At 36.6% G+C, this 72,089-nt stretch overlaps 1 protein-coding gene across 2 annotated transcripts; it reads left to right on the top strand.

Moving 5' to 3' along the window:
* The first annotated feature begins 25,009 nt into the window (after nucleotides 1-25,009).
* On the top strand, nucleotides 25,010-70,026 carry LOC120780557 (mothers against decapentaplegic homolog 6). 2 transcript variants are annotated; one of them, XM_040112814.1, is made up of 6 exons: nucleotides 25,010-26,382; nucleotides 53,477-53,524; nucleotides 54,997-55,068; nucleotides 68,414-68,623; nucleotides 68,700-68,850; nucleotides 68,916-70,026. In XM_040112814.1, the coding sequence occupies exons 1-6, from the start codon at nucleotides 25,464-25,466 to the stop codon at nucleotides 69,079-69,081; spliced, it is 1,566 nt and encodes a 521-aa protein (XP_039968748.1). In that variant the 5' UTR covers nucleotides 25,010-25,463; the 3' UTR covers nucleotides 69,082-70,026. The 2 variants fall into 2 exon arrangements, with proteins under 2 accessions (XP_039968748.1, XP_039968749.1); XM_040112815.1 differs by lacking the exon at nucleotides 54,997-55,068.
* Nucleotides 70,027-72,089: the final 2,063 nt, after the last annotated feature.

Here is a 72,089-nt window from a genome sequence, read left to right as displayed (position 1 = left end):
AAATATTATGCAACATTGTTTTAAGTCTTAAAATCTAAAATGATATTTTAACCAAAAATTACATCTGCCGAAAAAAGTAGAATTATGTATACTCAAGAGATGAAACATTTGCTATATCAGCTCGAACAAATGTGTACATGGAGTAGCTGAATGCTCTCTTAATTAATCTTTTTAATAATTGGATTTTGTTTTGATCTGCTACAAATTAGGCAATGATAACTTTGTTCTAATGTGAACAAAAGATAACATTTCTATGTTAAGCCTTTAGTATAATTTTTGACAAATGTCGTTTGATATGATCGGTAAGGACGGCACGTTAATTACTAATATCACAAGAAGGGACCGTGCCGCACGCACGGGTGGCACACTTTGTGTTCTTATTCATAACAGTTCGGTGCTACGCAATTCGGTATTCTTTTTCATTTTGGAAATTTTTTCATGGTTGCAATAGCATTTTGTTTCCAATGAATATTTACATTATGTTCAGAAATTTAAATGTTATATTTTATGTAATTTAATGTAACATTTCTATTATATGTTTTGAAAAAAGGCGAAAAAGGATAAAAATTAGGTAATCCAAAATATATTTGTGCGCTACGTACATATGTACATGAAGCGTTTCAGAACTTGAGATGCAAAATATTGTCCGACTCAAACTGCGCACTCGTGTCGCTCGTGTGAACTCAATGAGCGAAATCAAAAGAGAATTTGCCGATAATGAGCGACTAAAAGAGCCCTCGTCTGAAGGTCTAAAATAACATAAAATTTGCGCGGTTTGCCTATGAATCGACAATTATTTTATTCTGTGCAGTAACACTCACATATTTTCAATGGTTTTTTTTTATAGTAGGGGGAAGCGTCGAAAGCCGGAGTGCGGAACTTTAATCCGCTAAACCTAACCTACTCCCAACTCAGGACTCTCCCACGGGACCACCGATTAAGTATTACTTCGTGGGAGGGACAGGACATTTAAGTCTCCTCTATCGCGCGGACTGACGGACGCCTAATTTGTTCAAAAAGTCTCAGTTTTGTCATTATGGATGCTGACGCTTCGCTGACAGCTTTCCATTTATCAGTCGACTGACACATGTGTGTCGTTACATTCTCGACCGTAAAACTACCACCGAGTGTGGTTTTTAGTTTTTCCCTTGTATTTGAGAAACGTGGGCAATGAAATAGTACATGTTCAGAGTCTTCTTTATGCTCTGTACACGTCGGACAGTTCGGACTAATGTCATTGTGGAATCTGAAAAGGTAACTTCTAAAGCACCCATGTCCACTAAGTATTTGGGTCAGATAAAAGTCTAAGTCCCATGTCGTCTATCAATCCAAGAGTGGATGTCCGGTATAAGTCGGTGGGTCCAACGCCCTTTGGATGAGGAATTCCACCGCTCCTGCCACATTTTAATGCTCTTGTTCCTCTCCTCTGTCTTTGCCGATACTGTTTTAGGCACTGATAGATGATATAAACGCTCGAGTTCATCTCCCTGGATGTCAATGGGCAGCATGCTGGCTAATACTTCAGCAGCGTCAGTTGATGTAGTCCGGAAAGCACTTATTAATCGAATTGCAGAAAGCCTATGCACTGCAGTTATTTGTTTAGCATACGCTTTTATATTCATTGCCTGTTTCCATACTGGTGCTGCGTACAGTATTACGTAACTCATTGCTTCCGCTATTAAGAATCGCCGGCTGGAACGCACACCGCCTGTATTGGTCATCATTCTCGATAGTGCATTGTAAATTTTGTTTGCTTTACTGGAGGAATACTCCAAGTGTTCTTTGAATTTTAATTTAGAATCTAATATTACCCCCAGATACTTCAGCTGCTTCTGCGAAGTAATTTCGCACTCCCCTATGGTGAGCTCTATTTGTTCCTCTACCTTTCTGGTGCTTATAAGTAAAACTTCAGTTTTTTGCTCCGCCAGTTCCAGACTCACAGAAGAGAACCAGTGCCGTAGATCATTTACGCACTCATTGCATTTGCTTCTTAGGTCGACTAATTGTTTTGCCACTGCTACCACCATGAGATCGTCCGCATATGCTATTAGTTTCACATCTTTTGGTTGCTGCCTTCTTAGCACCCCGTCATACATGAGGTTCCATAACAGCGGGCCTAACACTGACCCTTGGGGTACTCCACTCGAGATAGAGTAGCTCTTGGCTCCTTCGTTCGTATCATAAATCAGCCTTCTATTTTTAAAATAACTCGTTATAATGTTTATGAGGTATTCTGGGGCGCGAATTTTTTCCAGGGCTTCGATTATGTGTGCCCATTTTGCCGTGTTGAACGCATTCTTGACATCCAGGGTGATCAGTGCGCAGTACTTTTTCGTGCCACCTTTTCATCTTTTCCCACTTACTGCACATTTCGCAGTATCGACGACTTCTCGTAGTGCGTCAATTGTGGATCTGTTTTTTATAAAGCCGTATTGTCTCTCTGATAGTCCTCCGGCTTTCTGGATTACTAACTCCAAGCGTTTTCGTATTATACTTTCGTACACCTTACCCATTGTGTCGAGCATACACAAAGGTTGGTACGATGAAGGTTCTTCAGGTGGTTTCTTTGGTTTTGGGAGCAGAAATAAACGTTGTACTTTCCACGAGTCGGGGAATACCTCTTCCTTTATACAAGCGTTGTACATTTTAGTAAACAGTTGAGGTTTTGAGCTTATAGCTTCCTTCAAAGCTCTATTATTTTCAATGGTGATCACGAAGGAGTGTTATATAGACATTTTGGAAATGTAGTTGACTAGAAGTGTGATTAAGTTAGTATTTGTTCATCACTGTGTACTTGCTGTATCATAAAAAGTACCCAAAACTTCTAGGTCACGTGCAATTGTAAAATTATCAACACATCTGCTGAGAGCCCCGAATTTAATGCTTTTGAAAACATGTGAAAAGTGTGTCACGTATATATACTGCTCTTCATTAGGTTAGCACAGCTCTGATGTAAAGAGTTTTGGTTACTGCATTAAGTCGAAGGGGTCGACTTTGGAATGCCGTCCCAGGATTTCGGGGATTAAATTGGTATTTATAGTTATTGCTTCTTGATTTGTGTACTGGAAACTGAACGAATCAAGTGGAATTTAAAATTGTGCTATATGGGAAATAGGCGTGGTTGTTCTTCGATTTCGTCCATTTTCACGCTGTGGTATAAGAATGTAAGAAGAATGCCACGTACAAAATTTTGTCTAAATCGGTTGATTGGGTCCCCAGATAAGAGATTTCACCAAAAATGGGCGGTACCACGCTAATCGATAAATTTTCACACCAATTCCCATAAAGCTCTTTCATACCATTTGGGTTGTAAAGTTTAAGGCCTCCGGCGTGTTTAGTTATTGATTTATCTCGTTGTTAGTAGGCAGTTTTTAACAGTACCGTTATATGGGGAGAAAACTCCACTATCCTGCGATATCAACCATTTTCACACTGTCGGTAAAGTTCTTATAAGATTTGCATTCAGCAAACTTGATTGTTGTACTAGTTTAAGTGGTTTAGGATATACAAGTATACATATATATTAAACTTGTTAGAGAGGCAGGGGCCACGACCACAGTTAAAAAAAATTTTGCCCATAGGTGCTCCTTGCTACTGCGATTCTGTGTATCGATTTACAGCTTTATACCTTAATTAAGTACTTAATTATGGCACTTTATATGTTTTCGGTTAATGGCGATGGCGATTTGAGGGCGTGGCAGTGGTCCGATTACGTCCATCTACGAACTGGAAATTTTGTTGTACTAAGGAACCCACATACCAAGTGCAGTGAGATATCTCAACTTTAACAGAAGTTACAGCTTGCACGGATGGACGGACGGACAGACAGATAGTCAACCGGATTTCAACTTTTCTCTTCATCCTGATCATTTATAAATATATAACCTTACATCTATCTCGATTAGTGATACGTAAAACCGTTAGATAAACAAAACTAAAATACTCAGTAGCAACTGGTTTGCAAGAGTATAAAGATACGTACTTCAAATAGTGGTAATTCTCAACTTTAAACGCAAATATCTCAAAAACTACCGTCATGGGACGGTATGCTAAAGTTTTCCCAATCGAAGTTTTGTTCTTTAATCTAATGCAAATCATCGACAACGCCATCGAAAATTTCAAGATAAATGTAAATTAAAAATGTAGGGAAAATAAATTTTAGTACGTTTTTATACGTGTTTGCATTCATATTAGGCTTGGCGGTTAATATACATATGAGAGTTGGATTAAAAAAGGTTATTTACCGAAAACAAGAGTCTTGTTTAAGTCAACCAGAACTTAACTGACAGGTGCTGCTAACCAAATATTGAGAAAAGTCCCTAAACTATTCAAGCTATAATAACCAAATTCGATTCATTTTCCGTTTAAAACTACTAAAAGTGCGATAAATGTATAACTAAATGCTACAGAGAAATAAAATTTCACACCCAAGAAAAGGGCTTTATTGGAGCTGGTATCAAATTTGGACAGCAGGCAGTTTGATCCTTTGATCCTTGTAAGAGTATTAAATGTTCTGTTACTTAGCTCTTCCTTACTTGTTTACAATAGCTTTTTTATCACCATCCGAAATGGCTTTATTGTTACCGTCTTTATTATTTCGACCGTACTCTGCAAGAATGTGTATATGTATATACGTAACTCTTCGACTTCTGCCGAAATTTTTTTATATTTCAGTTATTGAAAGATGTACTCTCATTACCCCTATTAAAGAAAGCAGATAACATGAGCAGTGCGGAAAAACGTTCAATCTCCGAATGTGAATGAAAAACAAATTACATCTACTATCATGATGATAAATCAATCTAATTACAATAGATATACATGTATTAAAATCTGTGCGAATTTCGCTGCTTGGATTATTGTAGATTATCGATATTCTGTTTAGTTCTAGCATTCTTGTTCGTCCCAACTCACAAAATCCTCCACGCACTTTTTATCTAACCTCCGAATGAGGGTTTCAAGTTTACCTCAAAATTGTTCTAAAAAAAATGTAAATCACTGGTTCTTTTTTTTTTTTGTTGTATAATGGTTTTCAGAAAGTGGCAGTTTTCCTATCCTTCCCAAAACGTAATAGTTTGCCAGCCCATTTTTATTTTTTGATAGATTTTTTTAAGTCTAGTTGGTTGGAATTTTTTTGTTATGAAATATTGCTATACACTGAGTCAAAATTTTCATCTAGAAAACAAATCGCTATAAGTAGTTTATGGAGTATTTTGAAACAACTTTTAGTTTGATCACAAATTTTACGAGGCGAAATTAACTGCACTTCAAAGATTGAGCAATTAACCGATACTCGTTAAATTGAACAATTTGATCAATTAGTTGAACCCCGCTTAATTGGAGCAATAAAAGAAGTCATAAATATGTACATATGTGCAATAGGGTGTTTTTTTTTTGAACTATTAATTTTTTTCAATCCCATCATGAAATTTCCTTGGAAATACGCTAAAAAATTCCCTGAAAATTTGAGCACTTAATATTAACATTAAGGACTGGACCAAGGCATGTAAAAATTTTCCATTGAAAGTACACGACAATCGTGATTTTTTATCTTTAAATTTCTATAGCTCTGAGGGATTTTATGGCATCGCTTTGACTTTAGACATATGTTCCTCAGAATTGAACACTCTGCAAAAATGCCTATTGCCACAAAGTCGAAACTCACATCGGCGAGGTAGTAAGGGGCTCTAAACATGATTTTTCTACGAAATTCGCACTTTTTTGTATACATATATCTCGTAAATCACAAGAGCTATAGAAAAAATGTGCATGACAAACTTGAAGGAATTTTTATTTGCTACAAAAAAGATCCGAGGTCAAAATCGCTATCATTAATACTTCTACAGATATTCGGCTTTTTCAGTAAAGTTGTATAGAATTTTCATAGATTTTTTATTACATACCATCTATAGAAAAAATGTTGTCATGCCGTTGTGCATGACAAACTTGAAGGAATTTTTATTTGCTACAAAAAAGATCCGAGGTCAAAATCGCTATAATTAATACTTCTCGAGATATTCGGCTTTTTAAGTAAAGTTGTATAGAATTTTCATAGATTTTTTATTACATACCATCTATAGAAAAAATGTACAAAAAATGTACATATGTACATGACAAGGCAAGGAATACTACTAATAGCGATTCATACATTCCGATCAATAATTGGATTACATTTTGGGTAGTTGACCTAAGTATTTTTAGTAAGAAGTCAGTCGTACTTTTTTAATTAAAACAAGTAAGGAGGGGCTAAGTTCGGGTGTCAACGAACATTTTATACTCTCGAATGATAAAGTGATAATCGAGATTTCATTATCCGTCATTTACATAATTTTCAAATACCGTATTTGTGTAAAGTTTTATTCCGCTATCATCATTGGTTCCTAATGTATATATTATACAGAGAAGGCATCAGATGGGATTCAAAATAGCGTTATATTGGAAGAAGGCGTGGTTGTGAACCGATTTCACCCATATTTCGTACATGTCATCAGGGTGTTAAGAAAATATTATATACCGATTTTCATTGAAATCGGTTGAGTAGTTCCTGAGATATGGTTTTTGGTCCATAACTGGGCGACGTCACTCCCATTTTCAATTTAAAAAAAAAGCCTGGGTGCAGCTTCCTTCTGCCATTTCTTCCGTAAAATTTAGTGTTTCTGACGTTTTTTGTTAGTCGGTTAACGCACTTTCAGTGATTTTCAACATAACCTTTGTATGGGAGGTGGGCGTGGTTATTATCCGATTTCTTCCATTTTTGAACTGTATATGGAAATGCCTGAAGGAAACGACCCTATAGAGTTTGGTTGACATAGCTATAGTAGTTTCCGAGATATGTACAAAAAACTTAGTAGGGGGCGGGGCCACGCCCACTTTTCCAAAAAAATTGCGTCCAAATATGCCCCTCCCTAATGCGATCCTTTGTGCCAAATTTCACTTTAATATCTTTATTTATGGCTTAGTTATGATACTTTATAGGTTTTCGGTTTTCGCCATTTTGTGGGCGTGGCAGTGGGCCGATTTTGCCCATCTGCGAACTTAACCTTCTTATGGAGCCAAGAAATACGTGTACCAAGTTTCATCATTTTTTATCATGATATTCATATCTCAATTTTTACTCATGTTACAGCTTGCACGGACGGACGGACAGCCGGACGGACAAACATCCGGATTTCAACTCTACTCGTCACCCTGATCACTTTGGTATATATAACACTATATCTGACTCTTTTATTTTTAGGACTTACAAATAACCGTTATGTGAACAAAACTATAATACTCTCTTTAGCAACTTTGTTGCGAGAGTATAAAAATGTGCTTAATTAATAAAAATTTATTAAAGAAATGTAGTGTTTTTTTAATGAATATACATGAAAGCAGTATACATAAATATGTGTAAATTTCATTAAAAATTCAAAAATAGTATACTCAAAATTGTTGTATTTATTTTTTCATTCAGTAGGTTAGTAAGCTATTTTAATTTTGGTAGGTTTGCCTTCAAAAATTTTAGACTTACTGTCCTATATTGCTCCTGAAACTTTTTGGTCAATACTTAATTCAAGTATAGATGGTTTTAATCAAAATACTTAGTTTGATGATCTTTTCAATTTAATTTGCAATGCTATTACGTATTTGTAATTTCGATTCCGCATCTACTATCATGACCTCTGCCGAGGTTAAGCGGAAATTTTCGTCGGTGGCAAGTTCAGAAAAAATTTACTCTTGATACTATTCCTAATACATTGTGGTAAGAAAACTGTTAAAATAATAAAGTGACACATAATATTTGGTCAACAAAGAGGGATTTAAAAGATGTTAAAAGGTAAATAACCCATTTCCATTCTCTGATGCGTATATCCAACGATATTTAAAAAAAAATTCTTTGTATTATGTATGCATGTATGTGAAGTGCCAACCCCAATAAAACACACACTGACAAATACTCGTATTTCCAAAGGGTGTTCTCAAATTAATTCAAGATTTGTTCAAATAGAAAACATAGTTCTTAGTCCTTCACTTATAATTTTTTACTGAATCATATAAAATAGTAAGTAAGATAAGGTTTTTTATGGAATAACACATCGGACAATGACCGTCTTGCTTTCCATACACATACGCATAGGTTTGTCGAAAATTTCGATCACTATTCTGTATTAATGTGGCAGATATTCATAGGTGCAACGTTAATGCTTGCGTGGTTGCAAACAGGCCAAAATCCACACCAAACAGTGTCACGTTGTGGATGCATTTGTTTTTCACATGTCAGAACACCAAAAGCGGCAATTTTTGTGATTAACAAACCAATCAAGGTGAAAATGTGCTTCATCGCTTAAGATGATTTTGCTCAAATAATCAGCATCCATTTTATGGATTAAGCCTAAACTGTCAGCTGTTGGGTTTTTTATTAGGTCATTAAGACTTTACTACATAAATGGCGGCAAATTTAAGTCTTGCATTATTTGAAAAAAACGTAAATTTTATTTCTGAAATATGCGTTCAAAAAAAGGCAAGGAAAAATTACCCTTGTTTTGTTTCTGTTACATTCGTCCTGAAAAATTCTATACTACCACTATTTGAATTATTTTAAGAAATCATCTACATTTAGGTCCGAAATAATGAAACACAAATTCTGGGAAAGTGGTAGGTGGTAGGTAATATTTATTTCAACAGTTGACGATGTATAAATTTTGATTTGTTAACACATGTCATTGAACTCCCAAACGGCTGGTCCGATTTGAATGAAATTTTTTGTGTGTGGATTCGAGAATGATTTCAATTTATAATTCGGTCTAATTCATGTTGAGATTCCGCTTTATTCAAAGTATATAACAGGAATGAACAGTTAAAGTGAAAAAATCATAGACCTGTTCGGTTTGTACATTTTTGGTTGGCATGCATGTTTGCTGTTACAGAGTCGCATTGGAAACGGACTTATTTTTCAACACCCTTCCTCAATGTGATTCTGTGTACATAAAATCTAATATAAATTCATTAACTTAACAAAATGTAAATGCTTTGTTTTCGATAAATTTTTTGTTAGTATATCAACTATCATATTTTCGGTTGAAATGTACTTTAATTCTATGTCACCACTCTGGACAACTTCTCTGACGAAATGATATCTTATGTCGATGTGTTTTGACCTGTTATGGTAAACTGGATTCTTAGCGAGATTCTGTGCGCTGAGATTGTCGCCATACAATATTGTTGGTGTACAAGCCTTGCCACAACCAATTTCAATAATTAAACGTCTCTAGTGCAACGCTTCTTTGGCCGCTGACGATAAAGCCATATACTCAGCCTCCGTACTGCTAAGGGCTACGGAATTTTGTTTTTCCGATTTCCATGAGATTGGTCCACCTACCAGGAAGAACACGTACCCGGTGTATGATCGACGGTTACTCATATCACCTCCCCAGTCTGCATCTACATAACCACCAAGCGCCTGCCCACAACCGTGGTAATTCAGTTTCAAGTCTTTTGTTGCTGCTAAATATCGCATTACATGTTTCACCCCAGTGAGATGTTCGGTGTGAGGGTTGTTGTTCCTTTGTGCTAATTTCACAACCGAATGGTAAATATCGGGCCTGGAAGTCAAAGCTAACCACATCAATTCGCCTATTGCTGCCTGATAAGCCGTTGCATCCACTTCCTCACACGTTTTTTCATTGCACGCTACCTGATATCCTGTATCCAATGGCGTCGTTGTTACCCTGCATTAATGCATGCCGTGGCGTTGTAGCATATCGTCTATGTAGGGAGACTGATTCATTGAAATATCGCCTGTATCGCCATCGCGCTGAATCTGCATACCCAAGAACACCTGAAGTGGGCCTTTATCAACGCATTCAAACTTGCTTGAGATCATTGTTTTAATTTGTATTAAATCAGACTTCTTCTGGCACGCTATAAGTAAATCATCTACATAGATTAATAATAAACAAAGGCTACCATCTATGTCCTTTTTATACAGGCACGGTTCATTCTGGCATTGAGAAAAACCAATTTCACACAGCACCGCGTTCAGTTTGAAGTTCCACTCCCTTCCTGCTTGCTTTAACCCGTAAATCGCTTTGTTCAATCGTAACACTTTTTCGCCACACGTTCTACAAACCCCTCAGGCTGTTTCATGTAGATCACGTCTTTTAACTCGCTGTTGAGATAAGCCGTACAAACATCCATCTGATGCAAGTGTAACTTCAGCTCTATAGAGAGCGCGAGTATCAAGCGTATCGTTTCATATCGACACAGAAAATATTTCGTTATAGTTCACACCGAACTTCTGCGAGCACCCCTTGGCTACCAAACGTGCTTTGTACCGCTCAACTGCGCCAGTTTTATCTCTTTTAACTGTGTAAACCCATTTACACCCAATTACTTGTTCACCCTTTGGTAAGTCTGCAACAGTCCACGTGCCATTTGCCACCAATGCCTTATGCTCTGCGTCCATAGCCGCCTGCCAGTATGAAGCATACTTGCCGTCAGTTGCTTCCTTAAACGTCTGTGGTAATGGTATCTCTACAGATTGCACTGCCTGTACAACATTGTAGCTCTTCTTCGGGCGTCCTGGTATACCGCTCCGAATAATTCTTGGCCTACCTGGTCCTATCTTAGGTTTCTGCTCCAGCTCTGGCTCATCTGCGCTGCCGTGTTCATTGCTTTCTTCATTGTACATACGTTTCTCCTGCTTAACTTCACTTCTACGCGGAATAAATGTTTCTCCATTATGATTGGATTCTTTGAAATGTTCATAGAACAAAACATCACGTTTTTCTACAATTTGATGCTTCTCTTGATCGTAGAGTCTGTAAGCTTTTGATGCCAAGGAGTACCCAACGAATCTGTACTCTTTACCTTTCGCATGGAATTTATTTTTTCGCGTTTTGTCTAAGCCAACAGCCACGGACCCAAATGTACGCATATTTTTTACATTCGGTTTTCTACCACTCCAAGCTTCATATGGTGTCATGCCAATCAACGCTGCAGTTGGCGATCTGTTGCGGATATAGCACGCTGTCTGCACCGCTTCTGCCCATAGAAACTCTGGCATATTTGAGTGCACAAGTAAACTTCTTGCCATCTCAACAAGAGTGCGGTTCACTCGTTCTGCGACGCCGTTCTGTTGGGGATTATAGGGAACCCTCAGCTGACGCGTTATGCCCTGTTGTTTTAGGAAGTCATCGAATATTCTCGGCCGTTGTCGCTCCGTAAAACCTTGATTTTCCGCCCAGTCTGGCATTCGACCATTTTCTTGAAAGTTACGAAATTTTCAAACACCTCATCTTTAGACTTGAGAAAAAATGTGAAAATACGCTGAGACATGTCATCGATGAATGTTAAAAAATATGATGAGCCACCAAGAGAACGCTTTTCAAATGGGCCGCATACGTCGGTATGCACTAGCTCCAACAATTCTTTTGCTCGATTTTCAGACGCCGCTGGAAACGGTTGAGTGTGAATTTTACTTTTCATACACGTTTTACACTGCGTACTGTCTGCGAACTTCACATTTTCTATGCCAAACACCATTTTATTTTTTGTTAGCTTCATCAAACTGCCATAATTTAAGTGCCATATCTATTATGCCAAACTTCTGCACTGCACTGTGCTGCACCAAAACACACGTTGTAAATACACTCAAGTACAAACAATTTATTTCTTTTTTTCGCTTTTAAAATTTGTTCGCCATTCTGGCTTACGATAGCGTTTTCGTTGTTAAAGCTTACTGTACAGCCACGTTCGACAGCTCGACTCACCGATACAAAATTCCCCTTCATTTGCGGGACATGCAATACGTTCTCCAACCTTAACTCACAAAAATCTGTTTGAACTATAACGTCGCCTCTGCCTACTGCGCGTATAATGTTGTTGTCGGCCAACATAACATCCTCTGCTTGTGTGACATAATTTGTAAAAAGATTACGTGAGCCACTCATATGTGCCGTCGCGCCGCTGTCCAGGTACCATCTCGAGTGTTTTAAGTCACCCACATCTGTCGCTGCTAAAACTGTAAATGACCTATGTTGTTGTTGCGATTCTGTCGATTTTTCTTTTCCTTTATTTCTGCATTGATTTTTGTAGTGACCCCGTTGACCACATTTGTAACATTTGATATGACTCTTCTCCTCTCGCTTTTTCTCCATGGGCTTTGTGGTTGCTTGAAACGCCTGTTGTTCACTGTAATGATCTGTTTTAGATGAAGTGCCCCTGCGATCTCCTTCTTCTAATAACTTTATTTTTAATATCTCAAGGGAAGGCAGGCTATCGCGTGTTTCCATTGCGATCACGAAATTTTCAAAGCTTTTGGGCAAGCTTGAAAGTAATATTATTACGGCCAGCTCTTCACTGAGTTTAATGTCAACCTCCGAAAGCTTGTCAACTGTTGTACAAAATCCTTCTATCATCCGCAAACTAAGCAACTGCTTATAAAGCGACACTTTTCTTACTGGTCCACTGGTCCACTGATGCACCTCTTTTAGCTTTTTCCAGGCACTAGCTGAAGTTGTGCAGTTCTTTAGATAGCACAATTGCGATGGCTTCACACTCAATGTCATCATGGCCAATGCTTTGCTATCGAGTGCATCCCAGCCCTCTCCGTCTGCTGCTGGTCTCTGTCCACTGATGACTTTCCACGCCTCTGCATGCACCAGCACGCTGCGCATTTGGATGCTCCAGGTATCGTAGTTACCTTCATCTAATTTTTCAATTTGATACATTGAACTCATTGCGATTGTATTCTTAAATGTGCACTAGTATAAACTTTACTTCACTTTTAAATATTTCAAATATCAAAAACGCGGGACCCACGTGCCTGGGCCCATAACCTGTTGAGATTCCGCTTTATTCAAAGTATATAACAGGAATGAACAGTTAAAGTGAAAAAATCATTGACCTGTTCGGTTTGTACATTTTTGGTTAGCATGCATGTTTGCTGTTACAGAGTCGCATTGGAAACGGACTTATTTTTCAACAATTCAAATAGTCCATTTAATTAATTTTAGCAATACATATGTATATGTTATACTTTTTTTAAATGACTACAACCTTTTAAGCAGGTGAAAACCCGTAGAACGTATGAACATATTACATAACATAGTGGTATAAGGTATACCAACTCTTTTTTTGATATACATATGTACATATACTTAAGAAACCTAAAGAAATAAGCTAACTGTCATAAATAATCATAAATAAATACAAATGTAATTTAGTACATTTAAATATTTTTATTTTCATATTTTTTTTTTAATTTCGTACATAGCCACTTTTTCTTTCATTTCTAACCTTGTAATTTTCATCAGTTTCTATTTTTTTAAGTCTATTTCTTATTTTTTTTTTAACTATATATCCAATTTTCTTTCCTGAATTTTCTTTTCTTCTTCGAATTTATATTTGTCAAATTCTAGCTTCTTCGCTTCCATAGCAATTTTTTCAGCTTGGATAGCCGACAATTGTCCAACGGATGATTTCGGTGGCCGAATCGACCGTTGGTATGTTAATACCGGTGTGGAAATTGGCGCGATCAAATGTGCGGCATTTGATGGCGCAGCAGGTACACATTCCTCTTCCACGAATCTACTTCGAATTCTGGTCACAGCTGAGGCGAAAGAAGGTTACTTTCAACCAGTAACGGTCGCATGGCCGGTAATGAATTTCCAAATATTTCCCTCAGCTGGTCGAGATAGGGACACATTTTAGCAATTTTTGCTGAAATTATAAAAAAAATATTTATTTGCAATAAATTTAAAATATCAATATAATACTAACCTTCGATGGTTCTGCCGTAAACTTGTATTGTAGTCTTGCACCCGCTGACGCGAGCCAGTCATTGGCTTTACGGTACTGCCCCTTCAAATGCCGGACCTTCCACCGCACCAGATCCCATGAGACATCCAAATGCGATTTTTGTAAAAATCGTTTATAAAATAATTGCGTAGTTGGAGCCTGAAAAGATAGAAAACTGAATTAGATGAAATATTAAAAAAAGAACTATAAACTTATCTCGAAATCCGCATCTTCCATTAAAAACTCTATAATGGAGTGCACATCACTCTCCTTCCACTTCTTGTTTGGCTGCTGTCTTTTCCTCTTCGCTGGGGATGCATCTTCAGTATTCATTCTTATGGAAAACTGTAAAAATTCTTTAGAATTTAAATAGAAATTATAAAGTCTATTTAAAACTTACCTTCTTCTTCTTCTTAATTGGCGTAGACACCGCTTACGCGATTATAGCCGAGTTAACAACAGCGCGCCAGTCGTTTCTTCTTTTCGTTACGTGGCGCCAATTGGATATTCCAAGCGTAGTCAGATCCTTCTCCACCTGGTCCTTCCAACGGAGTGGAGGTCTTCCTCTTCCTCTGCTTCCCCCGGCGGGTACAGCGTCGAATACTTTCAGAGCTGGAGTGTTTTCGTCCATTCGGACAACATGACCTAGCCAGCGTAGCCGCTGTCTTTTAATTCGCTGAACTATGTCAATGTCGTCATATATCTCGTACAGCTCATCGTTCCATCGAAAGCGATATTCGCCGTGGCCAACGCGCAAAGGACCATAAATCTTTCGCAGAACTTTTCTCTCGAAAACTCGCAACGTCGACTCATCAGTTGTTGACATCGTCCAAGCCTCTGCACCATATAGCAGGACAGGAATTATGAGCGACTTATAGAGTTTAGCTTTTGTTCGTCGAGAGAGGACTTTACTTTTCAATTGCCTACTCAGTCCGAAGTAGCACCTGTTGGCAAGAGCAATCCTGCGTTGGATTTCCAGGCTGACATTGTTGGTGGTGTTTACGCTGGTTCCAAGATAGACAAAATTATCTACGACTTCAAAGTTATGACTGTCAACAGTGACGTGAGTGCCAAGTCGCGAGTGCGACGACTGTTTGTTTGATGACAGGAGATATTTCGTCTTGCCCTCGTTCACTGCCAGACCCATTTGCATTGCTTCCTTGTCCAGTCTGGAGAAAGCAGAACTAACGGCGCGGGTGTTAAGGCCGATGATATCAATATCATCGGCATACGCCAGCAGCTGTACACTCTTATAAAATATGGTACCTTCTCTATTAAGCTCTGCAGCTCGAACTATTTTCTCCAGAAGCAGGTTGAAAAAGTCACACGATAGGGAATCGCCTTGTCCTCGTTTGGCATCGAACGGCTCGGAGAGGTCCTTCCTGATTCTGACGGAGCTCAACGTCAGCTTACACAGCCGTATCAGTTTTGCGGGGATACCAAATTTAGACATTGCGGCATAAAGGCAGCTCCTTTTCGTGCTGTCGAAAGCAGCTTTGAAATCGACGAAGAGGTGGTGTGTGTCGATTCTTCTTTCACGGGTCTTTCAAGATTTGGCGCATGGTGAATATCTGGTCGGTTGTTGATTTTCCAGGTCTAAAGCCACACTGATAAGGTCCAATCAGTTTGTTGACGGTGGGCTTTAATCTTTCACACAATACGCTCGATAGAACCTTATATGCGATGTTGAGGAGGCTAATCCCACGGTAGTTGGCGCAGATTGTGGGGTCACCTTTCTTATGGATTGGGCATAGCACACTTAAATTCCAATCGTTGGGCATGCTTTCGACCGACCATATTTTACAAAGAAGCTGATGCATGCTCCTTATCAGTTCTTCGTCGCCGTGTTTGAATAGCTCGGCCGGCAATCCGTCGGCCACTGCCGCTTTGTTGTTCTTCAGGCGGGCAATTGCTATTCGAACTTCTTCATGGTCGGGTAATGGAACGTCTGCTCCATCGTCATCGATTGAGGAATCGGGTTCTCCTTCTCCTGGTGTTGTGCGTTCACTGCCATTCAGCAGGCTGGAGAAGTGTTCCCTCCATAATTTAAGTATGCTCTGGGCATCAGTGACTAGATCACCTTTGGGGGTTCTACAAGAGTATGCTCCGGTCTTGACACCTTCTGTAAGATGCCGCATTTTTTCGTAGAATTTTCGAGCATTACCCCTGTCGGCCAGCTTATCAAGCTCTTCGTACTCACGCATTTCAACATATATGCTCACAAGCATAAACACTTCTGACAGAATATCAATTCCTATGGCTCTATGTGAAACGTTCCTCGAAGCGAATATACCATTAAAACAAGTAAGGAAGGGCTAAGTTATACTCTCGCATGATAAAGTGATAATCGGGATTTCATTATCCGTCATTTACATATTTTTTTTATTTTGCTGTAAAATTAATTAGATTAGTAGTTCCTGAGATATGGTTTTTGGTCCATAAGTGGGCGACGCCACTCCCATTTTCAATTTTTAAAAAAGCTTGGGTGCAGCTTCCTTCTGCCATTTCTTCCGTAAAATTTAGTGTTTCTGACGTTTTTTGTTAGTCGGTTAACGCACTTTTAGTGATTTTCAACATAACCTTTGTATGGGAGGTGGGCTTGGTTATTATGCGATTTCTTTCATTTTTGAACTGTATATGGAAATGCCTGAAGGAAACGACTCTATAGAGTTTGGTTGACATAGCTATATGTAGTAGTTTCCGAGATATATACAAAAAACTTAGTAGGGGGCGGGGCCACGCCCACTTTTCCAAAAAAATACGTCCAAATATGCCCCTCCCTAATGCGATTCTTTGTGCCAAATTTCACTTTAATATCTTTATTTATGGCTTAGTTATGATACTTTATAGGTTTTCGGTTTTCGCCATTTTGTGGGCGTGGCATTGGGCCGATTTTGCCCATCTTCGAACTTAACCTTCTTATGGAACCAAGAAATACGTGTACCAAGTTTCATCATGATATCTCAATTTTTACTCAAGTTACAGCTTGCACGGAAGGAAGGACGGACAGACGGACGGACGGACAGACAGACGGACAGACAGACATCCGGATTTCAACTCTACTCGTCACCCTGATCACTTTGGTATATATAACCATATATCTGACTCTTTTAGTTTTAGGACTTACAAACAACCATTATGTGAACAAAACTATAATACTCTCCTTATGGACTTTGTTGCGAGAGTATAAAAAAGATCAGCAATCAAAGTGTTAATTTCTATGCCAACTATCAAATTCTCTTTGAATCAAAGTTCTGTACAACAAAGTTTTAACTGAACTAAAAAAAAACTGCCAATAATTATATTTGGTTTGTTTAAAAGTTTACTTACGATACTAAAACTTCCATATTGTTAAGGAAAAATGCACATAAAATTATTATTTTTTTTTTGGTTTTATTTTAATTTAAAGTCTTCTTCTTATTCTTTACTGGCGTAGTCATCGCATACCCGGTTATTTCCGAGTTAACAACAGCGCACTAGTCGTTTCTTCTATTCGCTATTTGGCGCAAATTTGCATGGTGCAAGTACAGCCATGTTCTTCTCCATCTGATCTCTCCAACGGAGTGGAGGTCTTCCTTTTGCTTTGCTTCCACCGGCGGGTACTGAATCGAAAATATTCAAGGTGGAGTGTTCTATTCCTTCTCGCAGCCGTTGTCTCTTGATTAACTGAACTATGCCAATGTCGCCGTATATATCGCATCGTTCCATGCAGCTAATGTGCATAAATTTTTCGCAAAATCCTTCATCTGATAATGTCATTGCTATGTCTCCGCACCATATAGCATGACGGAAGTAATGAGGGACTTATGGAGTTTGGTATTTGTTCTGAGAAGCGGTTTTCTTCTTGCAATTCTACCGTTGTAACTGTGGTTACTTCTGCGAACAGTGTGATCAGAATCATTTACTCCTAGATATGCTTATATTTTACAATTTATTTCAGACGCAATTTGGGGTTTTCTTTTATCTACTATCCGTATAACTGCAAAAGCGGCCGGAGCGTTTTTTACTTTCATAATTTCCATTTTCCTTGAAATTTTTTACAATTGTTTGTACCAATTGGCTTCCTTAAATCTAAAATTCTTCGAATTTCGCTAAGTTATTCTTTTCATTCTGTGCCCTTATTTATTAGTGAAAAATAATAATGAGTTGTCAAAAAAGTCTTGCGGTATTTTTATTGAATTTTTTTTTATACTCGCCAGTCGCCACATGACCAGTTTTGCCGAAGAAACAGGCGACCATTTGCTTCGAAGTGCTTCTTCCACGAACAACTTTCGTTGGATTTGGCTCGTCTTGGAAGACCCACACGGTCGATTGCTGTTTTCTTTCGGGCTCATACGCATAGATCTATGATTCGTCACCTGTGACGATCTTATAAACGTCTTTTGAAGCACCGCGATCGTATTTTTTTAGCATTTCTTTACACCAATCCACACGAGCCTTTTTTGAGCGATTGTCAAATTGTGCGGGATCCAATGAGAACAAACCTTTTTTACGGCCAGGTGTTCATGCAATATCGAATGTATGCTGGTGGGAGAAATGCATAGGCATGCCTCTATCTAACGGTATGTTACATGACGGTCTTGCATTATCAGTTCACGTACGGCATCGATGTTTTCTGGCACAACGGCTGTTTTTGGACGACCTTCACGGAATTCGTCTTTGAGCGAGCGTCGGCCACGATTGAATTCGTTGTACCAGTTTTTCACAGTGCTATAGGATGGTGCTTCATAGCCATACAAAGATTTTAGTTCATCGATGCACTCTTGTCGTGATAATCCACGTCGAAAGTTGTGAAAAATGATCGCACGAAAATGTTCACGAGTTAATTCCATTTTTTGGCCGAGATGAATTTTTTAATTTCCTGCAAATAAAACAATTCACGATTAAATGACAAAACGTTGTGAGTGATGTTATGCTAAAAAATGTCAAACTTTCCAATGGAAATGTCAGATTGTACCTGTCAACACTTAGTGTTGCCCTAGGCCAGAATATATATAGCAGCCCTCGTACTTATTTCACTTTGTTGAATACACTTTAATAAAAATCATTTGTGGTGAAATATTATATATGTATGTAGGTTATTATATGGATTAATTAGTGTTATTCGTGTTTTAGCAAATTTAGTGCAGAAATAACGTAAGTAGTTTTCTTATAATTTCTATCAAATGTTTATTAATGTTCCTAGACAGACGACCTTCCAATTCTTGCGAACAGTTAATAAAATTTTTTACTGTACATATAATGATGCGGGTCGCGAATTTCATTATCTGGGAGGTAATAACCATTAGGATATTACAGTTCCTCTCATTCGCCAATTATTCGCCAAATTCTTCTCGACATGTTTTCCATCTCAAGGTTTTCCTCTGAGACAAATATAAAGATTCTATAGGCGACGACATTCTGCATCGTATTTGGATCGCTAATCAAGATCCCAGTATCGCTTTTTCGCCCGAAATGAAGAACGATGCTCTAATAAAGAATGAAGATATTTGAGTTCTGATTTCGAATAGGTATACATTTTAGTATCCCTTCACCTAACCGCCCAGCAACGGACATCATTAATAACGAGACTCAGCGCGAACCACGGGTCGATATGGTCTTTTTAACTACTTTCGTTAAAAATAATGAGCAACTACTCACAGATTAACAAGAAATGTATACTATAGAATTAATTTATGAATTGTAGCAGAAAAATATGTATTCTTTTTATTTTGGGCGCACCAACTGGCACTGGAAAAACGTCCCTCTCACTAATATATCCCTTTCAATAGCGTTTGATTCTAGCAATATGAAGCAACTGTACACATAGCCATACCGGTTATGCCGGAGCTCCTACGAGAATTTGAAAACAAATTAATATCAATAAACCTCACTTTTCGCTGGCCCCCAATGTCACCTGACCTGACTCTACCAGACTTTTTTTATGGGGTCATGTCGTGCGTGGCTGAAGACGGGGTCATTTACGGTTCATAATTTTTTAAAAATAATAAAATAAAATAAACCAGCCAGCCTCGGATGAGAGACCCCACTTTTGATGAGGACTATGGAAAACGAAATAAGGACTACGATTTGAAGGCGTGCACCTGGAATGTCCGGTCCCTTAATTGAGAAGGTGCCGCTGCCCAGCTGGCTGATATCCTCGTGGAAGAGTAGGTCCTTGTGGCATTTACTACTGTGGCGCAAGTTTAGTGTGGGATTCGTGGTGGGAGAGATTCCGTCGTCGAGTACTAACATTCACTCCGGTGGATTAACGTCTAGCCACAAACCGCATCAAAGCGATGTTCTTCAACATATCGCTGATTTGCGCCCACCCCCCGACGGAAGAGAAAGCGATGTGACAAAAGATGCCTTCTATGAGAGCTTGGCGCACACCTATGAGAACTGGCTCCGCCACGATGTCAAAATCGTGCTTGGCGACTTTAATGCCAGTGTGGGTAAGGAAGGTATCGTTGGCGCAACAGTCGGTAAATTCAGCCTCCACGACGAAACATCCCCAAATGGGTTGAGGCTGATCGACTTCGCAGGGGCCCGAAAATTGGTTATCTGTAGTACTAGATTTCAGCACAAGAAAATACATCAAGCTACCTGGCTATGTTCGGATCGGAAAGCCACCAACCAAATCGATCGTGTTGTGATAGACGGAAGACACGTCTCCAGTGTTCTAGACGTTCGTACGCTCCGAGATCCTAACATCGACTCGGACCACTATCTTGTTGCAGCCAAGATTCGCAGCCGCCTCTGCGCAGCAAAAAACGCACGTCAACAAACACAAGGAAGGAACAGACAAGCAAAAATGCGCCGACTCGCAGAAGGTTTCAAGACCGGAGCATACTCTTGTAGAACCCAAGGAGGTGATCTAGCGACCGATGCCCAAAGCATACTAAAATTATGGAGGGAACACTTCTCCAACCTGCTGAATGACAGTAAATGCATAATGCCAGGGGAAGGCGATCGATGACGATGGAGCAGACGTTCCATTGCCTGACTATGAAGAAGTTCGAATAGTATTCAGCCGTCTGAAGAACAACAAAAAACGGGGGCTGATGGATTGCCGGCCGAGTTATTCAAACACGGTGGCGAAGAACTGATAAGGAGCATTCATCAGCTTCTTTGCAAAATAAAGTCGGACGAAAGCATGCCCAACGATTGGAATTTATGTGTGCTCTGCTCAATCCACAAAAAGGGAGACCCCACAATCTGCGCCGGTAAATGTTCAGCATAGCGGCTTTTCCGAAAACATTCACCAATTATCACGGGAAATCTCTTAAAATTCTTGTTTTTAATTCTTCTTCTTCCAGAATATATATAGAGACGCATGCTTTTAGAAACAATATTTGTTTTGTTTTTAATGAAAAAATCCATCTCTCGCGGTGTTAAACGTATTCTTTCCATCATTCGCTTACGCTTTTTTTTATCATGTTAAAGATATACAGTGACTCACACGACTAATCGGATGCGTATATTGCCAATGGTGGCACCCTCCAATCATATAGTGAACTTCTTAAAAATGATACATATGATACATCAAATTAATGGAAAACTCTTCTATTCTATTTTTGGAAACTTAAAAACAGTAATAAATTTATTCACTGTGTAAAATTTAGAGAACTAACTCGCAACATACAAAATTCGTTCCACACAACTAACCGAAAAATTAAAAGAAGTAAACTTCTACAAGTAACGGTACTTCTGATCGTTGTGGAATTCCACTGGAATTCCACTGGAACAAACACTGAATATTCTTTTCGGCATATTAGTAGTTACCGGTAAGCCTGTGAGTAAGCCATACGACAATATGACGCCCCGCGTACTCATAATTGTACCGAAATTTGTAAGTTAATTATTCAGTTACGGGAAGAAGGAAAAACCATTAAAGATATTTCGGAGATTGGGAAAAGGAGTACTTCAACTGTCTTCGATATTATAAAAAAGTTTGAGGAGGAAAATAGGATCAATACTATTAGTAGAGCTGGTCAAGGAAAGAAGCTAACACAATCCGAAGAAAAGTTTATACTGAAAATTTTTGAAAAAAATCCTTTTTCCTCGGCGGAAAATGTAAGAAACATATTGGAAAATGAAAAAGGGAAGAAGGTTTCAACTGAAACAATTCGCCGCGCAGCTTCGATTTACATGGTAGAGCAGTTGTAAAAAAGGCGTACATATTCAAAAAAATAGAAAGAAAAGGCTAGAATTTACGAAATTGCATTTAAAAAGGTTTGATGAGTTTTGGAAAAGGGCGAATGGCATAATTTTGATTTAGTAATCATAAAACAGTATTATTACTTCTTTTTCAAGGTTCTTTTCAAACACGAAAGCAAGTTTAACTTGCAGGGATATAATGGCTGGTTATGTACAAAAATATGGCACCACTGTTGTAAATTCGAATGGCCACTATTGATTCATGCACTGATCGGTTGGATTGATAAAAATGGGAAATACATATAGAAAAATTTATCATTCATAATTACTGTAGAAAGAAGTTCGACACAAAAGAATTATGAACATCCCGGTTTTGGACTGACTAGGGTTATTTTTTTTTGAGCTCTCAAATTATATGATAAATTTTTCTACTATAATTTCTTTTTATACTCTCGCAACAATGTTGCTAAGGAGAGTATTATAGTTTTGTTCACATAACGGTTGTTTGTAAGTCCTAAAACTAAAAGAGTCAGATATAGGGTTATATATACCAAAGTGATCAGGGTGACGAGTAGAGTCGAAATCCGGATGTCTGTCTGTCTGTCCGTCCGTCCGTCTGTCCGTACGTCCGTCTGTCCGTCCGTCTGTCCGTCCGTCCGTCTGTCCGTTCGTCTGTCCGTGCAAGCTGTAACTTGAGTAAAAATTGAGATATCATGATGAAACTTGGTACACGTATTCCTTGGCTCCATAAGAAGGTCAAGTTCGAAGATGGGCAAAATCGGCCAACTGCCACGCCCACAAAATGGCGGAAACCGAAAACCTATAAAGTGTCATAACTAAGCCATAAATAAAGATATTAAAGTGAAATTTGGCACAAAGGATCGCATTAGGAAGGGGCATATTTGGACGTAATTTTTTGGAAAAGTGGGCGTGGCCCCGCCCCCTACTAAGTTTTTTGTACATATCTCAGAAACTACTACAGCTATGTCAACCAAACTCTATTAAGTCGTTTCCTTCAGGCATTTCCATATACAGTTCAAAAATGAAAGAAATCGGATAATAACCAAGCCCACCTCCCATACAAAGGTTATGTTGAAAATCACTAAAAGTGCGTTAACCGACTAACAAAAAACGTCAGAAACACTAAATTTTACGGAAGAAATGGCAGAGGAAAGCTACACCCAGGCTTTTTTTAAAAATTGAAAATGGGCGTGGCCTCGCCCACTTATGGACCAAAAACCATATCTCAGGAACTACTAGACCGATTTCAATGAAATTCGATATATAATATTTTCTTAACACCCTGATGACATGTACGAAATATGGGTGAAATCGGTTCACAACCACGCCTTCTTCCAATATAACGCTATTTTGAATTCCATCTGATGCCTTCTCTATATTATATATACATTAGGAACCAATGATGATAGCGGAATAAAACTTTACACAAATACGGTATTTGAAAAATATGTAAATGACGGATAATGAAATCTCGATTATCACTTTATCATGCGAGAGTATAAAATGTTCGGTGACACCCGAACTTAGCCCTTCCTTACTTGTTTTTATCAATTCTCGTTCAGTCTCGAATATCGAGAGTAGCGATACTTCGAAAACGATCACTGCTTTTAACAATAGTGTCCATTCGAATTTACAACAGTGGTGCCATGTACAGTGTGTATATCCTTCAAAATCGTAATACTTTTTATCGTTTTTTATTACAAAAAAAAAAAAAAAAAATAGGTCATGCGCCATATATATTCGTCAAAAACAAGAATTTTAAGACATTTCCGGTAAAATTGGTCCATGTTTTCAGAAAAGCCACAATGCTGAACATTTACTCCTGCGTCAATTACCGTGCGATAAGCCTCCTCAACATCGCGTATAAGGTTCTATCGAGCGTATTGTTTGAAAGATTTAAGCCCATCGTCAACAAACTGATTGGACCTTATCAGTGCGGTTTTAGACATGGCAAATCAACAACAGACTAGATATTCACAATGCGCCAAATCTTGGAAAATATCCGTCAAAAGAGAATCGTCACTCACCACCTCTTCGTCGATTTCAAAGCTGCCTTTGACAGCACGAAAAGGAGCTGCCTTTATGACGCGATATCTGAATTTGGTATCCCCGCAAAACAAATACGGCTGGAAGATGAAGACCCCCACTCCGTTGGAAGAACCAGGTGGAGAAGGACCTGGCTTCATTTGGAATCTCCAATTGGCGCCACCTAGCGAAAGGAAGAAACGACTGGCGCGCTGTTGTTAACTCGGCTATAACCGCGTGAGCGGTTTCTGTCTGGCATAGAGAAAGAAAGAAGAATAATGATTAAAACAAGTAATGACGGTTTGTTTTTGTTTGTAGCACAATCTGTCACAACCCTCTACGTGCACGCAACTGATCGCAAAATAATATTGCCTTAGTAAATGCTTCATCAGGTTTGTTTGATGGTGAACGGACTGCAAATTCAGCACTTTCAAATAAATCCAAATGCATTGTGCAACATAAAAAATCATTCCGGTATGGCTAAAGTTTTTCAAAAATTCAAAATTATTACATATGTACATATGATGAATGTAATAAGTAAGTGTCAAAAGCCCAAAAGTTTTCACTTGAAGATCTCGATAGAATGATATAATATCTAAATAATAACCCCAGTCTTTAAGGTGTTGCTTTACTGCTGCTGTCTGGTGATTTTAGGCAGATACGCTACATAGGCGCCTGAAATTAACGTATGTATGTACTTTTTTGACTGTTCGAAACTGAATGAAGGAGGATTTATCAAACATTTTCTTATTGCATTTAATTCACACTATAACCATAAATTTATAAACTTTGGTTTAACATTTTATACAAAATAATATTTTTTAAAATGTAATGCAATATATATATTTGTATTTCCAATGAAAGTTACTATACATTTTTAAATAAGCTATTGTAACTTGAAATTCTGTATTTTAGTCAGAAATATAGCACTGTGTCATTTTTGAAATGCCTGACTGCATATTATAAATTAGTATGTAAGAATATCGATTTTATTTTCTATTTGAAATTGCTTACAAAATCTTTTTTTTTTAATTTATTTCAGAATAGATTAAATGACAAAGGATATTTCACACTCAAATAGAAAATTACTAACATATCAAAACCGAAATCGAGGTGATAAATAAATGATGTTTCGAAAAATCGATGTCGACGTAAAGTAGTAACTAAAAATACAGCATTATTTATTGTCTTCGCCTTCACTTTATGCTAATCCGATCAATGAACTCAATTCAAAGCTTTTGCTTAATGACTATGATATATAGATTTTTCCTGGCTTTTATTTATTTAACCCAGGCACACAAATTGTAAACGACAAAGGCCATCAGAGGACTCGTCTCAGTTTGCAATTAGATTTTATTTATTTTTCTGTTTTTTGAGCGAAAGTTTTGAGTGGTATGGTATGACTGTGAAAACAGTCAGAACAATATAACAATCAGATTAAATAATGTTTTTACAATAAATACAATAAATGTTCCGAAAACATTTTATGTCCCTCCATGCTATTTCGAAAGGACAAGGAACTATGGCGTTATGCGTCAAAAAACCTGTCAAGAGATTTCGATGGGATGAACAATCATTCACAACAGCCACCTCCCCATCAACATCAACACCTCTTTCAAACGGATCTTCAATACCAGAACTTGCAGCAATACCAGAATTCATTTTGTCATACTATGATAACATCAAACACGCTAACATCCAACATCGAATATTTTGGTTCGTTTACGGAAGTAAGCTACGAACAGAAAGCGAACGATTCCGAAAGTGGATGTACTTGTGGAAACGATTGCGACGCTTTCACTGTCGTTACAAACGAAGAGGGACAAGCTCAAAACCAGACACACCTCAGGCGCTCATTGGATTACTTACCCAGATTATCCCATTGTTCCCTCCAATCGAACCTGATGAACCAGTTGAATCCAACTATATCGATAACGAATGTAACAACGGCTGCTTCAAATACAAATACGGGAACATTTTCGGCGACAGTAAATATGCTGCGAAATTGTTGTGGAGTCAGCGGTCTGCCTACAGATTATCCCTCAATCAATTCGATTTCCCATCAAAACGAAAAACCAGATATAGGCCAACAAGCAGTAGATGGAAAACAATTACAAAAGTCTCAACACACCTTTCGAAAGTTTATGAAAATGCTGAATCGGCAACAACAAGGGGAATTATTGGATTCAGTCAGATGTCGAAAAGAAATGTCTGCTTCACACGATACCAAATGTATTTTATTAAAACGATCCTTAATTTACAAAGAAGAGCCACATGTGATTTGTTGCCGATTATTCCTCTGGCCAAATTTGAGAGATGCAACAGAGCTGAAACGTTTGCCAATCTGCACAGCCGACAGACACTCTATTTATGTTTGTTGCAATCCTTTACATTGGTGTCGGGTCCTCGAAACAGGTAAATGATTAAATAATTATGTAACAATAACATTTTTCTATGAAATGGGACTTTTCAACAAATGAAAGCACACCCCTTTAAAATAATTATATTTGAATGCCATTGATTAAACCGTCTTATTCTAATCCGCGAAGCCTTTTTGCGTTAGTTTTAAACATTTATCGAAATAACTGTAGTTTATGTAGTTCTGAAAAACGAGAAATTTGTTAATTTTTGTTCTCGAGATTATTTTATCATACGCATCCATTTGTTCAACTTATTCAAAAACTAAAATTCATCCAATCAGTCCAAATCTGATGAAAAATTAGCTTAAGAAAACTTTTTTAGAATAGAAAAATTAGTGGTTTCTACCTTTTTGAAACCAGAAATATAGTTTTCTGGTGGAGCATGAAACGCGGGTTTTCTTTAGACAAGTTGTTTTTAATGAGGCAGAATGGTACTTTTTTCGGAATTGATCTTTTTAACAGCCGTTACTTGGCACTGCTCTGCGTTATTATGTTTTCCCATTTAATAATTTACTTACTTTTATTATGAAAATATATTATTTTAAATAATTTTAGCTCTAAAACTTACTTATGTATATGTGTGCGCAACAAATTCTCCCTATTGATTTGAAGTGAATAATAACCGAATATTTTTATGTGAATTCGTTTTTCAGAACTCTCAAAATATATATATATAGTATATTGTCACCTAAAATGCAAAATAACGTAACAACATTTTCGAAAATTTACAGTGGCGTGAATGAAACACGAAATAAAATGGAACAAGAGGAAAAAAAAATTATATTATTTATTTATATTAAAACTGGTTTATATTTGATCGCAGAACCTGAAAATGTTGGACAAATGTCATATTATGAATGTAATTTAGTGTAGTGAATCGTAATCAATAAGATACTCAATTTCGAATTTGATGATACGTTATTTTGCATTTCAGGTGACGATATTATGGTAATGAATATCTGCGTTATGCATATAGTGGTGGACAAAAGTCTACATACACCCCTGTTATCGTAGTTCTGGAAAAGACTCTTTGTGAAAAATGTGTTGATACAGTTTTATTCTAATATTTATTCTTAAAATTTTACAGCAATAATGTTATGGACGAAGAATTTAAGAATTGCGTTGACGATAGTCTATATCGTCACCTGAAATGGAAAATAACGTATCATCAAAAAATTCAAAATTGAGTTTTTTATTTATTACGATTCACCACATTATATAACATATGTGTCACAAATTTTAAGCTTCTGCGATCAGAAATACCCAAGTTATATTGAAAATTCAAAAAAGCGTATCATCAAGTGCTTGATTTGGTTAAATAAAATAACGTATCATCACTCATGTAAAAATAACAGAATATTTTTTTATTGCAAAGTTAGCTGATTTATTGTTTATGTTAATTTTTATTGGTTATGTTCAATTTGCTTGGTTAGGTTAGGTTAAATGGTTGATCAAAAACCGCTCGTGGTAGTCCTTTGTGAGGTCATAAAACCCAAAACTAGGGAGAGACTAGCCTTACTGAGGGCAAAATGGTCACTAGATCTCTTGCGATTGACCTTGGACCAAAAGGATTTTGCGACAGGGCATGTACCTTTTGGTGGCCCAGCGCTGACCAAGCTTCTGTGAAGCCCAGCTATTCAGTAGTAGAACACAAGAGGGAACCGATCCGCTCCCATTCTACCGATAGCGGTTCTAGGGTGCCTTTTCTTGCTAGCTCATTAGCTTTACAGTTTCCTGCGATTCCGCTGTGGCCTGCACCCATACCAATCTTATCACAAAAGCACTCGATCCTATTGAAAGCGAGGTTAGGCACTCTTTGATCAGCCCTGAAAGCACTGTAAAAGAGTTAAAGGCTAGTATTGCCGCTCTGCTATCTGAGTGGATGGTCACTTCTCTGAAGGAGGCTGCAGCAAATCTACTGCTACCTTAATGGCAGCAATTTCGGTCTGGAAGACACTGCAATAGTCAGGAAGTCTGAAACTGGAGGTAACAGAGAGCTCCCGACTGTAAACTCCTCCACGAAACTTCTCCACAAGCTCACTGTCCCTCTTCTCCAACGGCTTCTTCCCACCTAGAACTCCCTCGCTGGTATATGGGTAGAGAAGGAGCCGCCTGAGTTCGACTCAGTGATCCGGTATGAAGTCAAAGTGAGTGAGGATTTCGGAGTGTTCAAACCCGCGTTCTTTTAGGAATTTAGCAGCCTAATCTTTTGCACACGCAAAGTTTAACGAAAACTAAGAAGAATGGCAACATCTGCAGGACCTAAAAGCTTTTATTTCAGCAGACTGCTATTATTTTATTGTTAATACCACATTTTAGTGCGAACTTTACATAATTCAAGGTATTATTAATTTTATGATTTAGGCCGTTGGATTAAATCTCGCTTTAACCCATTACTGCTCACACCTAAAACCCGCTATGATAAGCTACAAAAATTTTAAGCAGACGTCTGTAATGATATTAAAAGGGTAATGTCCAATTTTCAAAAAAATATCTCAAAAGATGTGGGCGCGGCGGAACGTATGATATATCATACATAAACGTATACGGAGACCTGCCTCTATGAAAATAAAAAGTAAACATCACTATAACTTTTGAGTTCAAATTGACATCGTATTTATATATTTAATGACATATTCACTGTTAATTTTCAGATTTAGTTGCTGACTCAGTTTACATGATATTTGTAGAAACAGTTATCTGGGTGCAAGCCAAAATTACATTTCATGCATATAAATTTCGTACACTTTCCACAATTTTTGCATCGGCGCTGAGTTTTTGAGTAATTTACGTAGTGTTCGACTCCGTCGTATCTAGTTTCGTTTTCTCGTTTTCTCTTTCGTGATGAGACTGGATGAAAATCTATTGGCTTTGAAAGTATGCTCCTTGTAAGTTGTCGGATGAAGCCGAGAAGAGTAACTTGTGGATAAGCTTTCCGAAACAATATCCATACATTTACAACAGCACCATTTAAGCAAAATCTGAAAATGGCCCAGTACCATTTTCTTGACCGAATCCGAGTTCGGTACGCTGCCCTTTGCTGATCGGCTCCACCCATTCCCGAATTATACTCCTTGATAATGACTGGTTGCTTTACGTCTTGTCTGCGTTTCTGTTGTCGATCATATCTTTTGCATAATCCGGTTGTTGTCGTTATGTTGTCGTTTTTACAATTTGTTGCAATGGTGACATTATTGTTATCATTCCACCTAACTAGGGTAATATTTTTAGATTTTAGTGCTTCACAAGTACCATGGAGTTCTCTTTTCATGCTGCTCAAAGGAGCATTTTCAATACGGTCCGAGCGAATCGTTCCCACCACTGTTATATTTTTCTTATCAAACTCTTCTAATAATTTAAAACTATTGAAATAGTTATCTAGAAATACAGTGCTGTGTTCGGGAACTATGTCATAACATAGACTTTTTTTGACAGATAATCCAAAGGGCTCATTAGATCGAATCATGCTTTTTCCGGTGTACAAATCGAAGTTCAACAAATATCCTTCTGAAGTAGTCATACACCAAATTTTGTATCCATAGCGAATTGGTTTTCCTCGTATAAACTGCTTGGAAGAATGCTTACCAAAATACGGCTCCATCGATTCGTCTACAGAAAATGAAGTTCCAAGGGGTTTTCCAAGCTCTTTAAACTTTGTATTTAAATGATCAAGAACAGGCTGAACTTTGAATGCCTTATTATTCGAATCAATTTGTGTATTATCATTGAAATGAAGGTAGCGATGTATTTTTTCAAACTTATTCCTCGCCATTGAACCTGCCACTAAATGATTGAACACATCACTTTCTGTTTTCCAGTACAAGCGAGTAGCTGGAACCTTAAAATAAAAATGTTTAATTTAACAAGTAAGCAAGTGAATTTGTGGTTCAGGTTAGTCACCTCGTTGTACCCACTTAGTATAAGGATGCCGAAATATGTGTATAACTCTTCAAGACTTACGGTGAAAGCTTCATCTCCTTTGTTTATGGCGTACTTAACAGTCTCTGATTGTATACATTCCATAAATTCGCTATCAAAAATTCTTTTAAAAAGTTGTATTGGACGTAAATCATTTTCCAAAATATCTGCTACAATGTCCGGAGTATGCTCGCGTATTGCTGTGATAGAACATTCACTTGCTTTTAGTACTATCTTAGACCATTTTCGGCAAATCTTCTTTTTTTAGTTTTCCTTTGAGTTGAAGTCCTTGTACTTGGGGCTAATGAACTGCTCGCTTCATTTAGAAACTGTTGCTCCTCTACTTCTGAGTTATCAATTCTTATTTCACATGCCCTTTTAAGAACTCCACTACCCAAATCACCCAGTGTACCTTCATCGTCTTCATCTGCGTCATCGCAATCGGATGACTCCTGTTCTTCGGGGGGGAGCAAAGTCACATCAATTAAATTGGCATTATTGATGTTTTCTATAATCTCTGCATCATCATCTTCATTTAAATCTTGGAGCCATCCAACTTTCTCTTCAGTTGTTGCTCGTCTACAAGGAGATATTAGGAATGAATTTTCATACAGCAAAAACTGGGCTAGCGTTTACGTATGATAAAACATACGCAATTGTTTACAAATAGTTAAAACACTTTCGGAGCTCAATTTTTCACTGCACTTTATATTCATTTGATGGCTTAGGGTTTTAGCTTTAAGTTTATGCACATTTTAAATTATACAAATTCCTCGCTTACTATTTATAAAAATATAAACCTCACCTTCGAGTCATTATTCACTTTTCCGAAAAATGCTACGTAAATTGGCGCGAAAATTGTAAACAAATGAGCTTTAAGCGACAATTAAAAAGCTTTTCTAAAGCAACAATCCTTTTATCTCGCCCACACTGCAAATATAAAAAGATTTAATTTCATTTCGGATTTTTGACGAATTTAAAAAGAAAGCTCTTTTTGCGTATCATCATACGCTGTCATTATTGGGTTAACCCAATAAAGTTAGTGAGCTTTTGAAAATGAGCGCGAAATGTAAGAGACTGGCATGCGATGAAAAACTGATTTTTTTAATTTACTTTCGTTTACTTTATAAATGAAATTAATGTTTACTTTTATTTTTCTTTAATTGAAACACGACGTTTAGTCGCTTTATTACTTTAAAAATAATAAAATCTGCCGCTTTTGTATAACCACCAACGTAATAAATTAAAAACTATATTATAATTAGCCAATATAATTTAGCTTACTTATTCTTACGAAAAACATAAAAAAATAATATTGAAGAAAATCCCGAACAAACTAAAAAGTCCGCAAATATAGTGGTAAGCTTTGCGTGGACACGAGTGTATATTCAAAACTGAAATTAAGGTGCTAGGTTCACTAAGCGTATCGTATTATGTTGCAGCAGCGATTTATACTTGTTTTCTTCCATCGTTTCCAAAAATGTTGAATTTCGATTCATCTTGAAACACAATTTGTTTTTTTTTACAAAAATTCACCTTTTTTCTTTACGTCCTTTTGCTAAATTTAAACGAAATTTTCATTTTATTCGAAAACAAAAGGTTTTGTGTATTATGCTGCTGCGGATTAGTGTTGGAGCAACCTTTTTTTACTATTTCGGAAAATGCAAAAAAACAGCTGTTACGATGAGGTGTGCCGTGTCGCAGCGGAGAGAAAACAGACTGCCTACCTCGCAACGTTACGATCGACAATAACACGTGCGGGATGTGATGGATACCGAGAACTGAAGAGCTAAGCGAGACGTATTTACAACCAGAAAAAGAGAGAGGCCGAAATGCGTGAGTACGAAGAGCTTGGCAAGTTGGCCGACAGGAGTAATGCTCCAAAAATCTGCACAAAAATGCGGTGACTAACAGAAGTTTTCAAGACCGGAGCATACTTTTGTAATTGGTCTTTTAAATACTTTTACATCAAGTCGAGAATATGATATCATGTAAATGGGAAAATTAATTTACGGGCGATCTGATGTCAGGAAAAGGAAGGCAAAGGTCGTGACTGAAAATAATTCGAGCAGCAGAACTCAATAGAGCACGTACCATCTTCTATAAGAGTGTACAGCTGCTGGCGTACGCCGATGATATTGATATCATTGGCCTCAACAACCGCGTTGTTAGTTCTGCTTTTTCCAGACTAGTTAAGGAAGCAAAGCAAATTGGTTTAGTAGTGAGCGAGGGCAAGACGAAATATCCCCTGTCATCAAACAAACAGTCGTCGCCCTCGCGACTTGGCTCCCATGTCACTGTTGACAGTCATAACTTCGAAGTTGTAGATAATTTCATCTATCTTAGAACCATCATCAACAGCAACAATAATGTCAGCCTCGAAATCCAACCCAGAATAACTCTTGCCAACAGGTGCTGCTTCGGACCTCTCTCGACGTACAAAAACTAAACTCTATAAGCCCGTCCAGCTATATGGTACAGAGCCATGGACGATGGCAACATCTGATGAGTCGACGTTACGATTTTTCGAGACAGAGGTTCTGCGAAAGATCTATAGTTCTTTGCGCGTTGGTCACGGCGAATGAGAGATATGAGATATACGACGACATTGACCTAGTTCAACGAATTAAGAGGCCTGGCTAGGTCATGTCGTACGTATGGACGAAAAATCTTCAGCTCTGAAAGTATTTGACGCAGTATCCGCCGGGGGAAGCAGAGGAAGAGGAAGATCTCCACTTCGTTGGGAAGACCAGGTGGACAAACCCCTGGCTTCGCTGAGGTTTCTAATTGGCGCCACGTTGCGAAAAGAAGAAACGACTGGCGCGCTGTTGTTAACTCGGCTATAATCGCATAAGCGGTGCCTACGCCAGTAAAGAAGAAGAAGACTTTTTACTATTTGTCCATTTCTATGACATTTAAGCTTTCGTTTTATAAGATACGTAGCATTCTGAAATGAACACTGCTCGGGTAGAATCACCATTTTTTAAGTTTTTGTACCGTCGCTTTTTTAATTTTTTGAAATTTCATAATATAAAATTTTTCATTTCTGTATTTTATCACCAAATTCTTTATGCTAACTGATCTATCTTTTCGGGTTTTTTTATTCTATTTAAGTGGCCAAACTACAACTAAAACCAATAATAACCTGTTTTAGTTTATTGTGATGCATAGAATAAAACTGTACAAACATATTTTTGTAAAAATTGTTTATACTTTCATAAACAGGAATACTCTAGACTTTTGTCCGTTACTGTACATAAGACACAAAAGGACATATGTTTTGTATAAACAAATATACCTTAGCTATAAGTACACTCTTTTCAAACTTTTGGTAGCGCTAGATATCTTAAGCAGTGAAGATATAACATTAGTCAAACAGTTTTACTATACTATTACACTATTATATAAGTATGCAACCATCACCAAAAGGAAGTGTACCTGCTCTATTGAGTTTTATTTATCTTATTGAAACTTTGTACACGTTTTCTTTGGCAAAAAATTAAAAAAAAAAGTTCGTAGATGGGCGTAGTCGGACCATTAAACCGTATGACAGTAAATTTTTGCAAACTGATTTCCATTCAACTTTATAGATTAAATTTTTGGACCCTTCTGTTAGTTTCATAGCATGATCAAAGAAGCCTTATCCTTTAGAAAGTTCTTGGACACTAATTGAAAAAGTTGTGAAATCTTTTCAACATATACTACATACATAGAATAATAGACAAATTTCAATTGAAAGAAATCAATTTCCAGTTCTTCCAGCTGAGGGTTCATAACTTAGGGTGCCATATATAATAAAGTTGTAGTTTATACTCGACCAAGAATGTCTGTGAACATTTTGATATACCGGGATTTACTCCAATAGCCGAGTTGAGAATAGATAGCACGAATACAAGCAATAGAAATAAAAGAGGCATTAGTGGTACTCATTTAATGCCGCAAACTTGTGGCATTTATTACAAATTTCGAAAAATGGGAATATCGGAAAACTGCTGTTCATTTTTACCTACAAGTTTATTTTGCGGCAAGGTTGCAACTCTTCGAGACTATTATCAGTGAACTACATTCATCTTTTTATTCTTTTCTCGCGTTTTGATTTCTTCGCTGTAACATGGAAAATGTAAGTACATTTAAATATAATATTGTATTATTTGATTATTTTAAAATTAATTGGATAAATATTTGTAGAAAAAAGATGGCGGATAAACAGAAAGTTTAGGTGGTCGGAGCAGCAAACAACAAACCCGGTCACAATTGTCTTAGACAATATAGAGGGTAACCTGAGCAATTTAAATTTTTTTTAAACTTATTTATTCACAGTCTTTGCAGTCGGCATTTAGTGAATTGAAAGCAAATTTTAATATTAGTTCTTCTCTATTGTCGTAGACACCCCTTTCGCGGTTATAGACGAGTTTTGGTCTTCCTTTTCGCTGTTTGGTGCCAATTGGAGATTCCAAGTGTAGCCAGGTCCTTCTCCACCTCGTCTTTCCAAAGGACCTTAATTTCTTTCGAAAGACCAAGTGGAGAAGGACCTGGCTTTCACCTGTGGCTACTGCGCCGAATACTCTCAAGGCGGGAGTGTTTTCATCCATTCGGAAGACATGACCTAGCCAGAGTAGCCGTTATCTCTTAATTCGCTGAACTATGTTAATTTTATCGTATATCTCGAACCACTCATCGTTCAAGTTGCAATTGTGCAAAGGAGCATAAATCTTCCGCAGAACCTTTCTTTCGAAAACTCGTAGCACCAACTCATCAGATGTTGTCATTGTCCAACCCTCTGCACCATATAGCAAGACAAGTCTGAAGTTGCACCCGATAGTAAGAGTTATTCTGCGTTGGATTTTGAGGCTGACATTGTAGTTGGTGTTAATACTGGTTCCAATATAGATGAAATTATCTACGACTTCGAAGTTATGACTGCCAACAATGACGTGGGAGCCAAATCGCAAGTCCGACGACTGTTTGTTTGATGACAGGAGATATTTCGTCTTGCCCTCGTTCACTACTAAACCAATTTGCTTCGCTTCCTTATCTAGTCTGGAGTAAGCAGAACTAACGGCGCGGTTGTTGAGGCCATTGATATCAATATCATCGGCGTACGCCAGCAGCTGTACACTCTTATAGAAGATGGTATGTGCTCTATTGAGTTCTGCTGCTCGAATTATTTTCAGTCACGACCTTTCCCTTCCTTTTACTGACATCAGATCGCCCGTAAATTAATTTTCCCATTTACATGATATCATATTCTCGACTTGATGTAAAAAATTTAAAAGACCAAATCAAAATTATCCACAAGCAGATTTAAAGTTTTTAATTTTTTAAAAAAGTTTGTCATTTTCCAAAAAACATCGGAAGATAATTTTTGCGCCACCTGTTATTAGGGCAGTCATACATAACTCTCCCTTCGTTGCTTTAAGGATTCTCCCGAATCCTAGTATTTAAAATTTTAACTTTTACATTATTTCTTTTGATCCATATGATTAGCCATATAACTGCTAATATTATAATGACTATTAAAGTAGTATTTACTCCGTATGAAATTTTTTTATAATATTTTAGTTCTTTAATTTCATATGGTTTAATACCATTTTTTCAAAATTTACTTTCACTTCATATGTTTGATTTAATACTGGTACAGTATATGTGTATTTGTCAACAAATTCTTTTTTACAATTTGCATACGATTTATTTTTTATTTCGATTTTACAATCACAAAAATTTTTTATATAATTTTTTTGAAGTGTAAATTTTCGTTTATCGCAGTTCATTGTTATTGACATTTTTAACTAGCAGAGTATCATCAGACAACTCTTGCATATAAGTTTTGTTACTATATTTAAATATACAATTATCATTAAAAATACAATTTTCACTTAATTTTAATTTTCTTAACAATGTATTAGCTTTGTATCGATAATGTTTAGATTCTAACGTTATTATTTCCTCATCTATTTGATCAATTTCTAAATTATTTCTGTTTGGCATTGGTGTGATTAACTTTAAATCGGTAGATAAATATGTTTTTGGTACCTGTATTGCAAGAATGATAGACTCATTTTTGTAAGTCAAAACTCCTACTTTCACAAGTTTTAGCCTATAAAAATCTATCTTAAAATAGTCGATTTCGCCTTTTGTTAATATTGCTGGGCGTATAAAGTTATTTTTGGCTCAACTCTTCATTGTCCGTTATACTAGATAACCATTTGTAAGTTGTGCCTACTATGTTAATGAGTCCTCTCTTCCTCCTATTTTTCTCCTCTCTTATTTTTTAATGTATAATTTCCACTCCATTTAGAAGTAGTTCTTTGTTATTTATAAATATATTACTTTTTGTAATATTTTCTTTAATCTTATTAACCACTTCCCTTATCTCTTTTGGTTTGATTATATGTAAAATAGTATTTACATCCCGTACTATCTCTACTTCTCCTAGTTGTACTAAGGTATATCCTGCTTCTTCTGTGATTGGTGTCACTTGTAATTTCCCTTCTATCATCTCCTCACTCAACACCACTGCTATAATGGTTACTCGTATCTGAAACTGAAAAAAATTATTTTTTTTTTAAGTGTTATAATCCCCATTAAATGCCCTTGAGCTAAATGTATGTATCTTCATCTCTCTCGTTTGGGTTTTCAATATTTGCCAATTTCATTGGTCTTTTTATATTCGTCGGATGTACGTTCTGTAGTGGATTAATTCGGTAATACGGTTCATCTTTATGCCGTACTCTTTTGTAATTTTTTATCGGCCCGGTCGATCTCACTTCTTCGTAGTCCTCTCTGTACCTATTTCTATTGTGTATTATGAGTTGTTTCTTCTGGTCTATTGTGTTATTTAAAATGGTTGGATTTCTACTATTTCTTGCATTATTTGGTGTACATTTTACGGTTGAGTGATAGCGATCGTTATAGTTACCTATAACGATCTGTATCCTCATTTCTGTTCAGAGGCTTGGATCCTCAATTCTTGTTAGTTTTTCTAACAAGGTTGAGTGCAGCCTCTCAATGTCTGCATTATCTGTATGGGAGTTTGGTTTTGTTAAGTGTACTTCGACTCCTTCTGTATTTAAGAACTGATTCAACTGTTCGGCCCTGAATTCGTTGTCCATTATGATCTTCTTTGGTTTCCCAAATTTCGTGAATTGTTCAATTATGATAGCCTTCTTTGCTCTCCAATTTCTGTCAGTTATATTGTATGCTTGTTTAAAACTCAACAAAGATTTTGTCAACCTTACCACTGGTGGGGGGAATTCAAACAGTCTTTCGTCGAGTGAGAAATCTTTCATTCATTATTATTAATAATTTTATATAATTTTATTTTTAAATTTGTAAACCTTATATACTATTCTTTCAGTCTTAATTATCTAATTAAATATATGTATATGTACGGCACACCACATGTGGTTGTTTTCAACTATACAATGCAATACATGTGTGTGTGTGTGTTGTCATATAATTTATGTTGCATGGTTTGGGTTGTTTTCAAGTGCAGATGTGCATTTGTAATCAATTGCCCAAACCTAAGTAAATATCTTTATTATATGTATTTCTTGAGCGCATGCGTATAACATATTAATGCATACGTGCCTCATATATGTATGTACATATGTATGTTGCAGATAAATGCATATATTTTTATGTGTTTATTTATCTATGTTTTGTATTGTCTCTGCCTTATCTAATTTATGTGGACTGTATAATTTATTACAATTGCTAGAATATTTCTGATCTTATTTAACATTTGTAAAGAATATAAGAAAGGTTTAAATATAATGTTGTTGTCCGTCCTTTGGTGGCAACGAACATGTTCAATTTTGAACAATGCTGCTGCAAATTTTGTTAGATTATCAATTACGGTGACAAATGACTGCTTTTTAAAATGAAAAATGTCCACATGTATTATATCATTTTTATCTGAAGGTGTCTCTGTTAGTTTAAACTTCGGTTTTATCGGTTTCCTGCCATATTTAATTTGCTTGCAGTTTTCGCAATTACCTATAATTAGCTATAAATGTTCCCTTAATTTTGGATAGTATATTTTATCCTTAAGTGTATTGTAAGTCTTGTTTATTCCGTTATGCATTGACTCATTACTATGGTTAAGTGAAATTTGCTTGTGCAGGTCTTCTTCTTGTATAATTTCTGTTGCTCTTTTTATACATTTTATGAATTGCAACCTGCTATTGCAAGAAAACATGCTTATAAGTAATAGTTGAATTTTGTGACAATCGGCCTCCTCCACTTCGGAAAAAATACTCACTTTGCCCCTGCCAATATGTCTTCGGAAAATATTTTTCAATATGTTCTCCGTGTCAATAGGGTTGATCTCGATTACTTTCCATCCATGTATTATTTGAACTTCAGTTTGGGGACTATATGTTATTATAATTCGGGTCTTAGACTTGTTGATAATTTCTTCTTTTGTGAAGAAATGTTCTAACAGTTCCTCTTCTGCGGAATATATTGTATCTGACATTTCGAAATTGGATTCTTTATTATTGCTTTCGTCGATTTTTGGAGTGTTTTCAATCCGGCTTAAAAAATCTGTTACCACATTATTTTTCCCTTTCTGATAATAAATTTCATAATATAACTCTTGCAGTTTCAATAGCCACCTTTGGTGACGTTGTGAAAACTATCTTCCTTTATAGTTATTATTTAAAAACACTACGGGGCTATGATCAGTTATAATTTTAAATTTTGTGCCATATACATACATACATATGTACGACCTGAAATAGGTTATTGAATATATTATGGCTAAAAATTCTTTATCTGTTGTAGCATATTTCTGTTCATGGCTATTTAATGTTCTGGAAATGTAGCACACTGGCTGACTTTGTTGAGAAAGCACTGCGCCTACTGCGTAATCACTTGCATCAGTTGTAATAGTAAACTTATCATATTCAGGGAATTTTAAAATTGGATGTGATGAAATTAGTTTTTCAAAATTTTCAAAACTTTCTATGTACTGCGGATCTCTTGGATTTATTTTATAACCGTTTTTTAAGTACTTTATCATTGGATAGGCTACTTTCGAATAGTCTTTAATAAATTCTCTATAACATCCTGTAGCTCCCAAAAAACCTGTCTCTCTGTTTTCGGAAGTTCCAACTCTTTTATTTAATTTTTTCTGTATTAGGTTTAATTCCATCTTTTGTTAATGTACATGTGTCCTAAAAATTTCGTTTCTTTCCTTAGAAAGCTACATATGCTTGCTTGAATTTTTAAATTTTGATTCGCTAAAACCGCGAAAATTTTTTCAAGTGATAGAATATAATTTTCCAAGGACGTGGAAAAGACCAAAATATCATCCAGATAGACAACACAAATTTTGTTTATGAATTCTCTTAGAATCTCGTTCATCATTCTTTGGAACGTGGCTGGGGCATTTTTAAGCCCATAAGGCTTACGGACGTACTCATACAGTCCTGCCGGAGTAACGAAAGCTGTCTTTTCGATATCCCTTTCTGCCATTAATATTTGGTGGTAACCTTTGGCTAAATCAATGGTGCTAAAGTACTGCGCTTTGCCCAATTTATCCAAAATCCCATCAATATTTGGCAGATGGTGTTTATCATCGACAGTCAGTTGGTTACGTCTCCTATAGCCAACCACTAATCTATATTTTTGAATATTTGAACCCTCCATTTTCTTTGGTACAGTTAAAATAGGTGAGCTATACCTGCTCCTACTTTTTCGGATTATTCCCTGACTTTCTACCTCATAAATTTGCTTTCTTACCTCTTCTTCGTGTTTTGGAGGTAGTCTATAGATCCTTGAATTTATCCGCCGGTTGGTTGTGGTCTTAATCTCATGTACCACAGTTTTAGTGTTGGTGAGATAATCGCCCTCTTTGTAAAATAATTTGTAGAATCGGTTTAATAGAATTTCAATCTTGCTTTTTCAAGATCAAGTACAGTATTTTTTTGTTCACCCACTTCCAATGAATAAACCTGTGCCTGAACAGTTTTCATATGAAAAGGAATCATTGTTCCATTTTGCAAAGTTATATTCATTTTTTCTATATCAATAATTTTAAAATGTTTGAAAATAAAATCATTTCCTAATAACAAATTATATGGCTTGTCGAAATCTAACAATAGCCATCTAATCATAGAATTTTTTCGTAACTAAATTCTGCAGGGCAAAGACTTTTTACTTTAATCTTTGGTTTCTCAATATTGCCATTTAATGTACTTATAACCGTACTCTCTATTTTTTTTCATAGTATACCGAGGCTAATTGGTAAAAAAACCGTCATTAAGGTTTGTTTCTACCTGTTGCTCGACCCGACTCATAGTATCTACTTCCATGGGAGTAAGCCTATTTAAATTCCTAGACCTATAATATCCACTGTTATTATTAGTCCAAGTATTCCTAGAGTACTGTCTAGAAAAATTATTTGTATTGTGTAGTCTGCTATTATGTTGACCCGATCCATTTGTTTGACCTCGAAAATTGTATGTGTTATTTGTTCTATTATTCTGTTGCTTACTTCCAGACTTATTTGTATATGTTGACCTGTAATTTTGTTGATTGTTAAAACTATTAGCATATCTAGGCCTAAAACTTTGTTGGCCTGTAAAATTATATCTATTACTTGGCGGATTGTTTTGCGTCCTATAAGGATTTAAATTACCTTCGTCTAGCTCTATGAAACCATCGTTATATAAGTATATAAATCTTCTGACCATGTGTTTGTAATTGAACTGCTCCTAAACGGCTATACCGATTTTGATGAAATTTTTTTGTGTGTGTTTAAGGAGATTCGAGGATGGTTTAGATTCACATTTTGGTCCACTGGAAAACGTTTTTTTAAATTAATTTATCATTTGTAATTAATTTGCTAATTTTGGAATGTTTTACATTGAATCCGATAGATTGCGCTACCATCGCAGTATCCAATATTCAAACCTTAAATTGGCGTAAACGTGCAATAAACAAAAAGATGCCAAAGTAAAAGGCGACATCTGTAGACAAGTTTTCATAATGTGGACTGAGTTGTTCGTTCTTTAGTAATAAATTGGGTATCGATATATGAAAAATATGTCACCAAGCACCCCACGCTTTTCTCACAGTAATGCAGAAAATTTTCCTTCATTATTATTGTTAGTTTATACAAAGAATTATTTTTCACTTTTTAGTTTGATATGTTTTAAAAGCGTGTTTTTTAGTTTGTTTAAACTATATTTATTTTTAATTTTTTAGTTTGATGTGAGAAACCCCAAATTTGTTAAAATATGAACTATGACATGTAGTATGGGTTAAGTAAATCGATAATTAGGCAGCATTTAATATCTACTCGTAACCTTTCATTGACTAATTGTTATATTATTTGCGACCAAGTTCTATTGGCGACTTTACGAATTATTACTTCTTAATCGAATCATTTCTTCTAAAGCTTCACTGTTACGTGGGGTTTTACCTGTCAACTTTGAACAGTCTAGTTCTTCAATTCGAATACCGTCCAAAGATCTACAACGACTAAGTGCTACATAAGCTTGTCCAGCAGCAATCAGTCGAGAGTCCAGATAAAGTACTGCATGATCTACTGTGTAACCAGAGAACGTATATTTATAAATTTATAAATATACGTTCCCTGGTACAACCTTGAATCTTATGAACGGTCGACGCCCAACTCAGTATGCTATTAAAATGTCACCAAAACTAGTTTTATATAGATGTTGCATACTCTTAAGCGCATCGTTTTGGTGAGCTGCTTAAACTTACTATCGCCTTCCTACAGTGCCGCTCAAATAATCTAGGTTTCAGTACCACTTAAAAAAGTTACAAACATCCATACATACATACATACATACATACAAGTGAAGCTAATAAAGGCGTATTAAAAAAAAAGTTGTGTTAGTTGAACCATTTATAACTCAAGAACGGCTAAACCGATTTGGCTGAAAATTGGTGCAGAAGTAGCTTAGAACCAGGGTAAAGACATAGGATACCTTTTATCTCTTAATGTCAAAATTTAATACAACTCATAAATACAAAAATTATATTTCAAATAATAAGCATTTGTTAAAAATTCATGTTTGTAGAAATCATTTGAATCTTTAATTTCTTCAAAAAAAAAAAAACAAAAATAACAAAAACAATAAAAACAACCTCACATCTATATGTACATACATATAAAAGAAAGTTGTGTTAGTTCCACCATTTATAACTCAAGAACGGCTAAACCGATTTAGCTGAAAATTGGTGGAAAAGTAGCTTAGAAACAGGGTAAGGACACAGGATACCTTTTATCTCTTTATGTCAAAATTTAATACAACTCATAAATACAAAAAATATATTTCAAATAATAAGCATTTGTTTAAAATTTATGTGTGTAGGAATCATTTGAATATATGCGTACAATTATAAATATATTCTTCCTCATGAATAATACTATTGCTAAGTATTTGGAATAGTAGAAAGGAACTACAACCAAATACGAAATAAAATAGATTATAACTGGCTCAGTAATCAGTCATTGAGTATGTAATATACCACATGCATCCCAAACGACTAATGTTATAACCTTTTCAGCCGTCTTTTTCGTCTTTCCACGCCTGAGAACCGGTTCATCATGTGCAGTCCACTAGAATGACAGTCGATTGGACTTCAGTGGGAAATGATGGAGTTATGTTTCTATTGTCACACACCTTCGCAAAAATTTGGTTTTATTACGATTAAAGAGCACTCAAACACTTCTCAGAATCAGTTATTCGTTGTTTTTGTTGGATTATGAACTTGCGAGGCACCCACTTTGCACAGAGCTTTCACCTCTTTAAGCTATCTTTTCATCGGTGGTTTTCCCTGAGCCCAAATTCAACAGTATTTTCCCCCAAAAAGCAATGCTTTATTAACACTCGAAATGCCTTATGATCACAAGTTGCTTCATAAAAATGCTATATCTCATTAACTAATAATTGTAATCCAACCAATAGAAATCTTATAGATGGTAGTAGTATTATTATTTAAGTATCAGCCACAGTGAAGCGTGGACGGGTCTTCTAGTATACATATAATTCCTGATAAGTAAGAATTTCTTATTGCATAAGCACAAGCCACTGATGTGATTAGCTTAATACGTTAAATAAGCATTCCGGAAAAAATTTCCTTCATTGCCTCCCTTTTCATCGAGAGCTCCAAATTCTGTTATAGCATCAATTATTTCATTAATTCTCCTGCTTAACTCACTAATGCTACCTATTCGTAATGTATTTATTTCCTTAGTTATGGTCATTTGATCTTTCCTAGGCTTAAAATGTTGTTTTAGGTATATTTTGCAATCTTCCCAACATACTGGTGGGGCAAGATGCAAATAATTTTTAGCTTTCCCACTTATTTTTAAATCGTACTCTAAAAACCTTTTGTTCCTGGCTTAGATAATCCCTCAGAATCCTATCTATTGCTTCAATGAATGCTGGCAATTGGCCGGCATCACCCTCAAAAGAATTTACATATTTTTTATCTTTTTCAATACGTTGTCTTCTCTTCTTCTTAATTGGCGTAAGCACCGCTTACGCGATTATAGCCGAGTTAACAACAGCGCGCCAGTCGTTTCTTCTTTTCGCTACGTGGCGCCAATTGGATATTCCAAGCGAAGCCAGGTCCTTCTCCACTTGGTTCTTCCAACGGAGTGGAGGTCTTCCTCTTCTTCTGCTTCCCCCGGCGGGTACTGCGTCGAATACTTTCAGAGCTGGAGTGTTTTCATCCATCCGGACAACATGACCTAGCCAGCGTAGCCGCTGTCTTTTAATTCGCTGAACTATGTCAATGTCGTCGTTCATCTCGAACAGCTCATCGTTCCATCGAATGCGATATTCGCCGTGGCCAATGCGCAAAGGATCATAAATCTTTCGCAGAATTTTTCTCTCGAAAACTCGTAACGTCGACTCATCGGTTGCTGTCATCGTCCAAGCCTCTGCACCATATAGCAGAACGGGAATTATGAGCGACTTATAGAGTTTGGCTTTTATTCGTCGAGAGAGGACTTTACTTTTCAATTGCATACTCAGTCCGAAGTAGCACCTGTTGGCAAGAGCAATCCTGCGTTGGATTTCCAGGCTGACACTGTTGGTGGTGTTAATACTGGTTCCTAAATGGACGAAATTATCTACAACTTCAAAGTTCAAAGTCAGCAGTGACGTGAAAGCTAAGTCGCGAGTGCGACTACTGTTTATTTGATGACAGGAGATATTTCGCCTTGCCCTCGTTCACTGCCAGACCCATTTTCTCTGCTTCCTTGTCCAGCCTGGAGAAAGCAGAACTAACGACGCGGGTGTTGAGGCCGATGATATCAATATACGTTGTCTTATTGACCTCTGATTATGTATTGCATTTAATTCTAACAATTGTGTAATTGCTATTGCTCAATTTTCTAAATTCCTATTATTATGAGCCATTTTATTTAAATTGGCTTATCCTTCTTTTCCGAGAACTTCTGTTTTATTAAAATATTAATATTTAATTTATTCTTACGATACTTCTCTGCATTATAGCTGCTGCTGCTATTTCCGCTGTTACTGATGTTGCTGCTGTTGCTGCTGTTGATGTTGTTGTTTCCGTTATAGCTGCTGCTGCTGTTTCCGCTGTTGATGTTGTTTTTTTTGTTATAGCTGCTGCTGGTGTAGATGTCTATGGTGCTGTTTGCTGTTTTTTCTTATGCTCTTGTTCTCTGTTTCTTACTATTATTAAACGTCTTACGCTTTTAGACGTTGTAAAACAATTGATATGCATTCACTATTGAGTTTTGTTACTAAATTGTTATTGTTATATATGTATATATAATACATATAAATATTTTTTTTGTACAACTGCAGTTTTTGTTGTTTAATTTAATTTTAGCTTTAACTTCTGTTAACAATTGTCGAGATAATCTTTTTGTTCTTTTATTTATTTTATTCAAGCTAAATGCTACTAAAAAGAGTTACTTCTTTGCATGATTTCTGTTTTTCAACTGTTTATTCCATTTAAAACTTAAGACTGCTTAAGCTTCATATTATTCTATACATATAATTTTATACATTAAAAAATGCTGACTCGTGGCATTCCGTCATGTTCAGCTTCTGATCCATACCTCTGTGGCATGGTTGGTTTAAAATTACAACTATTAGGGCAGTCATACATATCTCGCGCTTCGCTCAACTTATGGTCAAGATAATCGGCCTACTCAGCATACTATTCGCAACACAATCATCCATTGGATAATATTCGACTGAATAGACCACGTCCAGCACATAGTGAAGAATATATAACAGTCATAGCTGACAGTGTACTCGGACACCGTGGAAAGACTATTCGGCGCAGTTCGCAGCAACTTGGACTGACGTATGGAGCGAGTTGGCACATTTTACGTCCAGATCTTAAATTGAGAGCGTGCAAATACAACTTGTGCAAGAGCTGAATCCACTCGATCTTCCCAAGGGACATAGCTTCGCTCTATGGGCGCTTGAAAAGTTCCAAGAAGATCCGACGTTTTCAAGCCAAATTTTGTTCAGTAAAGAGCCCATTTCTGGCTCAATGCGTACGTTTGGTGTAGTTAGCGGGTCGGTGGAATCATTGGTCCTTCTTATTTCTTCTAAAATGATGCCGGTGCGAACGAAACCGTCAATGCCTGAAATTGAAGCTTCGATTCATTTGCTAGTTACCAGTCGAAATGTTCGAAAGAGTCATCGAAAATTTGACTCAATGAATGGACCATCTGATAAATGCCAAAGAATCTTTCGAATGATAATAAACATTCCCCATTAAATTTGAAGTTTTGTGTTTTTCTTAAAAAAAAGTAAGGAATGGATCACTCTTTATTTCGAACTAAAGTTTTCAGACTTAGTACAACACTTCTTCCTTTGTTTTCAAACATAATGACATTTGAGTGATATACTATATATAAAATATTTTTATATGTAAATATTCTAGTTAAGCAATTTTAAAATACATGTGTTATTTGTTATTAAATAACAATTTTTAAATATAGATAGAAATAAAATACTCTAAAATCAAATTAAATGTAATTTGGAATATGTGAATAAATTTATACTTAGGGAATCTCTGTTAAGACTTATGCTTAAAATAGCAAATATTGCATACAAATTATATATATCATAAGTGTATTGTAATATTGATATAAGAAATACATTTTTTTATTCTTTGTCATAAAACGATTTATTTTCACACTCCTCAATACATTGGCATGCGTTTTAAATTAATTATAAGCTTATAAAACAAAACTAACGTACGGTTTCCCACAATTGGACAAAACTTCTTAAAAAATCCTCTAAATACGTGAATAATTGTGACAACACTTAATTCTAATTAAAATATACACGGAAATTTCTTATACCACTTTACTTTGTGAGACTATAAGTGGTTACGCCCGAACCTTCCTTACTAGCTTTAAAATCATTTAGTTTAAAAATATATTTTTCTTGCGTGTGTTTTTTCCGCATCGTATTCTGAAAAATTGGTTGATAGACACCTCTAAGAAAGACTCTCAAAGTATGAGCTTTTATTGTTAACGGGAAGGTCCATAAAGTAACGGTTTCTTGTGGATGCGGTATGAAATTGAATGCTCTTCAAAAATATCACAAACAATTTTTTCGTCAACCTAACCGTTGAAAGGATATTCACGGTAAAAATTTTATTATTAAAAAAAATGTGTTTCTTAAGAATTTTATCGCTTAACACGTTCGCGGACGTGAATGCTATAGCATTCAATTTCATACTGATGCAAAATGACGTGAATGCTATAGCATTCAAATTTTAAAGCCAATTTTTATTCATTTAATTTTATACAATCTTAAGTTTTTGTAATTAATACACATTTCAAAATAATGACCAATTGGTTCATTAGATACTTTCATATTATTTTATCTTTTCTCCGTGTATTTACAAATTTCCTCACGTCATTCTGGTTGAAAAATATTATCTATATCGTCGTGGATGCTATAGCATTCATTGTATATAACGGTTAAAATACGATGTTCTGACTACTCTTATAATATATGTCTAATTAGATTTCGGATATTACAACTAGTTTCAAAAATAATTGCCTGTATATTTTTGCAGCTCCCTAAAATTTTTTGCGTCCGCGAACGTGTTAACGAAAAAAATGATTATTAATCGGAAAATTCTATTTTTGTAGGAAATTTACTGCTCTACAAAAATGGCCTTTTATTTCATAAATAATATATCTGTTAAAAGTATATTTTTATTATTATTTTAATTTTCTCAATACCTATTTTAATCGAAAAATTAAATAGACCATTTTGGTAGAGAAGACATTTTCGTAAAATACTATGGGCGTTGAAATTTAAAATGATGTTTATTTGAATGATGAAATGATGTTTATTATAAATTGCAACGTTCATAGTTTTGCATGTGAAGTATAAGATTCCAAAAAAAAAACAACTTTGCCTTAAAATTCAACCGTTTATATTTTTAAAATGAATAGGTTTACGAAAAACACGTAGAAGATCATTTTGTAGAGCATTCAATTTCCTATAAAGCCTATGCATCCCATCCCTGAAGTGAGAATCGAGAAGGTCTGCAAACTCCGCTTCAACATCCGTGATGACCTCTTCATTTGATAAAAAACGCTGAAAGCCGCTGGGGACAAATCTGGTGAATACGAAATGCTCTTGCGACACGGTGCATTGTCCTGATGAAAACGATTTCTTTCTTCTGCAAACCGGGTCTTTTTTAACGAACTTTTTCCTTTAACTGGTACAAAGGGTTGCAAAAATATTCAGAATTAATTGTTTTACCAGTTTGAAAGTAATCCACAAACGAATTTCCTCTCGCATCCCAAAAAACTGATGCCATAACCTTCTCGGCTGATTTCCGGACACGAACTAGTTTCGATTCAAGATCATGGTGATAGACCCAAGTCTCATACTTAGGGATGAATCGACGTACAAAATCTACTTTTTCTTTTTTAAAACGATCCAAATTTTGCTGAAAGTCGCATTCGAATGTGTTTTTGTTCCAATGTTAGCGAATGCGGCATCCATTGTGCACACAGCTTTCTCAAACCCAAAATTTCACTTAAAATATGGCTCATACTTAACACTACTACAATTGACGATCTTCCAATTTCTAGAGCCGAAACCCGAGGATTTTCCTTAATTTCTTTTTTTTTTTTTATAGTGCTACTCCCACCTCATATCTCTCCCACGGGACCACTGGACAAAGTATTACTTCATGGGAGAGAAGAAGACGTTTAAGTCTCCTCTATTGCACGGACTGATTGAATTTTGTCATAATTTGATTTGCCGCTTCGCTGACAGCATTCCACTTTACAGAGGACTCGCACATAAGTGCTGTCAAATTTTCCACCGTGATAATACCTCCAAGGGAGGTTTTCAGCTTTTCCCTTATACTAGAAAACCGAGGGCAATAAAAGAACACGTGTTCAGAGTCTTCTATACACTCTGTGCACGTCGGACAGTATTGACTAAAGTCATGACGATATTTAAATAGATAGCTTCTGAAGCAACCATGCCCACTGAATATTTGGGTAAGGTGGAAATCCAGGTCTCCATGTTGTCTACCTATCCACAAATGTATGTCCGAAATCAGTCGGTAGGTCCACCGTCCTTTGCATGAAGTTTGCCACCGTTGCTGCGACATTGCAATGCTTTTTATTCTCTCTCCTCTTTTTGCTGTGGTAGACGTCTCTGATAAGTTATATATATGCGCGAATTCGTCTCCCTGGATGTCAATCGGCGCCATACTGGCTAATACCTCAGTAGCGTAATTTGAAATGGTTCGGAAAGCACTTATCACACGCATTGCTGAAAGCCTATGCACTGTGTTAATTGGTCTAGCATATGATTTTGTTTCTAGCGCCTGTATCCATATTGGAGCCGCGTACAGGATCACTGAGCTTATTGCCTTAGCTATTAAATTTCGTCGGCTGAAACGCACACAGCCTTTATTTGCCATCATTCTAGATAACGCATTATACATATATTTTATTTGCTTTACTTGTCGCATTTTCTAAGTGGTCCATGAACTTTAATCTTGAATCCACTATTACCCCAAGATACTTCAACTGTGGCTGTGAAGTAATCTCGCATTCTCCTATGGTCAGCGATATTTTCTCCTCAATCTTCCTTGAGCTTATGAGCAGGACTTCTGTTTTCTGCTCAGCCAGCTCAAGACTCATGGTAGCAAACCATCGGCGCAGACCATTTATGCTGTCATTGCATTTGATCCGGAGGTCATCCAGATATTTAGCTACAGCTACCAATATGAGGTCATCTGCATAAGCGATTGTTTTCACATTTTTTGGTTGCGGTATTTTTAACACCCCGTCGTACATCAGATTCCATAGCAGCGGGCCTAAAACCGAGCCTTGCGGTACTCCACTGGTGATAGTGTAGATCTGAGTGCCCTCGTCCGTCTCGTATAACAATCTCCTATTTTGAAAATAACTCATTATAATATTTATCAGATAATGAGGAGCGTGTATATCGTGTAGAGCTTTTATTATATTTGCCCACTTTGCGGAGTTGAACGCATTCTTCACATCCAGGGTTATTAGCGCGCAGTATTTTTTCCTACCACCTTTCCAACTTTTTCCACTTATTGCACATTTTGCAGTATCAACTACTTCTCTTAGTGCGTCAATAGTGGACCTCTTTTTAATAAAGCCGTATTGTTTCTCTGATAATCCGCCGGCTTTTTGGATTGCTAACTCCAAGCGGTTTCTTACAATGCTTTCGTACACTTTCCCAATTGTGTCGAGCATGCAAAGAGGTCGATAAGATGATGGTTCTTCTGGTGGCTTATTTGGCTTTGGGAGTAGAACTAGACGCTGCATCTTCCACGGATCGGGGAATACCTCTTCTAATATACACGCATTGTACATGTTAACAAATAATCTGTGCCTTAGAGTTATGGCTTCTTTAAGGGCTCTATTTGGTATACCATCTATTCCTGGCGCTTTGGAGTTTTTGATTTTTTTCGCAATAGCCAATAGTTCGTCTTCTGTGACTAATAGGGGTGGCTCCGTAGCTTCCTTTCCTTTAGTATAGGAAATGGAGGCATGTGCCGGGAAAAACGCTTCGACAACATTTTTCATAAATAATGCGTTCTTGGGCTGCTGAGACTTATTTTTGAATTTCGTCATACAGATTTTGTATGCCGTTCCCCAGGGGTCTATGTTCGCCTCTTCACAGAGCTTTTCGAAACCGGATCTCTTATTTACTAACGATAATTGCTGATTTCAGGAGCTTTTTCTGGCATTTAAATGCTCCTCTGAGGCTGATTTCGTTGTCACCTCCCTGGTTATGCTGTAGACGGCGTCTAGCTGAGTGACAAAGCTTCCTCAGCTTGGCAATTTCGTCGTTCCACCAATATACCGGCTCTCGATTGTTATAGTATCTCGTCTTGCGCATAGTTGCATCGCATGCAGCAACTAGTTCCTTCCGCACAGCGGATACTAAGTGGGCTGCGTTTTCGCCTGATGCATTTGCCGTACTCCAGACACTCTCAAAAACATCAGTATCAAATTCCTTTTGCCGCCAGCTTCGTCTTCGGGAGGTATTTCTCGGACAGTGTTCCGTTTCTTGGGAGAACGAAACTTGAGCAATTAGAGCCATATGGTCACTATTTGTGTACATATCTGACACCTTCCACTTAGTATGCCTGCTAAGCACGTCGTTAGCAAACATTAAGTCTATTATTGAACCTTTATTTCCCTTTTGAAAGGTATTTTGTGTGCCACTGTTTAAAACCGTGAGGTTCGTTTGGCTCAAAAATTGTAGAATGAGGCGAACGATGATTAGTAATTCTGCTACCCCACGCAGTGGACCATGCGTTAAAATCTCCCGCTATTATTATTGGCGATTTGCTTCTGATTTCTAGAGATAACTCCAGGAGAAAATCTTCAAATTCGCTAATTGTTGCGCTAGGACGAGCATAACAGCTTACAAAATATATTCCTTCTATATTCGCCCATGTAAAGCCGTTATTGGACTCCTTGGAACGTGGTGTGAAGGCTTGACCTTTGCAGGCCCATATTGCCGCTTTGCCACTTATATCTTTACTCCAAGTGCTTTCCGAACGTTGAGAATATTGTTCGTTTAATAGAGCGACATCTATGTTTTCTTCCAGCACCGTCTGTTTTAGAAGGTCTTGTGCTGCAGCGCAATGGTTGAGATTTAATTGCAATATCTTCGTTTTTTAGTTGACTTCAGCATATCTGCGTATTTAGGACAGACCGTACTTAGAACGGAGTGCTCCCCTTTACAGAGCATACAACTTGGGGAATTTGTGCATGTCTTTGCCACGTGACCTGGGGTTCCGCAACGTGTACAAAGGGAAGACCTATCAGTGGGGCTGCAACATTTGTGTGCTATATGTCCAAGTTGGAAGCACCTAAAACAACGAGTAATAGGTGAAAATTCCCGGAGGCGGCAGATAGACCACCCAATCTTTACTTTGCCACACTTGAGTAAAGTTTTGGCATCCTCAGCTCGTAGGCATATAAGAGCTATTTGAGTGCCACTTCGAGTTTTCCGCAAATTTTTTATATTTTTCTTCCCCAGGTTTTGGATCCCACACTCCTTTTGTAATGCCTCACAGATTTCTTCAGGGGTGGTTATCTCATCCAAGTCTTTACACATATGTAATGGTAATATTATGAGTTTTTGGCTGTATTACGGCCATCTCACCAATAACTCCTTCTAGGGCGCTTTCGAACGTGTCGGCTCTCTTTTCTGCTTGATTTTTTAGTTCAATTAGCAGATCTCCTTTGAGGGTTTTTCTAATGTACCTCACGTTTGAACCCAGTTCTTCAAGGCCTCTGTCGCATTTTATTTTTTTCAAGATATCCGTCCCTCCTTTTTTGTTAAGATTATAGCGTCTGGTTTCGATCTGATTTTCTTCTCGATCGGTTTCTTCTTTCTTACGACGTCTACGCATTTCTCGCCAGCGGGCTTGTCTCCCAAACTGTCTTTGTGCATGCATTCCGTGACCTCACTATAAGTTGCTTGCACTTTATGACTCATGTTTTTCGGCTTCTTTTTTGGTGGCAAATATCCCAATATCTCGCGAGGTCTCTTTGGGCCATTTTTATCACCTTTGATAGGAGATACCTGCGACGCCTTTCCTCTCTCTTTTCGACGGGTGCTCTTGCTTTTCTGCCTTGTCATACAAGCTTGTGATACAGCTTATCAGATCCCGCATAGCTTGGTTAATATGTCTCTGACCAGACATCATGCTTTCGAGCTCTTTGATTTTTTTACCCAGTTTTCAGAAATTACTGGGATTTTCATTATTTCCATTATTTTGAAGCTCCTCAGATTTGCCACCTTTGCATGCTTGGTCGGGATTTTCGCATATTTTTGCTGATCCAGCAGCGGTGGCCTCTTCAGGTTTGCCTTTTGGAGGCGTTCTCAGGATTTTTGAGTTCCTCCGATAAGGATTCTCTGGTGTACATTCCAAACTGTTCTCAGGGGCCATAACTCTGCCAGAGAATAGTTGGGAACACCTGTCCGTTGGTACGTTCAGTCTTTGCCTTAACAAACCTTACTTATATATTGATGGTTGTCAATGCCGTAACCAAAGCAAAACGAAGAAGGAGAAAAAGGAGAAACAAAATAAAAAACAGCAGATAGACTAAATCAAAACGACAAAAAGAAGTGATTGCACGTTTTGATTCGCTGTTACGTGGGGAAACTCCTATTTAATATTTATTTTTTGTATATAAATTTACCAAAAGAGGGGCAGGTAAGTGCCAAATAATTTCAATGGAAACCAAATCAAAGTACTTATCTAATTTTTTGGTATTAGCATCCAGTCAATCAAAAGTCCAGTCCCAGTCTCCCGGTAAGTCTCAAACATAAACAAGCCTGCTACCACTTCAAAAAACCACAAATTCTTGTTGATATTTTAGACCACTAGAAACACGTCTACTTTCACTCCCGGTTAAAATGCTATATGACGTCTGATCGTTCATTGTATTAATGTATGTTTCGGTGGCCACAATTCGTTGGATCATTGGCATTTTGTATTAGAACAAAGCTCTATTAGTTATATGAAATATTGGTTTATCTAATATGTTTATTTGAGTATTTTTGATAGAGCTTAATTATTATTCAATTCATGCAACTTTCTGTCCTTCATCCTACACATATGTATACAAAATATTTTTCTTACAGATACTGCTCCGCCGCCTTACCAGGAAATGGAGAGATCGAAATTCGAAGGTAATTTTATTTTTTCAAAACTCAGTCTTCCCATCCTTTAATGGATTATGTGAATTCGCGGGAAGAATTTAGTATACCGTCCCAGGATTTCAAGGATAAAAAGGATATGGTCGGATAGAGGAGATTATCCTGATCAAGGATATAGTTAAGTTATAGCCGCAGGAAGCTTATAGTTTTCGAGATATTCGCGTTTAAAATTTAAAATTTGCAATATTTTAATTACATATTTTCGATATATAAAATTAATTTTGCACTTATATTTTTCACTTTTATATCCACTAACACTTCACTAATTCATTTGTACACATTTATTTTATATAATATATTGCAAAAATAGCTTTTAATATACATTTAAATTATTGTTGAATTATGATTATTTAAGAATAACAAATGAATTACAAACTGTCAAATAATCAGTGTTACCTTATCGACATCATTTGTAATAAAGTGAACTGATTATACCCCAAATACGAGAATCAACAACCTATAAAAAAATAACCGTGGTCGGTCCAACACCGGGGTGTACCTTCAGGCCGCTTAAATTTTTTGTATATTTTTTTATTGTTTATCAACGATTATGTTTCCTGTATTTAGGGTATAAATTTCTTTATATTTTTTTTTGTTTTAGTTTGTAAAATATTTTAATATGGTAACACTGATTATTTGTCAGTTTGTAATTCATTTGTTATTCTTAATTAATCATAATTCAACAATAATTTAAAGGTATATTAAAAGCTATTTTTGCAATATATTATATAAAATAAATGTGTACAAATGAATTAGTGATGTGTTAGTGCATATAAAATTGAAAAATATAAGTGCAAAATTAATTTTATATATAGAAAATATGTAATTAAAATATTGCAAATTTTCAACTTTAAACGCGAATATCTGGAAAACTATAAGCTTCCTGCGGCTATATTCGTGATCTGGAGAGTCTCCTCTATCCGACCATACCCATTTTATTCCCGAAATCCTGGGACGGTATACTAAAGCCGACCCGAGTTCGCTACCCAATATATTGTATATTTTATACATGAACACACTTCGCCCAAACCAATGGTTCAAATTATAGGTAAAAGCTGGATAGAAGGTCTTTGATTTTCCATCGATATCTTTTTAAAATTGTCTGGACCATAAACACAACTATTGGTTTATTGCTTGTGTAAGTGACGATTATAGTCAATAAGTAATAATTTTTTCGTAAAGTTAAAAAAGTTATTTTCGATTATGCTAATCATACAAATTAATTAAGTTACTTTTCCTATTACTTGATTATATGGAAGAATAAAATTAAGTCTTAACTCGTTCGAACAAGAATTTTTACCGATCAAAATAGAAATATATTAGGCTCTTTTCCTGTTATTTTTTTTTTTTGAAAGTTTCGATTTCGGTAAAATGATTAGTATGATAATATTACTTTACATATTTATATATCCATCAAATTAAATTTGGAATATATTTTTTTACAGAAGAAGACTGCGCCAAAATATTAAGCAATACCAACTTTTCGACCAAAAAAATCACAATCACTGATGTTAAAGGTAAAATAATTTACTAAATTCCCAAAATTAAGCGAATAACTTTCCTATATTTGAGTCTAGCTATGATTTTATTTTAATTCTAACCCTCTCATGCTCGACGCTGCCTATAGGCAACATTGTACTCATGCTATTATAACTCCAGTTATTCTTATTATTTTCGATAACGGTTTTTTGTGCAGTAGAATAAGGTTTTGTGTATGCATATACTTATCAAGTATTAACGAAAAAGTCTTGTAATTGTTCAATTGTTGCGCTTATTGTCTCTGTGTCTACACGTGATCACAATTTTTTATTAAATAGCCTATGCAAAATAATTAAATAAAAAGTTGAATAAAACAGTTTTTGTGCTATATAGTAAGTGATTATTGGAACTAAATAGAGGTAAGGGATTACAATTATAGGCAAACAAATTAATTCAAGTATGACCTCAGTACTTTGTGAAACACGACATTGCCTATATGCAACGCCCTGTAACTCTCAAACTAAGACTCCTAGGACTTTGAAGTTTTGGTCGGTTCATATTAAAGTCGCGATTAAAACATATCTGTACTCAAATATTTTTTAGCATCACTCATTTTATTTCGGGCATGGGAGGGTTAAAAGTTTCATTTATAATAGTTAACTTAAAATTAGTTTCTATTCGTTGGAAATTTCATTGCATCGTAATAAAATAAACAAATGTAGGTGTAGCTTGAAGAGCGGGGATATATTTGCAGGTGTTGACAAAATATATATTAAAATTTTCAATTAATTCAAAGTGTATTATTCAACGACCCCTTTAAAATATCACCCTCATAATTGATATCTGGGGATCTTATATTTTGGGTCATATACTCATTTAGTTTCTTTACTGCATTTTGCGTCGTGTCTACGTTATTTATATCTAAATCTAATGGCTTGCAGTTTCATCTTATCCGTTTTAATTGTGCTATTTGTTCACTATAAATTATTAAATAAATGTGTAAAAACTATTTAGTGATAGTTCACACGAACATAAAAAGCTTTTTCTAATCTTAACTAAATTTTTTATAATTTGATTTGCGAGGACAATTTAGATCGGCTAGTCCTAGTCCAATTTGATCTTGAGGTATACTTAGATAGCAAATACATACATATGTAAATCATGTAAGATGTTTCAAGATGCTTCTTACACGATCGACCATATAGAGTGGTGATAAAAGGTATTCACTGTTCTACTTCTTTAAAGAAAATAAATAATAATATTACATTAGGTCATAAAGTAAAAAACGTGTCTAATGTTAAAACCAGACTAATCAAAAATTCTCATTAGTGATCTATTCGGCGCCAACATCAAAGAAATCTATGACAAATAACAACGTTGAATAAGCTTATTCTAATGTTTTAAAAAATTATGTCATAAATGAAAAAAATTGAACAGTTATTATCAAAACGAATCAAATTAACTATCACACTATCTAATATAATGTCTCTACTTGGTAATAAGCTTTACAAGTGAATTTAAGATCAGCAATATAGAAAGTCATGCAGTCATATGTAGAAGTTCACGCAAGTAAGAAAATTTCTCTGACCGTCATTCACTTGGTAGTGGCTAGAAACGATTATTTTACATACGGCTCAAGCAGCTCACGACTTCCCGCCTTAGACCAAGTATCCTCTGGCTAGCCAAAATACATTCGTTTGACGGCGAGCTAAACAGAGAAGGGGAAAATGGGTTTTAGACCCGCCACGTAAACAACCCTACCAATGAAAAGGAAACAACAGGTGACCCCCCTTTTAATGACGATCCCTGCAAACGTGTTCAGGATTATGATTTGAGGGCATGCACCTGAATGACCGGTCCCTTAATTGGGAAGATGCCGCTGCCCAGCTGGTTGATTTCCTCGTTAGGGTAAAGGCTGACATTATCGCTGTCCAAGAAATGCGATGGACCTAACAAGGACTGGGGCGAGTAGGTCCTTGTGGCATTTACTGCAGTGGCTATATAAAGGAGCGTAAGTTCGATGTTAGATTCGTGGTGGGACAGAGACTCCGTCGCCAAGTATTGTCATTCACCTCGTCTAGCCACAATCCGCATCGAAGCGAAGTTCTTCAGCATATCGCTCATTTACGCCCACGTCACGACGGTAGAGAAGGACGATGTGACCACGGACGCTTGGAACGCACTTATGAGATCTGCCTCGAAACGATGTCAAAATCGAGCTTGGCGACTTAAACGCCAAGGAGGGAAAAGAAGGTATCTTTGGCACAACGGTCGGTAAATTCAGCCTCCACGATGAAATATCCCCGAATGGGTTGAACCACTTCGCCGGGGCCCGAAATATGGTTATCTGTAGTACCAGAGTTCAGCATAGAAAAATTCATCAAGCTACCTGGGTGTCTCCGGATCGAAAAGCCACCAACGAGATCGATCATGTTGTGATAGAAGGAAGACACGTCTCCAGTGTTTTAGACGTTAGACATCCTGACATCGACTCGGACCACTACCTTATTGCAACCAAGTTTCGCACCCGCCTCCGTGCAGCAAAAAACGCACGTCAACAAACACAAGAAAGGTTCGACGTCGAGAAGCTGCAATCACAACAGACGATTTTCTACTCGACTTGCTGGGACGGCATTTCAATCCCTACGTACAGCTGCAACCGAAACCATTGGTTTTCGGAAAATGCAAAAGAACTGGTATGACGAGGAGTGTCGCAGCGGAGAGAAAACAGACTGGACCGTCGCCCCGGGCACAACGTCTTGGGGGCGGCAAACCAATCTTCGCTGTTTTTTAATATTCAGAAAAATACTTCAAAAATTTTTTTTACAAAATGTATTATAAAAGATAAAGAGTTGTACACTCTTCTTCTTCTTCTTAATTGGCGTAGACACCGCTTATGCGATTATAATCGAGTTAACAACAGCGCCAGTCGTTTCTTTTTTTCGCTACGTGGCGTCAATTGGATATTCCAAGCGAAGCCAGGTCCTTCTCCACTTGGTCCTTCCAACGGAGTCGAGGTCTTCCTCTTCCTCTGCTTCCCCCGGCGGGTACTGCGTCGACTACTTTCAGAGCTGGAGTGTTTTCATCCATCCGGACAACATGACCTAGCCAGCGAAGCCGCTGTCTTTTAATTCGCTGAACTATGTCAATGTCGTCGTTCATCTCGAACAGCTCATCGTTCCATCGAATGCGATATTCACCGTGGCCAATGCGCAAAGGATCATAAATCTTTCGCAGAATTTTTCTCTCGAAAACTCGTAACGTCGACTCATCGGTTGCTGTCATCGTCCAAGCCTCTGCACCATATAGCAGGACGGGAATTATGAGCGACTTATAGAGTTTAGCTTTTGTTCGTCGAGAGAGGACTTTACTTTTCAATTGCCTACTCAGTCCGAAGTAGCACCTGTTGGCAAGAGCAATCCTGCGTTGGATTTCCAGGTTGACATTGTTGGTGGTGTTAATACCGGTTCCTAAATAGACGAAATTATCTAGAACTTTAAAGTTATGACTGTCAACAGTGACGTGAGAGCCAAGTCGCGAGTGCGACGACTGTTTGTTTGATGACAGGAGATATTTCGTCTTGCCCTCGTTCACTGCCAGACCCATTTTCTGTGCTTCCTTGTCCAGCCTGGAGAAAGCAGAACTAACGACGCGGGTGTTGAGGCCGATGATATCAATATCATCAGCATACGCCAGCAGCTGTACTTTCTTATAGAAGATGGTACCTTTTCTATTTAGTTCTGCAGCTCGAACTATATTCTCCAGAAGCAGGTTGAAGAAGTCGCACGATAGGGAGTCGCCTAGTCTGAAACCTCTTTTGGTATCGAACGGCTCGGAGAGGCCCTTCCCGATCCTGACGGAGGTTTTCGTGTTGCTCAACGTCAGTTTATACAGCCGTATTAGTTTTGCGGGGTTATCAAATTCAGACATCGCGGCATAAAGGCAGTGTGTCGATTCTCCTTTCACGGGTATTTTCCAAGATTTGGCGCATGGTGAATATCTGGAATCTCCGGTTGTTGATTTGCCAGGTCTAAAGCCACACTGATAAGGTCCAATCAGTTTGTTGACGGTGGGTTGTACACACACAATTTAATAATCTGAATAACAATGAAAAATATTAATTTTTACTCGAATACTCTTAGGTCTTTGAATTTGTCTTATATCTTTCTTAAAAATAGTGATAGAACATAGTGATAGAAACAGTTGAAGCATAGGGCAAACTGTGAGAGCGACACATTGCGACGTAGGAGTGACAAAAAAAACAGTATCTTTATTTTTACTCTGTCGTCGCGACGTGTCACTCTCACAGTTACCCTGTGCTTTGAATGTCACAAATACTTTATTTCTCCAAATTTTCAAAAATGGTATTTAAAAACTCCAATTCGGGCAAAAATTCCTGCAAATTGTGTGAAGAGTGTACAAGATATAGGGCGAAAATGGGTTTTTTCTATGGCTTTTAATAAGATGTCTTGTAAATTTACTCCTAATTTCCTCAAAACCCGTATTGTGAGAGTTTTGGAACTTCAGAATTTGCGTGGCTTCTAGTTCCTAAATTTTATATACTTATTATCGAAGATATTTTGTAAAAATTCACTTTTGTTCGAACCACCTCCTGAAATTTGTAGGTATGTAGATAAAGGGGGGCGGCAGAACATCCTTGGCCCCGGGCGCCTGAAATTGTAGCTACGCCACTGCCCAGAATGTACTCGTACTAAAGTTATGGAGGGAACACTTCTCCAGCCTTCTGAATGGCAGTGAAAGTAGAACGTCAGGAGGAAACGACCCCGTTTCCCCAATCGATGACGATAGAGCAAACGTTCCATTGCCCGACCATGAAGAAGTTCGAATAGCAATTACCCATCTGAAGAGCAACAAAGCGGCGGGGGCCGATGGATTGCCGGCCGAGCTATTTAAACACGGCGGCGAAGAACTGATAAGGAGCATTCATCAGCTTCTTTGCAAAATAAGGTCGGACGAAAGCATGCCCAACGATTGGAATATATGTGTGCTCTGCTCAATCCACAAAAAGGGAGACCCTACAATCTGCGCCAACTACCGTTGGATAAGTCTCCTAAAAATCGCGTATAAGGTTCTATAGAGCGATTGTGTGAAAGATTAAAGTCCACCGTCAACAAACTGATTGGACCTTATCAGTGTCGATTTAGGCCTGAAAAATTAACAAATTGACCACATTTTAACCATGCCTCAAATCTTGGAAAAGACCCGTCAAAAGAGAATCGGCACACACCACCACCTTGTCGATTATAACCCTGATTTTGACAGGGATGCCGCTGTGTCTGAATTTGGTATCCCCGCTGTGTAAACTGACGTTGAGTAATATCAAAAACTCAGTATAGGGAAGGACCTCTCCAAGCCGTTCGATACCAAACGTGGTTTCAGACAAGGCGACTCCCTATTGTGGACTTCTTCAATCTGCCGCTGGAGAAAATAAGTCGAGCTGCAGAGCTTAATCGAGCAAGTACAATCTTCTATAAGAGAGTACAGCTTCTGGCGTATGCCGATGATATTGATATCATTGGCCTTAACATCCGCGCCGCTAGTTCTGCTTTCTTCAAACTGGAAAAGGAAGCAAGGCAAATTGGACGAAATATCTCCTATCATGAAACAAACAGTCGTCGCTCTCGCGGCTTGGCTTCCGTTACTGTTGACAGTCGTAGATAATTTCGTCTATTTTTGAACCAGTATTATCCTTTTCAACAATGTCAGTGGCGAAATCCAACGCAGAGTAACGCTTGCTAACTGGTGCTACTTCGGACCGAGTAGGCAATTGAGAAGTAAAGTCCTCTCTCACGTCCTGCCAGTGTTTGATTTCATAGTGGTAGTAAAAGAATCAGATGGAATTTAAATTTGTGTTATATTTGAAGTAGATAAGTGTTGTCCGATTTTCACATTGTGTGATAGGAACGGTTGAGTATACTTATATCACATACAAAATTTGTTTGAAAATGGTCGGGTAGTTTTGTGCATATAGGATTTCATCTAAAAGTAGGCGGTGCCACACCCATTATTAAATTTTTACACCTTATTCTAAAGCTCTTTCCCACCATTTAGGCTGAGAAGTTGAAAGCTCGTGTCGAATTTATTCAGTGAGTTATCGCACTTTCATTAGTTTTCAAGATTACCGTTATATCGTCACCTGAAATTCAAAATAACGTATCATCAAAAAATTCGAAATTGAGTGTTTTATTGATTATGATTCACTACTTCAAATTACAAACATAATATTACATATGTATGTCCAACATTTTCAGGTTCTGCGCTCAGATATGAACCAGTTTTAACCAATATTAAAAATTTGTTTCACTCATGTTCTATTTTATGTCGTGTTTAATTCATGCCACTGTAAATTTCCGAAAATGTTGTTACGTTATTTTGCATTTCAAGTGACGTGGGCGTGGTTATTATCTAATGTTACCTATTTTTACAAAGTGTGAAGAAATTTTAAAAAGACGCCAAGTTTGGTCGAAATAGCTTTAGCGGTTTGGAAGATATGTACTGTAAACCATTTTGAGGATGGGACCATGCCCATTTTTAAAAAAGTCAATACACAGAAATCTCAGTTCGGTATCTAAATTTAGTGCTTAGTTATGCCACTATATAGGTTTTTTAAAGGAGCTTTGTGGGCGTGACAGTGGTCCGATTACGCCCATCTACAATACCGACCTTTTGAGTACTAGGAAACATTCACAGCAAGTTTCATCAAGATATCTTAATTTTTACTTATGTTACAAAGATACTATACATGCATACATACAGAGGAAGCTAATAAAAACGTTATGAAAAAGTATGGTCCACTTTTGCCTCTAGCCCAAAATCCACACCAAGCAGTGACATGTTGTGGATGTACATACGAGTACATATTTGCTTTTAGAAAATCTCATGTGGGATCTCAGAACCCCAAAAGCGGCAATTTTGGCTATTAATAACCCCATCCAGGTGAAAATGTTCTTTATCGCTTAGGATGATATAACTCGAAAAATGCGGCCGTCAAGCTTTTATCATTTTTGAAATATTGTTCAATAATGAAGAGATTTTTCTATCTATTTTTACTAAGCTTAATTTTAAACTTTGCATTAATTTAGAGTTAGGCCGAACCCACACCGGATTAGTCAAAACAGTTTTTGTTGTCTCATACGACAAAATGTCGCTATGTGCTTCGCTAATGTGGGTTAGAGCACAAGACGTTTTTGTGTGACGTTTTGAAAACGCATGTTCGAGCTTTGACTTGTTTGAAGAGCTGTTGTCGAACTTCTTATGTATTTTCATACAGCCAACGCACACCAAATGCGACAAAACCGTATTTGTTGCCGATCAATACATGCCGAGCTACGGCGCAACCCACACCGAATGAAACAGACAATACAAGACAGAAAAACACGTTTCGTTGCTTATAGCTGCACCGTTGTTTTTAATACAAAATGTTATAACTAATCTATTTGCAGGAGTTATGCTTTTGCGGTAGTTTGTATTTTACTTAAAAACTAGAGGACCCGCCCACGTTTTACTGTGGCTGATACATACTTAGGTAGTACTACCAATACCATCTATATGATTTCTATTGGTTAGATTATAAGTATTAGTTAAGGAATAATCGCATTTTTGGTGAAGCAACTTGTGTTAGTTTACAAATAAGTGAATCAAAAAGCATTTCGTGCGTTAAGAAAGAATTGGTTTTTGGCGTAAAAATACTACTGAATTTGGGCTGTGCATCAGTGAAATCAATCGAGTCCAATCGATTTTCAGCCTAGTAGACTGCATATTAAGAAACGGTTCTCAAGCTCAAGAAAGACAAAGCTGGCAAAGTTATGGCATCGAATGATCTCATTTACCAGTTTTAATTGAGAAGCAATTGTGCAGCGTTGATTTAATTCACGATTTTTATCTCCGATGAAATATATTTGTAAAAATTGATGGTTAGCGTCAGGGAGCGGTAACAATGAACCCGCTAGGTGATAAATTTGACCTTGGATCTGTAATATGTATGCAATGTTATAGGAATAAATTTTTCCCTATTCATTGAAAAAACCATCAAATATTCCATGCAATCACCTTAAATGTCGGCATAAATTGATCTCTTATAATTTTTGTAGCGCCGAAAGAAGTCATTTGAAAAGCCGAATTGTACTCTTGTATATGATTTAAAAAATGTTTCGATTCTGGTGATGTCTCAAAAATTAATGATTGTAATGGTTCAGGAGGCGGTTCAAATTCCGGCAATTTTACTTTCCCGTTAGCGCAACACATTCCAGCCGTTTCTCCCGAGAATTTAGCCGCTTCACAATGTGGGCATATAACATCCATCATTCCAATATATCCATGTACATTATAGTCGATTGAAGGGTCGTAAACAAATGCAGCACGGAACATATCTTCCAAAACACGACGTCGTATTCACGTAGGTCTTGCTGAATTTCTTGCATGATGAGCTTCTTCAAATCTATTTCGTGGACGTCGCACTGCAGTTTGTGATACTCTTTGTGACAACACGCCCCGAGCATTTCGAATACGTCGACCTATGTTTGATTTTGGACATGCCGGCACTTTCTTTAAAATAATTTCTTATATGATCACTTCGTTTGAAACACACATAAAGAGTTTTCACTGAATAATTTTCAATAATTATTCTTTTAAAGAGCCGGAATAAAAAAGCAAGCGACCGAAATTGAACGATTCAAATAATTTACAAATCAAAATATTGAAAAACAAAACAAAAAGGAATTGTATGAAAAGTCACTTTTTTGGAAATTTCCAATTTTTCGACTTTTCCTTATGAAAAGTATATGGTTTTTTTTATATCTAACCCTTTCCAGATCCACAGCGAACACTTTCTGATTTCATGAAGATTGGTTCCGCCGTTCTCGAGCGTTAGCGTTACTAACAAACAAACAATAATTTTTACTTACATACATATGTATGTACATATGTATGTATGTAGGTACATATGTATGTATATTAGAGTGGGTCAATTTTTTTCTTGACAAAGCGGTTATCAAAATCGTAAACTACGATGAATTCTAAGAAAATTTGCCCAAGAAACCATGGGTCTAAAATGAAAATCGAGCCTCCGGTTTTTAGCGAGAAAATTTCGTATATTGTATTTTGTAAAAAAAAATCCAATTCCTATTCCACTGTCGATTGTTTGCTTGTTTTGTAGCTATCGAAGCTAATTTGCTCAAATTTGGTATGTGATGTTGTATTTAAGCAGAAAATTCGACAGTACAGAAATTTTTTATAGGGGCGTGGCACTGCCCACTTATGAGTTCATATGCATATCTCTGGAACCACCCCACCGATTTCGTTCAAATTTGGTATACATATTACACAATGCCTACTTAAGAGATATCTGGAAAATGATCGAAATCGGATAATAACCACGCCCACCTCCCATATAACGGTAATTTTTGAAAACACTAAAGATCGGAAATTTTAATAACTGTTGAAGGCAAACATCTTGAGTTTGGTATTCGGTGTTGTATTGCAGCCAGAAAACCAAATCATTCCAATTTCTGTTACACTGTCGATTGTTTGTCTGATTTGCACTTGCTTTTTTTTATTTTATTTGTTTGCTATGATTTTATCAACTTCTCAGAGAAAGCAAAACGCTGATGAATTACTAATAAAACAATTGTTTCCGAAACCATCGCTTTAAATTATTTTGATACAATATTACAGTTAGAAGTTTTTACTCAAGGAAGAAGTGTGTGCCTCTGATTTTCGCGATTCTAACATTTTAAAGCAAAACTTAAGCGTCTTTTAATTATGGAGTCATCTCCTATATCAATTAGTTCTTGTGCTAAAGATATTACATTATCAAATCTCTCGGAATCATATTTGAAGCATATGTCAGATCCAAATTTTAGTGCTCTTGGTTTGCCAAGTGATTTACACGAACTAAACTTACCAACTTGCCGCGATGTTTTAAAATATATTTTTTTTTGAGTGGTCGGTCTAAAAATAGAAATAAAATGTTTTCGTACGCATCTTTTACTCCACAAGTGGCGGATAAATTGATTGAAATTTGGAGCAAATTGAATATTGGCATAATGACGAAGAAAACCGTAATAAACAAGCTGAAAATCTTGCTGAATAAATATTTTAAAAAAACAAAAGGCACGTTTACATCTAAAAAATACACCGCATTTATCAAGACTATGAACAACTTATTCTATATTGGAAAATGCAAGTGCGATTTACAAAGAAATTGTTGCTCATGTGGTTTGATGCCTGATCATTTACACGAATTTTTGACTGATCAGCATACCGCGAGGAAACTGACAATTCCAGCGGTCCTGGCGGATGTTGTTGATTTGGATTTGGCTCCAACAGCTACTGAATTTAAGAATTTTAGCAACGTTTGTCATGAAAGTTTACGTACCTATGTACTTTAATGTTAAGTATTACAACTCGGTAATATATGGCAGTTCACTCTTATGTAAATATATTTATTCAACGCAATATTTACCACAAAATCTGCGCGAAATTGTAAATAATGTTGTTCAAAATAACTCACATTTTGCACATTCAGAAAATGTTCTACTAACAATGCTTTTTGATGCCAGAAAGGAAGTGCGCCAGAGGGCTTTAAAAAAAATTTTGTACTATCGTGAAAAACTTTACGACCCAACAAAATTAAGAGCTTACAAAAAACCAACTATAAATTTTGACTGCACTGGTTATGTTGAGATGATAAACTTAGATAACAATAGCATTTTGTCGGAGCCGCCCTTCACTGCAAACATACCCTATGACCATTTGCTCGAATACATAGAATTTGACAATCCTCCACTTCTGGATCCACAAATTCCTCCACATATTCAAGGAACCGAGCGCTTTGTGCAACTGCTGACTAGCGTTTCACGTCGAACTATAGAAAAAAATCGCGATGGTGTTATGGCAGTCACGGTTGCAAGTCGAAACGCAACATCTAGGATGGACAGCAAACAAGACCTTAAAACTAATTAATTCTGAACTTTAGAAGTATATTATATTTTGTTTGGCCCTTAACAGTTAAGTTTTTGCTTTATATATAGATATAAAATGATATTGTTAACTGCAATACGATTTCGCGGAAGATGAAAGCTATTAAAGTTTGAATTTTATTTATTATTATTTTAATTTTTATGGGTGGATAGGTAACATATACACACACCGACCACAGCGGCCAACGACCATACCACGCTGAATACATCGGTTCTCGTCCGATTTCATTTCATTTATTGAAAAAAAAAAACTAAATGAAAAGTTTCTCGTTAAAAACCGGAGGCTCCGTTTTGATTTTAGAGCCATGGTTTCTTGGGCAAATTTTCTTAGAATTCATCGTAGTTTACGATTTTGATAACCGCTTGGTGCATTTTTTTTGCTCCATACAAATTGACCCATTCTAATGTATATACATATGTACATCCAAAATAAAACGTTTGTATGGGAAAAAGAAAAGGGCTGTTTTTAGGGGGTTTCCGGCAACTTTCGTAATTTTTTCTTACATAAGAACCTTCTCCTAATAATAACAAATACAACAAAAAAAAATCAGCCAAATCGGTTCAGCCGTTTATGAGTGATGAAATTACAAAGAAAGTGGCATTGATTTTTATATATATAGATTAAATGTTTTATTAAAAACAGCAAATATTCGAATGTTGACAACACCTGCATCCTTGTGGAATTCCGAAATTTTCTCGGATGCATTATCAGTTCAGAAATCAAATGTGTAGTATTATTTTCTGAATCGCGCTTCTGGTTGTACTGTGCATCCGTCTATTTTATTTCTTTCATTTCGTTCACAAAACTTTAATTATTGAAAATATTCGTTTCCTTCTTTTTATACTCTCGCAACAAAGTTGCTAAGGAGAGTATAACAGTTTTGTTCACATAACGGTTGTTTGTAAGTCCTAAAACTAAAAGTGTCAGATATAGGGTTATATATACCAAAGGGTGACGAGTAGAGTTGAAATCCGGATGTCTGCCTGTCCGTCCGTCCGTCTGTCCGTGCAAGCTGTAACTTGAGTAAAAATTGAGATATGATGAAACTTGGTACACTTATTTCTTGGCTTCATAAGAAGGTTAAGTTCGAAGATGGGCAAAATCGGCCCACTGCCACGCCCACCAAACGGCGAAAACCGAAAACCTATAAAGTGTCATAACTAAGCCATAAATAAAGTTATTAAAGTGAAATTAGGCACAAAGGATCGCATTAGGGAGGAGCATATTTGGACGTAATTTTTTTGGAAAACTGGGCGTGGCCCCGCCCCCTACTAAGTTTTTTACATATCTCGGAAACTACTATAGCTATTTCCACCAAACTCTACAGAGTCATTTCCCTCAGGCATTTCCATATACAGTTCAAAAATGGAAGAAATCGGATAAAAACCACGCCCACCTCCCATACAAAGGTTATGTTGAAAATCACTAAAAGTGCGTTAACCGACTAAGAAACAACGTCAGAAACTCTATATTTTACGGAAGAAATGGCAGAAGGAAGCTGCACCCATCTTATGGATCAAAAACCATATCTCAGGAACTAATCAGCCGATTTCAATGAAATTCGGTACATAATATTTTCTTAACACCCTGATGACGTGTACGAAATATGGGGGAAATCGGTTCTCAATCACGCCTTCTTCCAATATAACGCTATTTTGAATTCCATCTGATGCCTTCTCTGTATATACATTAGAAACCAATGATGATAGCGGAATAAAACTTTACACAAATACGGTATTTAAAAAATATGTAAATGACGGATAATGAAATCTCGATTATCACTTTATCGTGCGAGAGTATAAAATGTTCGGTGACACCCGAACTTAGCCCTTCCTTACTTGTTTCGTTTTATTTTAATGCCCACCAAGCGAGACAAAAAGTGTCTTATTAGTCAAAGACGTTTTTGACTAATCCGTTGTGGGTTCAGCCTTATCAACGCTTTACTTCATAAATGGCGACAAATCTAAATTTTGCGTTAATTTTAAAACACGTTCAGTAGACATACTTGAGCTTGATTTACATAGTTGTATATACTACAGAGCGAAAGAATCAGAGATAAAATTGTGATATATTAATATCCATTTCCAGACTGTAATATAATAATGTGAGAATAATGTTATGCACCAAATTAAGTTGAAATTGGCTGGATAGTTTCTTTTATACAGGATTTCCACCTAAAAGGTGCCCAGTGCTATGCCCATTGTTAAATTTTTACGTCGATAAAGACCTTAAGCACCAACTTTGCATTGAAAATTAATGGTTTGGACGTATTTATTTACAAAGTGGTCTATATTATTCTATTATATATATATATATATTTTATTATTTATATTCAGTAAATTCAGTTAATTTTTGACATTGCTTTTTAATTTAATATTACAGATCAAAACTCTTGGTGCCAGGTAGCATACTGGGAGCTAAATGAACGCGTTGGAAATCGTTGTTCTGTTCATAAACCTTTTGTGAACATTTATGCAGATGGAAGGGGAAATAATAACGACAGTCAGGATTTTTGTTTAAGAGATTTGACTGCAGATAAGACCACACCACCTCGAGAGGATGTTGAATGTACTCGACAAAAAATTGGTTTTGGTAAGTAGGAAGTATATTCCTATACTACAATCTAGTTCTATCTTATTTGTTTATTGTGTTTTCACATATTTTATAGGTCTTATATTAAGTCAAGAGCCAGATGGAATTTGGCTTTACAACCGCTCTATGGCCCCCGTTTTTATTTTATCACCAACCTTGAATGAAAGCTTGTCATGCGTTTATAAGGTGACACCAGGAGATTGCCTTAAAGCTTTCGATATTAATAGGTAAATATCTTAAAACATATTATGGCATTTGAAATTTCCATCTTACATATTCACTTTTTTACCAGGGCTCAATCGCTGATTTGTTCTTCACAATTTCCTGGCGCAGAACTGGGTCCAGTAAATACGCGAAGTATCTGCATTAGTTTCGTTAAAGGTTGGGGTAAACACTACAAACGGCAAAATATTATGAAATGCCCTTGCTGGCTTGAAATATTTTTTACACAGCGGTGACATCCTATTGCTACTAAATTTAAAATCAAAAATTACAGAAATTTCAGATTAATCTTAAATAAGTACGAACCCTTTATTAAAAAAACGAAGTCGAACACCGTTACACAACAACTATATCATAATATAGCATAATATAGTCAATTTATCTGCTATTGCCTATTTTCGTCAGTGTCGCAATTACGAATTATGGAATGATCTAGCTGTTGCAAGGCATACGTACTGGACATGCGTATGCAATACATTTAAATGGAGAACATTGTCATATACTTGGAATTAATTAAGGCAAGCCACGAAAAAATTAAGATAGGAAAGTCCTGTGATTAAAATACTTACGATAGTTAGGAATTATTATTATTTGAGTATGTTTTATATTTTAGTAAACTGCATCTGAAATGAAAGTAACATAAGTTATCGAAAATAACGCGAGCGTTGATCGCTTTTAGTGCCTAATTAAAATTGATGCAGACTAAACTTAAGCAAGAATAGTGTTCGAAATTGTACATGTGTATACGTACATATTTACTATTTAAATTCTATCTTTATAGCACATACATACAACCATAGAAACATACATATAATATATAGTATATATATATATATATATAAATTGCTTGTTTTAATCAGCATAAGTAGTAAAGGAGGACAAAAGTAGAAAAAAAAATTTGCCTGAGGCAGTTTCAATAAGAGATATAAAGATAAAAGCAAAGACTTAATTGTTTATATTTAGACAAATCACATACCTGCTTACTTACTTAAGTTTATACATTATTTTGTATGCGCATATTGCACGTACATTTATATATTATTAATAAATACATATGGATGTGTATCCAGAACCATTGGCATACATATGCATAATACAGTAAGTTAACTTTTCTCACAGAGATCAAAAATTATAATTTTGGTATTTATGTATATTAAAATAAAAAATTGTGGAAAGATGTATATTGTTTTATATATTTTATTATTAAGACTTTGCAACCACCAAATTTTACAGAGGCTCACAATCAAATGAGATATGGTATTATATTGGACCTGTAAATGAAAGGTACTTATGTGGCAACGCACAGTTTTAGATGAAAATTTGCCTTTTTATGTTAGATTATATAGCCGACTTTGCAATTTGTGGAAACTTCTGACTTTTTATTGTAAGTACGGTTCAATTTGCGAGACATCTTAAGAGTATCCTTTTCAAATAGTAATGTGGGCTAAATAGGCAATATAAATATCTGTTACTGTAGTTGACGTTATATAATATATGGCTGTTAACACCTAAGTTATCTGAACATATTAACTTGAACAAACTGCAGTTAACTGAAGATATATATTGATATAGGATGCGTTCGTGAAGGCAACTACGATAGCAGTGTAGCAAAGTAATGTCTCACGTTCTATGTATAGCCAATTTTTAGACGCAATATATGCAAAAATCGGTGTTCGGAGCAGCTCCTTTCACGATGGAACTACCAATAATGAGTAGCATTAATCTTAAGTTATTATTTATACTTAAATTAACTAAATTTATACGCACACATATGTATATTCCACCCACTGTGGTGAGAAAACATTGTAAATATTTAATATTAATTGTTATCTGGTCACTCTAATTTTGCATATCCACCGCAGCATTACTCGTTATTCTAATTCCTCATTTCCCTTTATCCCTTATTTTATTTATACATACATACATGTGAGAACAATTAAGCTTAGCTTTGCCTAAGCCTAGCATCATAGTTAGTTCGCTTTTTACATTCGATTCCTGCACACGCATTATTTTCTAGTTCGTTTCTTATATTCGCTACCTGCAGACTCATTTATTTGCATTTCACCTTTTAAACCACCAGCCACGTAACTTTGCACTCGTTGTATTGTATATATTAATAAATACTTTTGAAAATATATATCGTTGTTGTTTTATATCGCGTTTCGAAGCTATCAAAAAAGCTTGGTAGCTCAACAATTTGGTGACCCCGACTTGATCGCTGCGTGTGTTTATTAGTGATATAGTTAAACTTAACTTTAAATTTCAAACTATTAGTTCGTGCGCCACCGCGCCAGTTTAAAATTAGTGGACATATTTTACAGTGAACAATCGATAAATCAAATCGATAATATAAAGTAACTCAAGCAAAATGGGAAGAAAGTTGGTCAATAAACGAGTCACTATCGTGGGAATTATTAGCTGCATTTTTAGAACATCGATGTCGTCCCCTCGAGAACGTAGAGCATGCATTACAAACACAAGCTGAAACATTTGGTAAAACCGGAAAAGCCGTGAGTACACATCAAAGAAAATCCTTTGTTGCTTCAAATAGCTTACTGGGTGTTTGTGTATTATGTGGAAATGCTGAACATTTAATTTATAATTTCCAAAGCTTTTTAAATCTTTCGCCTAACATTCGCCAGAAAGAAGTTAAGAAACTTTTACTATGTCTAAACTGTTTAAAGAAAGGCCATCTTGTCGAAAATGTCATTCAAAGCATCACACGCTTTAACATTTTAATCATTTACCATCAGCTAATGGTCACGAATTACCATTAATAGATACCAAACTCTGTTCAAGCTAATGTCATGACTGCAACGCTGCCCACGCAGCCTGACATCTCTGCTTCCCGATCTCCATCTGATGTTGTGCTTTTAGCTAATGCAATCGTTTTAGTAAAGAATCGTGCCGGAACTTTCGCACCTTGTCGCTCACTTTTGGACCCTGGCTCACAGATTCACTTCGTCACAAGTCGCTTCGCAAACCAACTTCAGCCGCATAAATCCAAATCCTTCGGTTCGGTTTCTGGAATTGGAGATGCAAATTTTCCAAAAGATGGCTACTCAGCTAATCTCGTACTAAAGTCGCGGCCTTCAGATTACTTAACAAACATTACTGCTATTATCGCTCAAACTGATTACTGATAATAAACCTGGTACTTCAGTCATGACCGATGATTGGAATGTTCCTTCGAATATCCAACTGGCAGATCCTGCTTTCAATATACCACAACGCATCGATATGC

This window comes from Bactrocera tryoni, unplaced genomic scaffold (assembly GCF_016617805.1).
Source record: "Bactrocera tryoni isolate S06 unplaced genomic scaffold, CSIRO_BtryS06_freeze2 scaffold_25, whole genome shotgun sequence".
Taxonomy (NCBI): domain Eukaryota; kingdom Metazoa; phylum Arthropoda; class Insecta; order Diptera; family Tephritidae; genus Bactrocera; species Bactrocera tryoni.
Note: the sequence above shows the minus strand (reverse complement) of the source record. Positions and strands in the feature narration are given on the sequence as shown.

Coding starts and splice junctions, on each gene's coding strand:
- LOC120780557 (XM_040112814.1), top strand. CDS start 25,464: ATGCTATTTCGAAAGGACAAGGAACTATGGCGTTATGCGTCAAAAAAC. Junction 26,383..53,476: donor GTGTCGGGTCCTCGAAACAG/GTAAATGATTAA, acceptor TTTTTCTTACAG/ATACTGCTCCGCCGCCTTAC. Junction 53,525..54,996: donor GGAGAGATCGAAATTCGAAG/GTAATTTTATTT, acceptor ATTTTTTTACAG/AAGAAGACTGCGCCAAAATA.